Source organism: Silene latifolia, chromosome 6, assembly GCF_048544455.1.
Source record: "Silene latifolia isolate original U9 population chromosome 6, ASM4854445v1, whole genome shotgun sequence".
Taxonomy (NCBI): Eukaryota; Viridiplantae; Streptophyta; class Magnoliopsida; order Caryophyllales; family Caryophyllaceae; genus Silene; species Silene latifolia.
In genome coordinates this window covers 11,055,383-11,127,471 of record NC_133531.1, presented here as the reverse complement: position 1 = coordinate 11,127,471, position 72,089 = coordinate 11,055,383, and the positions used below count along the sequence as shown (strand labels likewise).

The 72,089-nt window shown below is 37.9% G+C and overlaps 4 protein-coding genes and 1 pseudogene across 11 annotated transcripts; 4 read left to right on the top strand and 1 right to left on the bottom strand.

Moving 5' to 3' along the window:
- Positions 1-13,598: 13,598 nt before the first annotated feature.
- LOC141658576 (uncharacterized) lies at positions 13,599-15,255 on the bottom strand. The gene is made up of 2 exons (XM_074465502.1): positions 15,195-15,255; positions 13,599-14,888 (listed from the first exon to the last, which is right to left on the bottom strand). The coding sequence occupies exons 1-2, from the start codon at positions 15,201-15,203 to the stop codon at positions 13,647-13,649; spliced, it is 1,251 nt and encodes a 416-aa protein (XP_074321603.1). The 5' UTR covers positions 15,204-15,255; the 3' UTR covers positions 13,599-13,646.
- A 6,415-nt stretch (positions 15,256-21,670) lies between these two features.
- Positions 21,671-22,920, top strand: LOC141587511 (uncharacterized). The gene is made up of 4 exons (XM_074408992.1): positions 21,671-21,698; positions 22,000-22,451; positions 22,536-22,561; positions 22,644-22,920. Exons 1-4 carry the CDS (start codon positions 21,671-21,673, stop codon positions 22,918-22,920), a joined length of 783 nt encoding a protein of 260 aa, XP_074265093.1.
- A 22,380-nt stretch (positions 22,921-45,300) lies between these two features.
- LOC141586318 (putative serine/threonine protein kinase IRE) lies at positions 45,301-51,623 on the top strand. 8 transcript variants are annotated; one of them, XM_074407506.1, is made up of 13 exons: positions 45,301-45,471; positions 45,672-45,756; positions 45,858-45,906; positions 46,029-46,142; positions 47,818-47,872; positions 48,030-48,161; positions 48,436-48,872; positions 49,235-49,307; positions 50,000-50,196; positions 50,417-50,529; positions 50,614-50,821; positions 50,920-51,012; positions 51,289-51,623. In XM_074407506.1, exons 10-13 carry the CDS (start codon positions 50,491-50,493, stop codon positions 51,300-51,302), a joined length of 354 nt encoding a protein of 117 aa, XP_074263607.1. In that variant the 5' UTR covers positions 45,301-45,471; positions 45,672-45,756; positions 45,858-45,906; positions 46,029-46,142; positions 47,818-47,872; positions 48,030-48,161; positions 48,436-48,872; positions 49,235-49,307; positions 50,000-50,196; positions 50,417-50,490; the 3' UTR covers positions 51,303-51,623. The 8 variants fall into 8 exon arrangements, 6 of the variants coding, with proteins under 6 accessions (XP_074263607.1, XP_074263606.1, XP_074263605.1 ...); XM_074407504.1 differs by having other exon boundaries at positions 45,302-45,471; positions 48,063-48,161; positions 50,347-50,529; XM_074407508.1 differs by having other exon boundaries at positions 45,302-45,471; positions 50,347-50,496.
- A 3,217-nt stretch (positions 51,624-54,840) lies between these two features.
- On the top strand, positions 54,841-56,823 carry LOC141658575 (peroxidase 9-like). The gene is made up of 4 exons (XM_074465501.1): positions 54,841-55,157; positions 55,311-55,502; positions 55,599-55,764; positions 56,247-56,823. Exons 1-4 carry the CDS (start codon positions 54,903-54,905, stop codon positions 56,663-56,665), a joined length of 1,032 nt encoding a protein of 343 aa, XP_074321602.1. The 5' UTR covers positions 54,841-54,902; the 3' UTR covers positions 56,666-56,823.
- A 1,310-nt stretch (positions 56,824-58,133) lies between these two features.
- LOC141587510 (putative pectinesterase 11) lies at positions 58,134-66,130 on the top strand (annotated as a pseudogene).
- Positions 66,131-72,089: the final 5,959 nt, after the last annotated feature.

The following is a 72,089-nucleotide window of genomic DNA, read 5'->3' as shown; positions in this document are numbered from 1 at the left end:
TGATTGTGTTTAAGTGTTTAATTTGTGAATAACTTATATGGAGTAGTCCCTCTCTCTCAATCATTTGTTTAATCTCTAAAATATAATTAAAAGGATACCCTAAAATGACAAATAAACGCCACCTAGACAAAGTCACGTAGGATCCAAAAAGCCACCTAGATTAAAATTTAATGTGACGTGGCATATTTAAATGTGATGTTGCATATTTTTAATATGACATGGCGAATTCATTTGACATGAATTATAATCAAAACAATATTATTATACTTCATACGAAATATTAGCCTTTCCTAGTTCATGAGAAAATAAAATATAAACAAATCATTCAAAAAAAATATTTATCCAAAAAATATTGTGAGTTACAGAATAATATATTTGATGGAAAACAAAAAAAAAATGATTTAAAGGCCTGGAAGCATTGGAATTGAAACAATGAATTGGAGAATAAGAATCGGTTTCTAACTAATTACTAATTATGCATAGCATTTATTATGCATATTATAACACTATGATAAGATCAAATTGACATATGTGCATACTTTAACAGTTTGGCTAGCAGTTTGATTTGTAACCTGTTTGACAAAATAAAAATAGAACATAAGTGTTAGAAAGGAGACTCAAGTGTAGGAAAGAGTGAAGGACAATAATGTAACAACATGTCAACAACTTATTAAAGATTTTTGTTACCATTCGATATTTCAAATACACCATTATAGAAAAAAAGAAAAACCGACAAAAGTGAAAGTCATTGAAACAAAGTAAAAATCTATAAAGAAGATCCATAGCCATTATTTCCAATCTCGTGCATTGTTATTGATACGTGAGTATGTCATCCTCCTATAATATTAATACAAACACAAAAAAAAACTAATAAAATTCTAATTAATTCAAAATATAACCAAAATATAAAGTGAAACAATTAATTTAGTTCTCTATGTATACTTTGCCTACCAATTTTTTGAATAAAGTTGAAAATTCATTCTCTTGCAATATTAATATAAACACAAAAAAATAACTAATAATATTCTTATTAATTCAAAATATAATAAAAACAAAAAGGAAAATAATTAATTTAGTTCTTTAGCTATACCTTACCTACCAATTTTTTAAATAAAGTTGAAAATTCATTCTCCTGCAATATTAATACAAACACAAAAAATAATAACAAATTAATACAAAACATAAGAATAATAAAAATGAAACAATTAATTTACTTTTATATGTATATTTTAGGTGCTATTTTTTTGAATAAAATTGAAAATTAGGGTGAATATAATAGTTATATATATGGAAAATTCTATTACTAATTCTCTCAAAATTTATGAATGAAAGGAAAATAAAAAATATGGTACATAACTACTGAGTATATATAGTAATGATGAAAGGAAAGCTAAAAGGTTATTTTATTAAATAAAGGAAATAATGGTTAAATAAATAAGGTAAATAAATAACAAAATTTATGAGAGGAGATCAATAGTTTACAATATTTTTTTCTTTCTTTTTTGTGTTTAGTTTATACCTTAATTTCGAATAAGTTGGAAATTCATTCCCATGCAATATTAATACAAACACAAAAAATAATAACAAATTAATACAAAACATAAGAACAATAAAAAACGAAATAATTAATTTATTTTTCTATGTTTACTTTAGGTGCTATTTTTTGAATAAAATTGAAAATTAGGGTGAATATAATAGTTATATATATATGAAAAATTCTATTACTAATTCTCTCAAATTTTCTGAATGAAAGGAAAATAAAAAAATATGGTACATAACTATTGAGTATATATAGTAATGATGAAAGGAAAGTTAAAAGGTCATTTCATTAAATAAAGGAAATAATGGTTAAATAAATAAGGTAAATAAATAACAAAAATTATGAGAGGAGATCAATAGTTTACCATATTTTTTTTCTTATTTTTGTGTTTATACCTTAATTTTTTTAACTTACATTTTTTAATTTTCTTAAATTGGTAATTGATGTCACGTTTTTTTTGTCATGTCACATTAAAAGTTGCCACATCACAATTAAACTTGCCATGTCACATTTTTTAGATTAGTCTTTTAATAAGATTTTATAAATTTTTTTGAATAAAATTGAAAATTAGGGTGAATATAATAGTTATATATATGAAAAATTATATTACTAATTCTCTCAATTTTATGAATGAAAGGAAAATAAAAAATATGGTACATAACTATTGAGTATATATATAGTAATGATGAAAGGAAAGTTAAAAGGTCATTTCATTAAATAAAGGAAAAAATGGTTAAATAAATTGATATGCGTGGCAATAGGGAATGTGTGCGTGGCAATTGGAAGAGTGTGCGTGGCTTTTTTCTAAGCCAATGTGGCATTCGTAATGCACGCATGGTTTTTTCTTCGCCTACGTGGCCTTTTAAGGTTACCCTTTTAATATAGTTTTATAGATTATTATCAATTGTTGTGTTGTGTGATGATAATTAATTAAATTTTTTTTTTTATAAATTGTAGATCGCTGATCTGCTTTGTCTATGACGTACTAAACTTGGGGTATTGCTTGGAGAAAAAGACAATTCGCTCGAGTAATTTGGTGTTGTGTTATGGTGATATCAAATTAAGGAAGGTTGAAGTAACCGTGTTTGATCGAGTTAAAGGAAACGAGAACTTAGCCGACTTAAGCAGATGGATAACAAAGACCTTTTTCAAGGGGAAAGACATTCCGCCTGATATGCAGACGCTACTTGGGTTACTCATCAGATTACCTACGTAAGTGATCGTAACCTGGGACTCTTATAACCTGTAATTGATTAATAATGAATTTCTGCTTAACAAGTTTTTATCCTGTCCTATCCAAATGAAATTATGAATACTACTGTGGATGTCTTTTGTTGGAAACATACTATAAATCGAGTATATTCTGTGTAAGTGTGAAGTCAGGTTATTACTGTTCTCACCGTGAATGCCTTTTGTATGGTTCTGGGTCTGTTACGGTACTGCGGGTAGTATGGCTCTGGGTCTGTTACGGGTACGATTTTCATGCCAATAGTAGCATCATCATTATAACTATATGGGGGTGTTGTATAGAACTATTTGTCTGTCATTGTTTTAAAGGGTTTCTTTCTCTGGTAATTCTTCTTGTTGTTGCTCCATAGTGTCATAAGAATTTACCTGAAAAAACATAAAATACAGATCTAATCTAAGGAGAATTTAGCCGTGTGTTTCTAATTGGGAAATGGACCTGGATCACTTGAAGTAGGTGGGGTTGGATGGCTTTGGTTTGATGACAAGAGGGTGCAGGTTAGTGTTGAGCAAAAAAAAAACGATCATTCGAACCGACCCGATATTCGATCCGTATCCAAATCTCAACTTGTTATTTTTTTCCTATAAAAGTTAAAGCTTACCCGTTTTTTTTGGGCCATAAAACTACAAAACCTATAGCTTGCGTGCATTGGACTCTTAAAATACATGGTCCATCTTATAAATATGAGTAGTTCTACTCTTCCTAGTTTACTCATTTAACCCGTTACTTCCAACCATCCAATCTTAATTTCCAGTTAGAATGTTTTATGAAGGTTATGGTATAAATCGAGGTGTGGTTGTCGATTGTGTTGCATGTGTTTTGACGGTGCTTGCGGTCGCCTAGGCGTGGTGTTGGGTCTGTGGTTCATGCCCATATTTTAGAATATTTTTTTTGGGTATGAACTAGTTTTGTCCATAGTTGAATGATTTGATATCAAGTTATGTTGAAGGGTTATTTATATTTCAGTTCATAGTCTTTTTTTGTTTAAGTTTATGGAGTATATTGTATTGTAGAATTTTTTGGTTAGATTCGGACATATAAAGTGTTAGAAAAACTGAAAAAATACAAAATTTATTTGATTTTTGAGATCTTATGTTGTCAATTGCCAATATTAATTGCTGTTTATGAATATTAATTGCTGTTGCAGTGCGGAACTGCTCATCACGAACCATTTTGCTCTCATGAATGATGCGGGAAGAAGAGGCTTCATCTGCAAATGGCATGATATTCTTGATCAGTATAGCCCCGCTGATCGGAACAAGCATTACAAAGCATGTAATTTGCTCCCTTATCGAATGAATTGGATGTCCCTCGTCGAGCCAAATGGCCCATTGTATCGTCTTATTGAGAGTAGACGTGGAACGGATGCGGAATACAAGAAACAATCCAACGAACAACCTAGGTGTTTTAGAAATTCTCTAAACCACTTCCTCAAATACTGTCGCAAGGTGAGTTTATTATTAGCTCGACTTAAATTTTCAGTTAATCAGTATAAGGGTATCAGTAGATTGGTTGTATATGACTGCATTTTTTTCCTAATTTGTGACAGAATAAGAATGATCCGCCACAGTTCAAGTACGAAGATTGCGTAAATTTGTTATTTGGGACGTTTCCTGGGGCAATAAGTATATTTCCCAGTCTGTTACACGGACAAACATTGCTCACACAGATGAGGTAAAACGTACTAATATTTATATTAACGGACCTTATATTAACGAACCTCCTTATATTAATTGGAGTAACAAATTGCTATAACTGTGTAACATATCAGCCTCAGTGGAGGAGGCGAGATGACATTTCCAGGGCACTTCCTCTTATCTGATTGAGCAGGTACTACTCGTTCTCTCCATCAGTTCTCTCTCTTGTTCATTCATTGTCATTGTGACTCTTTGTGCCTCAGATCAGACTAATTCTGACACTTTCTTTTTTTTTTGAAAATTTCTAAATTACGACTCTAAAATGCGATGTTAGATTACAAATCACTTAGACCTTGTTTGGATGGAGAGTTTTGGAGGGAAAGGAATAGTCACAATTTCCCTTAGTTGAATAACAATAGGGGTTGATGGGAGATGGAGGAGGTAAATGAAGGGATTAATTAAGATTTGGGAGGAAATTTTCTCCCTTACTTCCCCATTTCTCTACCACTTTTTCTCCTTCCTTGTTGGTAAGTATTAACCAAATCACCTCAAAATAATAAAGATATTATTCTCATATCAATTAGAATTATTTGATTGTGTGAATATTGTAAATTTAGGAAACTATATTTGTAATTACCTTACTTTCTCTACCTTGTATTCCTATATATATGTACTCCTTCTCATAATGCAATATACAACTAATTCTCACATAAAACCCTAGTCTCATATGGTATCAAAAGGCCTTCGATCTGCCAATACTCTTCGACCCCGACGCAACACATTCAAACGACAAACTACTTCTCTTCCAACCTTCACCATGTCGACTAACACCACCCATGACACCGTGGTTCCCAACCCCCACGACAACTCCAAACCACTAACATCCTTGAACCTTAACCATTGCGTCAAACTGAATGCGCTAAACTATACGGCTTGGCGTTTCCAACTGACGAACATACTATTTGGCTTTAGCCTTCTCGGTTTCAATGATGGAACCGAGACACCACCATCTCAAACCATCTCTGATGAGACTAAAACTGAAAAACCTAATCCGGCTTATTTGAGTTGGCTAAAACAAGACGGATTAATTCTTGGTGCTCTTATGGGCACTCTAAGCGCAGCCCTACAACCAATGATAGTACGGGCAAAATGTGCGCAAGAGGCATGGGATATCCTTGCCAACACTTACGCAAACCCATCACGAGCGCATATCATGAAACTCAAAGAACGATTCGATTCTATTGTGAAAACCACAGATCAAACCAATTCCGACTACATGAACTCAATCAAAGTTTGTGTTGATCAACTAGCCCTTATGGGCAAAATCCTTGATCCCGAGGATATCATAGCCCAAGTCCTGAAAGGTCTTGACTATGAGAACTACAAACCCGTCATCACCACTGTTAGGGCTCGGGATACACCGATAACTTTTGAGGCTCTTCATGAGAAGTTGCTTCAACATGACCTCCTCATGAAACATGACACCAACACAAACCACTTTGCTCCACCAGCCAATGCTTCCTACCGTCCCAACCACCACTACCGTGGCAACTATCGACCAAGTAACACCCCTGCCTACCCTCAAAATCCACCGCCAAACACCTACCACAATGCTGCTGCTCCTCGGCCTTTCAAAGGCCGATGCTAGTGGTGTAGGGAAATCGGGCATGTAATTGCCAATTGCCCACTGTTCAGGAAGCTTTACCCAACCATTGTCTTCCCTGCACCCACCTATCGTCAGCCTCAAGGCACACCGCAAGCCCATCTCGCCAATTATGGCAGTCCACAACCAAACACCAACTTCCTCCTTGACAGTGGTGCATCGCATCACCTCACACTCGATTTGGACACCCTGACATTTCACTCTCCTTATGACGGCCTAGATGATTTAATTATCGGTGACGGCTCCGCTCTCCTAATTGCTAATACAGGTTCCTTTACTAAGCATAATCTCAATTTTACAAATGTTCTACATGTTCCCAAAATTTTTCGTAATATTATCTCAATCTCGCAACTATGTCGTGATAATAATGTCTACGTAATTTTCTCACATGATTCGTTTTTTGTTAAGGATATACAAACGGGGAACAACCTCCTCCAGGGCCGAGCAACCCAGGGAATCTACGAATGGACGCCACCTAAACCAATTACACTCGCCGCCGTCAAAGAAAAAGGAACCACGCCGATCTCGTGGCACCACAAATTAGGACATCCGTCGTATGATGTACTAACAATTATCAATAAAACTTTATCTTATTCTATTAAGGACTATGAACATTGTCATGCATGATGTGTGTCTAAAAGCAAAAAACTCCCCTTCTCCGTTTCATCGTTCCAATCTCACGCACCACTCGACCTTTTATTTTCTGACCTATGACCCGTCCAGTTCTCTCTCGCGATCATTACAAGTATTATGTTATTTTTGTCGACCATTTTAGTAAATATATTTGGCTATATCCGCTAAAACGCAAGTCCGAAACCACACAAGTATTTACGCAATTTAAAGCATTAGTTGAAAAATATTTTAACAAACCGATTCGCCGCTTCTTCTCTGATAATGGTGGCGAATACATTAAATTAAATCAATCTCTTCTTACCGATGTAATATCTCACTAAACCACCCCACCACATACTCCAGAACAAAATGGATATGCCGAACGCAGACACCGTCACATTGTAGAAACTGGTCTCGCCTTACTTAACCACGTCGGCCTGCCAACCTCTTATTGGCCATTCGCATTTAGCACGGCAACCTATCTTATAAATCGACTCCCTACCAAAACCTTACACGGTGACTCGCCATTCTCTATGCTACATAAGACTCGACCCGACTATACTAAACTCCATAATTTCGGGTGCCTTTGTTATCCATGGCTTAGACCATATACGAAGCACAAATTAGAAGACCGCTCTATTGCCTGCGTCTTTGTTGGTTATTCAAATACGCAAAGTGCCTATCATTGTTTGGACCCCAAAACTCATAAAATATACAAATCTAGACATGTTAAATTTATCGAAGATGAATACCCATTTCGAAAAATTGCATCGACCCCTTCCTCTCAACCCAATCCTGATGAATGGGGCTCCCTGCACATTCCCCTTCTTCTTCATACGTCCTCTCCCACACCCGTCACTAACACTGCCCCTCCTCCTCGTCCTTCTAAACCCATCACCATTGTCTACTCCAGGCGTTGCCCTACCTCGACTCAACCAACCACCACGGCTGTCCCCACTCCCTCTGTCGACTCCACTACTTCTACTACTCCACCCCCTGCCTCGTCATCCTCACCAACACCTCCTGACCACACTCCTTCCGCTGCACCACCCACCTCTAACCATGGTCCGCGTCCAACTCGCACCAAGTCCACTATACCACCTTCGAATAAAACCGTCACTACTCGACTCGCTAATAATATTCGTAAACCCAACCCCCGATATGCCAACAATCTAGCTCAAGTCTCTCCAACCAACGATAACTTACCTAACACCGTCAAGCAAGCTCTTATTCTTCCTCAGTGGCGCCATGCTATGCAAGAAGAATTTCAAGCACTAGAACGGAACCAAACGTGGTCCCTTGTACCACGCTTGTCTTCTCAAAACATTATCGGCTGCAAGTGGGCTTTTCGAAACAAATATAATCCCGATGGTACGCTTAAGCAATATAAGGCACGCCTTGTTGCCAAAGGATTCCATCAACGACCTGGAATTGACTACACTAAAACATTTAGTCCCGTAGTCAAACCAACCACCGTTCGTCTTATCTTATCTCTGGCTGTCACGAAGTCATGGTCTCTACGACAATTACACGTCAACAATGCATTTCTTCAAGGAAACTTAACTGACAATGTTTTTATGATACAACCACCCGGCTTTGTTGATCAAACAAAATCTGATTATGTTTGTAAATTAAACAAAGCGATATATGGCTTAAAACAAGCTCCTCGAGCTTGGTACACCGAATTAACCTCCTATCTCGTTACATACGGTTTCAAACAGTTCGTTTCCGATTCATCCTTATTCATTTTACATACTCAAACCACTTGTATATATATGCTAATATATGTCGATGATATCATCGTCACTGGACCACACCCCTTGCACCTACAACGTTTTATTGACAAATTGTCCCAACGTTTTTCGCTAAAAGACCTTGAACCGTTATCGTATTTTCTAGGCAAAGAAGTCACTCCGAATACACTTGGTTTGCACCTCAACCAATCCAAATATATCCACGACCTTCTCACCAAATACAAAATGATTGATGCTAAACCCAACACTACTCCCATGGCTACATCTCCACCCCTCACATGCGAAGACCATCTACCTATTCATGATCATTCTGATTACCGTGCCATTGTTGGAAGCCTTCAATACCTCTCTCTGACTAGGCCTGACATTGCCTTTGCCATAAACCGTCTAGCCCAATTCCTACACCATCCTACCAATACTCATTGGACTGCCCTGAAACGTCTCCTTCGCTATTTACAAGGAACTCAAACCATTGGCTTACAATTATATCGTGATTCATCATCCTGTCTTCATGCTTTTTGTGATGCAGACCACGCAGGAGACGAAGACTCTTACGTATCCACCACAGGCTATATCATTTACCTCGGCCGCAATCCCATTTCATGGTCCTCTAAAAAGCAACGCGGACTCGCTCTCTCAACCACTGAAGCTGAATTTCGTGCTATCGCCTCCGTCACAACTGAAACTCTCTGGCTTCGCAACCTTCTCACCGAGCTTCACATTACGGTCATCAAACCTTCAGCTATTTTCTGTGACAACATCTCTGCAACTCTTTACGCCAAAAGCCCCGTCTTCCACTCCCGCATGAAGCACATGGCTCTCTCATTTCACTTCGTCAAACAACAGCTGCTACATGGTCAAGTAAGCATCCAACACGTCGCAAGCAAAGATCAACTCGCTGACATCCTAACTAAACCGCTGCACAAGACACAATATCTCGAGTTACGAAACAAGATTGGCCTTACTTATCGGACGTCCATCTTGCGGGGGCGTATTAACCAAATCACCTCAAAATAATAAAGATATTATTCTCATATCAATTAGAATTATTTGATTGAGTGAATATTGTAAATTTAGGAAACTATATTTGTAATTACCTTACTTTCTCTACCTTGTATTCCTATATATATGTACTCCTTCTCATAATGCAATATACAACTAATTCTCACATAAAACCCTAGTCTCATAGTAAGCACGTTACTAAGCTTGTAACCTGGCAGGTTGAATGTTTTTTTGTTATTGATCTTAGCCGTTCTGTTTCTAACACAAGAGCAAGACTGCGTACATCCGACCCCCCTACTCCACAATTTGCGGGAACCATTGAGGCCCTGGGGTAATGTTGTTGTTGTATTGATCTTATTCTTTGTAATGAGTATGGAGGACGATAAAGAAAATTCAAGCTAAACAATAAACATGTAAACAACGAATGGAGAGTTTAGGGAAAAAAACATTTTTGTATTCCAAGTATAGATCTATAAATCTATTCAAAATTGGCAATAATTCTTTGACCCTACATTTTTAAGTTGTTAAGAACGTAACTATCAGTCAATACACAATCCAATAATGTCATTAAGCCGTCCAGATCATACACAATCCAACTAGGCATGCTTAAATTAATTCCTGATGACTTACCGTTGTGAGTTGGGTCGCCGTTATTTTAGTTAATATTCGTCTATTGCATGCTAGAATACCACTTTGTGCTGTAATTTTGCGTCAGAGGTAGGGGTGGTCGATAGTTTATGGGTGCAGACGTGCAGTATCTACTTTTCATGTTCGTGTATGCATGTCTAAACTCATGGCAAAGATAGCTGGTGAATGACATGCATCTATTTTTTTAGACAACATGTAGCAGTACATGTCAATGCATACTATCAAAATGATGCTACTTGACAACAACTTAGGCCAAAGATCTAGACCTTTTGGACCGTTATGTTTTGCGTGCATCTGGAATTAATCGGGTGTTTAACGGGTTGTGTTTGCCCTGCAGACAATTCATTTTCAAATTATAGGGAACCTCAGAATAACGGCCCCTGAACAACTACCAACACCATCGCAAACTGTTCACCCTACAGACAATTCATTACGCCCTTGTGAAGATCAACCTGAAACAAGTGGTGTTAAACGAAAGCGTGTTTCGAAAAGACAAGCTCAGCTCTTGGAAAAAAGGTAAAGAAACAATAGCAATTTACTAATTGCTACTCTGTTGCACATGCCAATTAGTAATCGCTGGTAATCTAGCAGGGACTTAGGATCAACCAGCGTACCAACGACCAAGAAACTCCCAACCAAGCGTAAAAAGCGGCGCAAATCATCAAGTACTATATACTAATCCTTCTATATCTGACTTTAACTCTAGAGTTTTATACCTATGTTTAAGCTCTTTTCTAGCATACAGTGTACTGAAATTAAAAATGTCCTGTAATATTAGAACTGTTACAGGAAGAGTCAGGCCGTAAGTTTGTTGTTCCTCACGTCTTGTCTATTTTTCTTTCCCTCCATTTCCACGCTAAATGTAGGTAGTAAAGCCAACTTTCGCCTAAAGACACGTTCAAGCTGACCAGAAACATTAGATACTGTAGGGGGTGATAGTGTTACAGTTGCCAGTTTACATACATTTGACTTTAAAATTAGAGGGATCTATGAAGAAGGAAATATACAATCTTTAAATAAACTAAATTAAAATAGCCTGAAGGTAGCTGGTTTGCTTCTTACTTACCGATGTACTCAAACAAGTAAAATACAGACACTGCCGGTATAGTGTTCAAACTCCTGTACACTGCAGGTATCCCACGAGTCCGAGTGACAGGAGAACGCCATATTTCATGCAGGGAGTATTATTGCTACAGATTCCAGAATAGGGTAGGAAACATGCTTCTACGAGGTGGCCGCTGTCTCCAACAATACATAGTAGACATGTATATTAAACTTGAAAACACCCGACTTGACTTTTACCAGAACAACCAGGATACGATTAGGGCAGAACTATACCAAGGTTTGTTGGATACAGTTGAGGCCGGTGAAAGTTCAATTATATCGGAGGCCCTAGAGATATGAAGAGACGATACCTGAACTCTATGGCTCTTGTGCAACGATTTGGAAAACCTGACTTATTTGTGACAATGACTTGTAACACTAACTGGCCAGAGATAAAGAGAGAACTAGCCGCTGGGGAAGAGGCTCAAAATCGCCCAGATATAGTTGCTAGAGTCTTAAGAAAAAATCATGGAAGAGCAAATCTTTGGAGAAGTGGCCGCATTCATTTATGTTGTTGAATTCCAAAAGAAGGGCCTACCACATGCACATTTCCTCATTATTCTGAAAACTGCATATAAGATCAATAGTCCAGCAGACTTCGATAGATTTGTCTGTGCTGAAATTCCTTCTGTTCAAAACGGCCCTCTCCGGGCATCTGTTCTGAAACACATGATGCATGGGCCGTGTGGCAAAATGAACCCTGAATGGGGAGCTAGGGACGATCCAGTTTTCTCCGCTTATTTACTAGCTCTGGGAAATGGGGAGCTTCAAACAGACGAAAATGAATACCTTGAACTACCTGCTGGCATAGTTCAAAACAGTGATTATGATGACCCCAGCCCTATCACTACTATCACAGAGATGGCTTTCCCCAAAGATGATCTTGAAAGCTACAAACCAGAAATTATCACAACTCGAGCAATATTGACACCAATGAATGAAGATGTTGACGAAATCAATTCAATCTTAATTAACCATTTTCCAGGTGTTGCCACTTGCCACCACTTACAGAAGCTATGATACTGTATTGGATGACAAGTGCAACATATATCCAACCGAATTTATCAACAAGCTCTGCCCTGGTGGTATGAGTTCCCGCGAGCTAATCCTGAAACCTAATAGCCCAGTCATCTTATTGCGAAATTTTCTACCATTTTCCTGTGTTTCTCATTTTACATGGTTAGCTTCACAGAAGTCTCCTTTTCAATATTAACTGGTACACGGAATTTAAAAGAGCAGGTTGTCAGATATACAAACCTCCAAGAGATGGACTCTCCTTTTCAACATACTGACAGGTTATACGCTCTGAATCATACCGTCTAATTTTGAGCTCCTGTTGTTTGTTCTTTCTGCTTACTTTTGGACTATTATGCAGTGTCCAAACTGAGATTAGCACTTGCAATGGCGAATCAGGCAGAATTACAGGTAACATCTTCAGAAATTCTTGAATAATTTCCGTCTTCAGTTGAACAAAATTAGATTGTGTTATTTTTTTGTCTAAGAGAGATGCGGAAAATTTTACAGGTGAGAGTTAACGATCCAAAAGCAGACCCTCCAGTAATTTAGTACAGGGCTAATAGAGTAATAGGGCATGATAATGCAATTGCAAGACACGGTATTCATGGACTGTACAGGCTTTACACTGCAGACATAGAGGGCGTCAAGCTTGTAGGTCTAAAGGCGGCAGCCCTTTTGTGGGGATCATGTATGACAACATTCACCTTGAAGCGCCGCCTGACTCGGATTAAAATGCAAGTATTAAAGGACAACTTTTTACTTCTTTAGGTCTATGTTATGATACCACCTGCCAATGATGTAATGTTTCGAACAATATTATTCGGTAATACTATGATGCTTAGATAGTTAGATGTTAGATCAAATTGCTAATGAACAAACTACTTAAATTAAACTAGTTAATAAACTGGGATTCTTTTGAAACTATTTAGCGAGACTACATCAAGTTCGAATATATACTAACCAATTACAATGCAAACCGGGGGGAAAAAGAATCCCCTAAAGTAGTAGATAACCAACTAAGATAACTAATATTACAAACCCAATAAGAATACAAAGATCAAGCTTCTTAACCAGGGAATGGTAAAGGTTGCCGAATTGGATTGAACCTTTTAGAACTCGCAACCATCGAGAGTCTCTCTACAATTTATGAAATAGATGATAAGATCAACATAACCCAATTAGCTTAACAATACCAAAACAAAATAACTTTAAATAAGGCTTCAACTCTCCAGTCGTTCAGCTTCCCGCGACCAAGCTATCATCAACCACACCAAAACAGAAGAGGAGGAGCTTATATTCAACCCCCTCGTCATCAAAAAAAAAAAAGAAAACACGCATCATGTGCATTAAAGGAAATAAATGCAATAAACATATGATTAGAAAATTTATGCAAAACAAGGGAACTACATAAATAAAGTTTTGCTTACATAGCAAATGCATTGGTTACAAGACCTCCAAAAAAACAATTTCGCCATATCCTAGTCAATATAAGCTCCTCCTCTTCTTCTACATGTTCCATTTTCCTCTTCTTCTTACCTCTCTTCGACGATTTAGCTTTATTTAAGCCAACCTCAAGCTCGGTAGTCTCATTTTTTTTATCTTCCCTATGTGCAATGTGCTTCTTTGCCATACCACATCTTTTCAACGACTGTCCTTTGTTACTAAAGCCATGATTGACATTGGACAATTGGAGTGCACTAACTATCACATACCGGTTTTCTGAGGTGCAAGTCGATTCTTCATCATCAAAATCATCATCAAAACCAGTATTGACAAAATACACCAGACCATGGCCAGAAACAGTCATTGAGGGACCATTACATATATCGGGCAGCAATGGTGGGGAAAAACTGTTAGTATCATCAATCCGAATTTCTTCAACGTGAAACCCGCTATTACTCTCATCACCTCCACCATAACAAAAGCGAAAGGCGGAAAATCTTTGAGATTTCAAAGAAAATGCACAACACCATGAAGGATCATGTGGTAATGACATGACAGTCCCCTCAAAAGGTAATAGTTCATCAGTCACATAATTCCACACTTGTTTATCCACATCAAAAACATAAGTACCGGCATCACAAATACTCAAAACTATAATACCACCACCACCACAAAAAACTGCTGTGAGCGCATGAACACTAAACACATCACTAAACATAGTCCATTTTATAGTTGTTAAAGTATTAAGTTTTGGACTAGGCAAGGGAGACCAACCGCGTTTAAGATTCTTAGTGTCGAGCATCTCAAACCTAGGTTCACGGTCCAAGGATGAAGAATCATAGGCATGAATTGTGTCAGACAAAACAAATATCTTTGTGCCCAATGTAATCAACCGTGGGTTTAGTTTGGCAGAATTCAGTTTTGGTCCCGAGGACAAGGCAGAAGACTCAGTATCATAAATAAAAACTTTTTTAGAAACACGAGTTCTTTCCTTTCTTTTATCATATGTTAATCCACCTACCATATATATACGCGAATCTACTGCGGCAAAATCCATGAGTGTAGGAAACATGGATTCATCCATCTCCAACAAAGGCTTTCCTAAATCTTTAATAGTTGTTTCATCTTCACCAGGGGTAAATTGTGGTTCCTCAATCCGATATAGGCAATATGAGTGTTTTTTATCAGTCATTACCAAATAGAGTTGTCTTTTTCCTTGTCCCTGTACACAAATTTTAATTTTCACCATTATTAATCACATACTCCCTAAAATAAAATAGTTAAAACAATTGATTAACAAATACGGAGTAATTGGGATAAAGTGAGTATTTGTAGCAAATATGTACACAATAGGTAGCATTATCAACACCAATTAAGAATGAAAGATGGATAAGAGCTTTAAGTATTATAATTTTAAGCCCCGTAATTCGATATAATCTGAGCTCAAGCATATAAAACAAACATAATCAAACAAAATTAAAAGCAAAAGGCTTGTAAAAATATAAGACAGGATGAAATAAAAAATAACCTGATTCATGATTTTGAGCTTTGAATTTAGGTTCCTTCTGTAGAATCCTAGGGTTAGGGGGACTTCGGTTTTATATATGATTATGGTAAACGGGTAATTAATAAATTTAAGAGGAGGGGAATATGAAAAAAAAGATTACATCTGAGGTAGTACCTCATACCTTGTAGTTTTTTAGCATATACACATTTTTTTGAGCATATTACCATTTATAAATATAGTTTTTGAGTAATATTATATTTTTTTTAGTGTAATATTTTAGTAAATGTGTTCAAAAACTTTATACTAAAACAGAACTCAAAAACGTTAAAATAAAACTCAAAAAATGCAGGAGTTGAGAGATCCCGAGTTTGACTACCAGCTAGGGCGATGATCACTTGGCCACTGCAGCCCCCGAAGGGGGTGGCTTACATGGTCCATGTGGTGGTGCGGGAATGCATGGGCCCTGGGGGATTCAACCCCCTCGTCATCAAAAAAAAAAAAAACTCAAAAAATAAACAATAAGAGGTACTACCTCAAATGTATAGTCTATAAACTGGGGGAATAGATAGATTACTTACTTATATGGGAGCTAGTGAGCCAGACATGATCACATGGACAATGGTCCCATCACGCACAGCCCAGCCCGATCTTTGATGTGGGCTCAAGATATTCTTGCCCAACCTCCAAGTAGAGTATCCACATCAACAAATATTTTTGCATATTTAATTATGTGTTATGAATAAAGATTTGAATAAGAGTAATATGCATAGAGAGAACATAGAGGGAAAACATATTGTATTAATCTTGATGCTTTGTACATGCTATTTATAGTTACACTTTGTTGTAACGTAGGAGTATATAATAATAACGTATACAGTGTTAAATGCGTAACGGACATCCATAAATGATATATATGTTATAACACTCCCCCTTGGATGTTCGTCAATCAAAACTGTATAATGTCTCCTAATACGCATATGATGCTGCCTCATTAAAAACCTTACCAGGAAAACCAGTGGGATAAAACCATGGTTAAGGGAAAAAGAGTGCAGCGCGTATTTTACTCCCCCTCATGATTACATCCTTGAATTTTGCTGACTTGATCAATGCTGTGATAAAAAGATTGTCTTTGAAATCCATATTTGATAACTTGGTATCTTCAACCAATAGGAATCACTGATCATTTCAATCGTCACACTTCTTCAAAGCTCTAATGGTGATTTATATCGAGTCTTGAATCTGTACTTCAAATAATATGCTAACTCTTATAGTTAGATATAATTTCGACCATTCTCGTTAGTAAGCATACCTTTAATGGCGTACACTAAATATCATATCAACGACAATATAACCATGCATAAAGTGTATTCATGGACTTAATATGCTACCTCGTTAAAAACCTTGCTAGGAAAAACCCAATAGTACAAAAAAAACTTAGTCGAAGGGAAAAAGAGTGTAGCAGTCATCAATTAATTTGTTCTCTTCTTGAGAATCAACTTGATCATTGAATAAATCATCTGAAATCTTCAGTGATTTTCTTCGCTAAATCATCTGATCTTATAGATCGATATTCTGAATATAAATAATTCTTTCGATCATTATGGTACTTCTCGAGCATAGAATTATTTTACATACTTAGCAGAAAGTATATAATCGTGTAAATTCTCATAAATTCTCAAACTTCAGGTTGAGATGATATTTACTTAATTCACATAAACTCTTCAAGAGCATTGATGTTAAATATCCGCAATTACTGCATAGAGGTTCATATATTTAATCATAATTACTGCGGAAACTCAATTGATCAACCACACTATCAATTGATATAATTAGGAGAAAAGATATCAACCATGTAGGAGTTCTTAAATATGTGAGTATATATCTCCACTTATACATTCATCCTTGTAGGAGAAAAGATATCAACCATGTTCATGCATATGATGTCTACCTAGGTTCTAAATTACTCGATCTATGATAATGCAATAATGTAAAAATATGAAGATAATATGCAAATGATGAATTTACTTCCTATATGCACATGATGATGATGACGACTCAATAATGTAAACTGTACAGTATTCTTTTCAATATTCAAGATTATGAATGGACTGCAGGTCCAAGATAGACTTCGAGTCTGTGTTTATGTTCATGGATGGACTTCATGTCCAAGATAGACTTCAGGTCTATGAGCTCATTTCTTATCATCTATTGTGTCGACAATTGCAATGGACTTTCATTTTCAAATACAAGATCCTCACTATATGGTCCATTAAATTTCGCGCGGAAAATGTATCGGTTCATAAATGTATCAATATAATTTCTTTATTTCTCGATACTATCAATAATGTTCAATGATATCTGAATCTCAATATTTGTGGTACCATTACGTTTTATGTATAGGCCATCTATTATCATTCAGATATCTTTGTCACTTCAGGGACATTCAATTTTCGTTACTCTTCATGAGTACCAACTGTATATGCTTGCCATTTTTCTTTTGAAACTTTTAATATGTGAACCGAATATGACTGTCATTATACACTTCATGTGTGATTATGTACAATGTGGCAAGAATCTCAATGTTCATTACATATACTCTCAATGACCAATCTATAATTTGATATGCTTTAGATTGAGTCAAATCTGTTTATAGTCAAATCAAAGATTTCAATGTATAAAACGTATCACCATAAGATAAGGTAATCAAGCTGGTAAGTATGTATCAAAATACATCATCATAACCAAATGAATATAAATCATCATTCTTATTTTCTGAACCTCTAATTGATGTATTTCATTTTGAAAATGAATCATTGAACTTCAGGTTGAATTGGGGATCAACACTATATGTTTGTTTTTACCAGCTTTTCATATCAATCTCCCCCTAAGGTGGTAAAAACTATCCATTCTAGATAGATTTAAGGGGCAATAAACATTCATATCCACCTTAGAAAACATTTGATATCATCCTTTATATAGTTTAATGAGCTAGTTCTCTTTAGGAGAACAAAACATGCGGAATTCAATGTTACACAGTTGGTTTTTTTATGTGCTGAAATAAATATGCCCCAAAGAGATCGCTTCATCCACTTGAAAATCAAGTGTGCTTCATAAATAGCATATGTGGACTTCCGACCACTGAAATTTTATTTTCTTTTGTGGACTTCTGGCCACTTCTACAATATCAATAATAGATGATTTTATCAATAAGATCTCCAATATTAAATTCATACTCAATCTCATTTGTGCGTCTCGTTATTTACTTAATTTAAAAACAAAATGAGATAGTTTTCAGCACGTTATTATCCTTTTTTTCAAGATAAACTTCTGGTTTATCAAAACGGGTACAATGAGAACCCGGATGGCCTTAATTATCACATTTTTAAAAATAGTTTTTATCAACTTTCCATTTGCCCATAATTCATGGCGCTTTTTCATTTGGCTGTGTATCGATAAATTTGATTTTTATACGCCACATTGTTAGTTAACTATACTCATCATCCTAACCTTCTGGTTAGCTATATTTGTACCATATAAATTCAAATTAGTTTTATTTTCCATCTGGCCAGATAAATGATGTGACATAAGACACAAAATGATGTTTTATATATTTAAGCAAGACTTATCAATAATATTATTCCTTCAGGGAATTGAACTATATTATTACACTATGAGTAAGTATTTTATAGTTAATATCATATGACCAATAAGCATAATTGTCTGCATATACATTGTTGACTTCTAAAGTTCTTATCAAATCTTTTCAATGCACTTTATAGTATCATAATTTTATGCAAACGGATCATTTTATTCTTATATGCTTAAAATATATAGCATTTATTATTTCGATGATCATATCAATTTAGAAGTCAAATCTACCCTTCAGGGATGGTGGGTTATTCGGTAACTTCCGAATCGGTTGCGTTGTCAAACCATTTACTTTATTTACTCCATAATATGCATATGATAGTCACATTCTCGCTTCTATTTCAAGATTGTCAAAATCATTACCATCCTACTTCTTGTAGATAGGATGAATTTTATTTTAAAATACATGTATCAAACTCGATGATATCCATGTTCACATGCTTGACCACTATAGGCGACATCGCCATTATCCTTATACTCATTTTTATTATATAATACCATATTTGCTTCAGCAAAATGTTAAAACAATTAGATGAGACTTGTTATTTTTCTTTTATCTTTTTGTGATTTGAAAGAATTTAATCTTTCATTAACTTTTTTGGATTTCCATTATTTCAAAATGTGTTCCCATAGGTAACACTACATATGCTCTTCTGGAGACTTTCATAGTTTTTACCCACGATAATATATCAAATATGTCTTTACTCCATCATTGTATCATAATATCACCCCGAATAACATTTGGTAGAATACATTATCCCATTACTAATGATCAATAATTAATCACAGTCTCAAGTATATTGCAAATATAAGTATGTTAATCTCTCTGGTGTAATCAAAGAACATATCATAAATTTGGCCATAGATGTATGCTATCGGGATATTTATATCCTATACATGTTGATTCTATAATCAAACATATGAGAGAATCTTATAAAATCATGTACAAGGGAATAATTCACATATCAAATGTACACATTACTCACACAATAATCAAATCTTTAAATGTATATTAGATTCGTATATTTACTTATTGTGTGATTTCATAGAGTTACCACATTGTTACACATATTGTTTTAGCAGGATTTTCCTGGAAGGATCCGGCTTGATTATATAGTAATCAGGGTATCTAGTTCTATATGACTGGAATAATACGAGTAAATAACAAAGGAAGATTTAAGTATAAGGAATAACGTTTTTATTATCTTGATAAACCGAGTACAATATTGTATGTATATCTGAATATTCAAGAATAAAAAGAGATAAAGTGTAAATTAATTGACTAAGATTGAATGCCTTTACAATTGTTAGATTCTGCTATTTATAGTTCTACAAATGCTACCGTTGCCTTTTTCTTCAACGTCTTTCTCCATTATAGGAGCTGTTGCCGGATTAATAGGGCATGCTCCCTATTTACTCGCTTGACCCGTTCCAATCTCAACCAATTTATAGCCTTTCCTCTTCTTTCCGTTCACATTCATAGATTATATAGTTTTAAGTTTGGACTTGGTCTTCCTTGAGAATAGGGCACGGTTATTTGACTTATACAATTATATTTCTTGTTTTATCTTCTTAATCCAAATACTTCAATACTCGCCAAGCTATTCCATACCGACCATCGACTCTTCTTCCAGGATTTAGTGGCCCGCTTGTTATAATATTTCTCAACAAACTAGATAACATTAGATTTGTCCGGTCCTCGTCTTAATCAATCGGCCTTGTTAAGTCGGGCCGGTTATGGTCGACCAGGCTAAACTGGGCCTAACAATTGCCCCTTGACATTTTACCCGTCTTTGGATCCGGCCGGGGTGAGATGTCAACTTTACCGGGTTAAACAATAAGAAGAGTCATATTTATTCAGTGACTCTTAGACTCCTACTTACCGTTGAACACTGCAACGGCTAAGTGACATCATGCTGACAGTTTTGCAATTCCTAGGTTTTTCATGCCGTTATTCATCTCCTATAAATACGGTATTTAGGGCAAGGTTATTTTTCACCAAATTTCCTCCACTTTCTTTCTTTGAATATTCTTCCAAATTCTTCCAAATTCTTCCCTTCTTCTCGAAATCCTGTTACGCTATTTTGTATTTTCTCGACAATTTCAATCATAATAAATCAAACACTTAGAAATATGGGAGCCAAAAACGTCCCCGCATCCCGAGAGAGTTTGTCTTCTGTTGAGCACGAACCCACGTAGACATCCAAGAGGAGGAGGTAAGGGAAATTGACCCTCCCGCTCGTCTTTGTGGCTTTCAAGTATCGGATTATTCTGTTTTTACTGCTCTTCAATCTTTGGATCCTTACTTTCCTGAAGAGAACTTATTGAAAACAAATTATGACAAGATACTAAGGGAGAAGAAAATAATTCCTGAGTCGACTGAGGTATGGATTCCTGAGTCTTGTCCAGTCAGAGCTAACTGGGTGTCACCTGGTTGGTTCTGTATTTTCGAATGGGCATTCAAAGCAGGCTGTAAGTTACCTTTTACTCCCTTAATGATTGACACCATTCGTGCTATGGAGGTGTCACCTTTTCAGATTATGCCGATGGTTTGGAAACTTGTTCATTCCATAGAAAATTTATGTGCTAAACACAATCTTGTGATTACTCTTAATGATATCAAGGCAGTATATCATTTTAAAAATCCAGCGTTGTTGGTCGTTTTAATTTGAGAATTAAGTCAAAGATGTCTCCATTAATTACTAACCTGGACTCCGGAGATGACAAGAGTTGGGCAAAGACTTTCCTGTTTATCCTGGACCGAGACTGGGATCAGGCTTTGATTATCTGAGATATCCTCCTTTGGAGAGTGGTAGGTTTCCTGTACTCTTAATTTGTAGTTATATTGAATGAGAGTGAGGCATATAAGTCTTACCTGTATATTTTGTTCTTGTAATGTTTGTAGCTCCTGATTGGAATCATGATCCTCTTGACGAGGAGGCTATTGCAAGGATAGATGCTTTCCTCTCTATTCCTGAGGAAGAGAGGACTTGGCCAGCTTGTTTGGGCAGGGAATTGTTGCCCCGGTATATGAAGACCAAGCCGATCAGGTCGAGTACCCAAAGGCAAGCCTAGTTCTCTTTGCTCTTTCCTGTACGTCTTCTGTATGCTTTTATGTTGGCCGTTATCTTCCTGTCGTTCTTTGCTTGATATTCACGTATATTTTTTATATATTCAGTATTTAGGTCTTCTGCTAGGCTGGCCAGCTTTTCTGCAAAGGATTTGAAGGCTGGGGTTGCTAGGATTGCTGAACAGTCCAAGAGCCAGGAAGCTAGTGGGAGCGACAAAACGCTTGATATCCTGGTTTCTGAGATTCAGCCTCTTCAAGATCCTCCCAGGGTAATTTCACCGGAGATTGTCCAGGCTCAGAAAAGAAAGAGGGAAGCTGTTATCTTGGCAGAGGAGGAAGGAGAGAAACAGCCTATCCCGGCTCAGCCACTCAGGAGTATAAGGCAAGTGCCTACTAGGATTGATGACATGGATGATGCCCGGGCTCGGATAGATGAGTTTTCTGCAAAGATGAGCGACCAGCTATTGTCTGCTAGTACCCTTGAGTCGTCTACCAGGGTGGTTTCTATTTTGACTTCTCTTGTAACAAGGGCTGCTGAACTTGCTTCCCAGGCTAGGGAGGTTAGTTGTAAAGGGATATTTTTAATTGTTTATGTGCTTTTTGTTTTATCTTGTATTTGGCTAATTGATTTTGTATGTATGTAGGGGTTGGATGCCGGTCAAGCTCGCTTGTCGGCTTAGGGACGCCCATGCCAAGGTTACTAATTTGGAGGAAAAGCTGGATAGGCTAAACCGTGACCTGCACACATCCAGGGGTAATGAAGTGGTACTTCAATCTCAGTTGGGGACAGCTAAGGAGGCGGTCAGGGCTGCTGTAGTTTGTGAGGTAGCTGCAAAGAATGCTGAGAAGGCTGTCAGGCAAGAGTTGGAAGCTGAGAAGCAGGCAATGCAGGATCAATTAAGGAAAAACGAGGAGCTTGCTGCTGAAAAGGAGTTGGTGGAGGCGCGGTTGGGCGATCTTTGCTCAAGTTTCTTCGGGAAAGGCCGGGTTGATGCTATGAGAGATCCGAGAATCGACCGGGCTAACTGAATCCGGACCGGGATGAGATGGCTTTGGACGCTCGGTATCCGATTTGGCAAGATGGGTCAAGAAGAAGAAGTGGATTCTCCTCCTTCCAAGGCAAAGTCCGGTGATCGGAAATGGTGGATGGTTGTGAGTCGATTCTCGGCTCAAAAATAACTTAGTTTTTTCTTTTGGGTTTTGGTCTATCCAGGGGGAATGTCCCTGGAATGAATATTTAGAGTATATCAAAAAATTTTTGGCTCATCCAGGGGGGATGTCCCTGGAATGGATGGTTATTAGGTAGGACCAATTATTTTGGGTGAATAAATATTTGGTCTTTGTTTTGTTTCTTTTTGTGTTTTGACAAGGTACTTTTGTGATGTTGGACATGTCTTGGATCCGCCGCTTATTCGACCAATCGAGCCGCTTTTTCGATCGGATCGGGCCGTTTTGTCTTTGGATCTGCCGTTTAATGTGTTATGGGTGGGGTTGTTGCCTGTCTGGAGGGCTTATGTCCCTTGCCTGTCTGGAGGGCTTATGACCCATTTATGTCATACAGTCTAGGAATAGATTTTCCAGGTTTGTATGTTATGTTGAGCTCAATATTTAAAGGCTGTTTTTGCAACTCAATTTTGGATATCAGTTGAATATTTGGTGGGGGTGGCCCCCAATCTTTAAGATTTGTTTTAAATAAGATGCAATATGTAAAACAAGTGTTGAAGATTTCACTAAGTAAATATGAGAATATAGATAAGTACTTGGGCACATAATTTGAAGAAATCATATACGGCATTTATTCTTATAACTCGCAAGTATCATACATGTAGTTTTCATGCAAGAAGTGTTTAAAGTAAAAAGTTATACCTGGATTGTGCGATATATTCTATATGTGAAATAATTTTAAATGTGTAATATTCCAGGCTCTTGGGATCATTTCGCCGTCCGGGTCTCGTAATCTATAAGCTCCCCGGCCGACTATTGAATCAATCGATAGGGGCCTTCCCGTGTTGGGGCCAATTTGCCAAAGATTCTTTTCTTTTGTGTGTTGGAATACTTTCCCGAGAACAAGATCTCCTACCCTGAATACCCTGGCTTTGACAGTCTTGTTGTAGCTTCTCGCAACTCTTTGCTGGTATGCTGCTAATCTGATGCTCGCTGCATCTCTTAGCTCTTCTGTTAAGTCCAGGCTATATCTGGCTGATGGAATGTCCACTTCAGCTGGGATTACTGCTTCACATCCATAGACCAAGGAGTAGGGGGTTTGGCCTGTGGATGTTTTTGGCGTGGTTCTGTCAGCCCAAAGGACCAGGGGGAGTTCTTCAGCCCATCTGCCTTTCCTTTTTTCCAGCTTTTTCTTTATGCAGCTGATGTTCCATTGAGCACAGAAGGCTGCTGTTCTTTTTCCCACAAATTGCGTGCCATTATCACATACTATTTCAGAGGGGATGCCATATCTACATATGATGTTGTGTTTAATGAATGCTATGACGTCCTTCTCCTTAACTTGCCTGTATGATTCAGCTTCTATCCATTTGGAGAAGTAATCAGTCATTGCTAACATGAAAACCTTTTGTCCGGGCGCTTGAGGTAGTTTTCCTACTATATCCATGCCCCACTTCATAAATGGCCATGGTGCGGATATAGAATGTAGTTCCTCGGATGGTCATGGATATATGGTCCGTGAATCTGACAAGCTTTGCATTTAGAGCTAAAATCCAGGCAATCGGCTCTCAAGGTAGGCCAATAATAACCTGTTTTGAGTACTTTGCTTGCCAGGCTTCTTCCACCTTTGTGATTTCCACAAGATCCTTCATGGATTTACGATAATATCTGCTCGCTTCCTGTGGTTCCGGCATCCGAGGTAGGGCCCAGCCTGCGATTTCTTAAAAAGCACGTTGTCAATAATAGTATATGAAGCGGCTTTTATTTTTAGTGCTCTGGCATCTTGCTTATTTAAGGGAAGGATTCCCTGTTGTAGCCAGTCATAGTAGGGTTTTGTCCAAGAATTAGCAATGTAGATTGGGAAACTCTCATCTTGTTTATTTATTGCAGGTTCTAATAAATGCACGATGGGTATTTTGTCGAAATCAAGGGGACTAAAGTTGGATCCTAGGCCGGCTAAGGCATCGGCCTGGTATTTAAATCCCCTGAATTTGGTCAATATTAAAAATTTTAAATTTTGATTTTAGCATTTGAACAACATCTAGATAAAGCATCATTTTGGGGTCTTTTGCAAGATATATCCCATTTACTTGGTTGGAGATGAGGAGGGAATCGACGTACCTTTAAGTTTTGCACACCAAGGTCAACACATACCTTTAATCCGGCTATCGTGGCTTCGTATTCTGCCTCATTGTTGGTGGCCTCAAATGCACAGCTTATAGCCTGTACTATCTTATCCCCCTGTGGCGATTTTAGTACTACTCCTAGGCCTGTGCCCCTCGTGTTGGCTGCTCCATCGACAAATAGGGTCCATTCTAGGTCTGTTTGGTCGCTGGTCAGTTTATTCACTTCTTTTATTAGGTCAGGTTCTAGGGTCGGACTAAAATCAGCCACAAAGTCTGCTAGTGCTTGTGACTTAATTGCGTTTGTCCTTGGTTCGAATGTTATATTGTATGTGCTTAGTGGATGACCATTTGCACATTCGTCCGGACAATTACGGTTTCCTAAGTACAGATTTGATAGGAAGATTGGTTCTGACTATTATAGGGTGACTTTCAAAATATGGTCTTAATTTTGTGCAACTCATAATTAAAGCTAAAACATATTTTTCTAGTAGGCCATACCGATCTCTCGCATCCAGAGACTTTTACTTACATAATAGACAGTGGTGTCTTTGTTGTCCGTCTGCTTCTTTGACCAGGATCGCACTGACAATTTAGTGTGGATCGATTATACTTTATCGGGGTTCATCTTTGACTGGTTTTGCCAGCAAGGGGGAGAGGATAGATATATTTTCGTGTCTTCAAAGGCGGCTGATGATCGGGGTCCATTGAAAGTCCTTGTTCTTCCTTAGCAGGTTATAAAACGATTTGCATCTTTCTGATGATCTTGAAATGAATCTGTTCAGGGCCGCTATTCTTCCAGTCAGCTTTTGTATGTCTTTGACTGTTTTTGGTGGTTCTAGCTCCAGGATAGCTTTGATCTGTTCAGGGCTGGCTTCTATTCCTCTTTTTGTCACCATGTAGCCCAGAATTTGCCTCGCCGAGACTCAAGTGGCATTTTTGTGGGTTGAGCTTCATATTGAATTTTTCCAATATTTAAAAGGCTACTTCCGTGTCTTTAACGTGGTCTTCTGCCTTTTTTGATTTGACTACCATGTCATCTATGTAGACTTCCATGGTGTCTCCTATCAGATCTTTGAACATCATGTTGACTAGCCTTTGGTAGGTTGCACCGCATTTTTAATCCAAAGGGCATAGCAAGATAACAATATATACCTCTTTCAGTGATGAAAGTCATGTGCTTTCCTGGTCTCTGGTGCATTTTTATCTCGATTGAATCCGGGAGGCATCCATAAATGTTAACATTTCGTGGCTGCAGTGGCATCTACCATTGCGTCGATGTGTGGCGGGGAAATGGATCTTTGGGCGAGGCTTTATTCAAGTCGGTGTAGTCTACACAGACTCTCCATTTGCCATTTTTTTTTGGACGACTACTACGTTTGCAAGCCGATCGGGTACATTACTTCCCTGATCATTCCCATGTCTAGTAGCTTGTCAACTTCTTGGTTGATGATTTCATGCATCTCTGCAGCGAATTTTCTTCTCTTTTCTGTGCTTAAAGGATTTGTCAATATTTAACTTATGAGTAATAACATCGCATCTATACCAGTCATATCAAAATGTGACCAAGCAAAACAAGACATTTTAGTTTTGAGAAAGCTGACCAGGTTTGGTCTGATTGAGTCGGGTGCATCTGACCCTACAAGTACTTTCCTGTCAGGGAATTCTGGATCTAATATGACTTCTCCTGTTTCCATTTGTGATTGTGCTACATATTCTTCCCTGACAGGTGACTTTAATTGCTATGCAAGGGACTTACCTGACTTTGAGGGTTTCAAAGCCTGAGTGTAACATTCCTGAGCCGTCCTTTGTTCTCCTCTGATGGTGGTTATCCCCCATTCTGTTGGAATTTTCACGCATTGATGGTACGTTGATGGGATTGCTTTGACATTGTGGATCCATGGTCTGCCCAGGATTACATTATATGAGGATAGGCAATCCATTACTCCAAATCTCTCATATGAAGCCACGCCTTCCACATAGGTAGGCAGGCTGATTTCTCCCAAGGTGTTCTTTGTTTCTCCACTGAATCCAACCAGGACGCTGGATTTCTTGATGATCTTCCCTTCGTCTATCTTCATAGCTTTAAGGACGTCAAGCATCACCAGGTTGATTGAACTGCCTCCGTCTATCAGGATTCTTGATACCTTTGCTGTGCCGATTTGCATGGTGATTACCAGGCTGTCATGATGTAGATCTGATATTCCTTGCAGGTATGAGTCATCAAAGGTAATAGCGGGCAATGACTTGGACCTGGAAGGAGGTTGAAGTCTGGTTTCCCTGGATATTCTTTTGGCAGCTGAGCTGGTCAGACCACAGATTTCTGATCCTCCATTTATGAATTTGACTTCATAGATGGGGGGAGGAGGAGGAGGGTCTCTGCTATTTCCTGGATCTCTCTTGTTTTGTTCTTCATTTTTGTTCTTTGGCTGTTGGATTAAGTCTTTCAAGTAGCCTTTCTTTAGAAGATATGCCACCTGTTTCCCGAGCCGGATGCATTCTTCTCGTGTGTGTCCGATGTCCTGATGGAAGTCACACCATCTTGTTGGATCTTTCCTGGGGTTGTCGGATTTCTTTGGCCATCTAACTGTATCTCCCAGGTTTTCCAGGCGTTTGATTAATCCTGCAGTATTAATAGAGAAGTTATATTTAGGAATAGTTGGGAGGTTAGAAAGGTTACCTTTATGTTCTTGTGCCATATTGACTTCAGATCGTTCAGGCCTGGAATAGGGTGCTGATCTGGGATTGCTTCCTTTCTGGTAAGAACTTTTCCTGTTAGTGTGTCCATAGCCTTACTTTCCTCCGGATGAGTTCGTTCTGAAGTTGAGGTCTTCTTCCAATCTGACATGCTCTAAAGCGATGGATTGAACAGTGGCAAAGGTTGGACATGCTTTCTTGGTCGATCTGCATAGATGTCACATCACAGAGGACTCCTTGCTCAATGCTTCTACCGTTTCTTCATCGCATCCGGGAATGGCCACCTTTTCTTTGACAAATCGGCCAGAATTCTTTGAGAGATTCTTCAGGAAGTTGCTTTACCCTGAACAGGTTATTGGGTCTCTTGGCCATATCTCTGCTACTTGCGAATTGTTGATTGAAGGCATTGATCAATTCCGCAAAATTCTTGATACCTCCATTTGGGAGATTGATGAACCATTGTAATGTCAAGCTCCGGTCGGGTTGTACCAAAGCCTTTGCACATGCAGACTTGCCTGAGTTCACTGGGTATTGAGGCAGCCAACATTTTTTGTTTGAATATGGCAACATGATTTTGTGAATCAGAGGTTCCATCATAAGTTCTCATGGATGGAACAGTAAATTTCTTGGGAAGATCAATCTTTGCAATTTCATCTGCAAAGGGTGAATCTAAAAAGTCATCAACTTCTACTTCATCCACGTGGTCCGCACTCCGGTATATTTTCTATTTTGTTGTGGAGTTTTTGGATTTCCTGAAGCATAGCCATCATTATTGCTGCTTCAGTTTTGTTTGTCTCATCATTGGGAATGGTCGGAGTGCCGGATAATGTATCCTTCTCCGGGGTTCCAAAATTAGAGAAGTCTATATTTTTGATAATGGATGAGAATGGGGTTCCTGGTTCAAATCTGGTCCTGGAACCCGAAGCCTGATTTTCCAATTTCTTTTTCAAAGCTAGACTCGATTCCTTCACCTTTATTGATTTACTTGACTGAGCCGCCTTCTCTTGGATTGTTTCCAATTCTTTGATCTTGGCCAGGCGATCGCTAATTATTGTTCTCGCGGTGAGTTCTACCATTTTTGTGTGTGAATATTAAATGAAAGATGATAAGGAGAATTTTATTGGTTGAAGAACTAGATGCCCCACGGTGGGCGCCAATTGTTTTAGCAGGATTTTCCTGGAAAGATCCGGCTTGATTATATAGTAATCAGGGTATCTAGTTCTATATGACTGGAATAATACGAGTAAATAACAAAGGAAGATTTAAGTATAAGGAATAACGTTTTTATTATCTTGATAAACCGAGTACAATATTGTATGTATATCTGAATATTCAAGAATAAAAAGAGATAAAGTGTAAATTAATTGACTAAGATTGAATGCCTTTACAATTGTTAGATTCTGCTATTTATAGTTCTACAAATGCTACCGTTGCCTTTTTCTTCAACGTCTTTCTCCATTATAGGAGCTGTTGCCGGATTAATAGGGCATGCTCCCTATTTACTCGCTTGACCCGTTCCAATCTCAACCAATTTATAGCCTTTCCTCTTCTTTCCGTTCACATTCATAGATTATATAGTTTTAAGTTTGGACTTGGTCTTCCTTGAGAATAGGGCACGGTTATTTGACTTATACAGTTATATTTCTTGTTTTATCTTCTTAATCCAGCCTACTTCAATACTCTGCCAAGCTATTCCATACCGACCATCAGGCTCTTCTTCCAGGATTTAGTGGCCTGCTTGTTATAATATTTCTCAACAGCTAGATAACAGTTAGATTTGTCCGGTCCTCGTCTTAATCAATCAGCCTTGTTAAGTCAGGCCAGGTTATGGTCAGACCAGGCTAAACTGGGCCTAACACATATTTAGTTATGGCATTTACGTCGTAATAAATCAATGAATACCTTTAATTTAAATTCAAATATCTAAATCCAATACGCATAATTCGAATATGTATCTTTATACCATATCCAATATCATATGGCAAACAACAACATAGATATCTTTTTCAAGCCAGGGTATTATACTCAACATATCTGATTCATTATAATTTTTGTTCCGGGTGTGATTACGGAGCAGTGTTGTTACCACGTAAGCTTTGTAGAATGATGACTTTGCTTGACTCTTCCTTTCGGCCTCTCCTGAAACAATGAACAAACTGAGGGCTCGGCTTGGTACCGAGCGTACTCACTCCGACGCTCAAGTCAGTAAACTTAAAGAGATTAAGTTGTGTGATACTTGGCAAAGTATATTGTAGAGAGATAAGGGAGTTTATACCAGATTAATAGTGAGTTTAGGTTATATTTCGGATCCTTTCCTCAATGAGGGTTGAGGAGTATTTATAAACTTTCACCTTTTGTCACGTAGTGGTCAAGTGGCCAAGTGGCAAGCAGGTGGAAAGACCGTTCTACCCTCGGCCGAGGGACCCATGGTAGGCCGGCCGAGGGGTCTTGGATATGAGTACGCGGATATGTATCCCGGCTGGCCAGTTGTCCTAGCCGGGACCCAAGTGACAGGCCGACAGGCTGCATCGGCTAGTCTGTCTGATATGTCGAATTGCTGTGGATGTCTTTGACCTTGGTCAATATGTTGACTCGGTCAGCGGGTGCAGAATATGCCCCATCAATTTGCCCCAGCGTAGTCTATGCCGTGGTATGGGCTCCGATGTGTGTTGAGCGTATATTCTGCGCATGTTGAATTTCTCCATCGGCCTCTTCTTCCTCGGCTTGGTTCTGCTCAGGCCGTATCATACTATCCCCCCTCCACATGGATGTGTAATGGACATCAGATGTGGAAAAAAGAAAATGGTGCTGGTTGAGACCGAGGTTGAGAGTGCCGTGTGCTTTTGATTGCCCCCAGCCGGTGCTGCCAAGCTTGGTTGAACAGCGGGCCGTTTGGCAAGTAGATACCAAGGATCGTATTGAAGAAGATACGTCGATTGGCATTCTGTCAAGGAGCGTTTTGAAGAAGTTTTGTAACTGTTTGTCGATTGACATTCCATGGCAGCATGCTTGACACGTGGCTCGGCGTTGATTGGCTGACGCTTCATGGGCTTTGCCCTGATTGGTCCGTTTCATGGGCTTCGCTCTATAAATAGAGCAGTTAGCCGCTAATTTTGGCCACCAAAATTTCATTCTCTCAAAAAATTTTCTTCTCTCTAGCTTTCTTCGACGAAACCTCTCTCTAGTCTTTCAAAGCGTTACTCGGCGTAACACTTTTCCAAGCTAAACAACCAAATTCTTCAACCTTTTTCTTGTTAAATATTCGTTGTCATGTCTTCTGCTGATGCCGGACCTAGTAATCCTGCGCCGGGGGGTTCCCCGTTGCGTCCTGATGAAGAGGAGGCACTGGCCGCCATCCCGATAAGATCCGGGGGCCCTAGGTCTCCTTCTCCTGAGATTGATGATCAGTATTTGGAGAGTTTCGAGGAGGATGATGATGATGTTGATGATGACGGTGATGATGTTGAAAGGACTCATTCCAATGAGGAGAGGCCGCATCTCTTGGATCACGGCGACGCCTGTAAGATCAGTCCTGATCGTGCCTGGATGCATAAGTTCGCTAGCTGTTCCGGTTCTGATCTTTTTGAGCATCATTTCTCCTTTGGCAGGGAGTATAAGATTGTTATTCCTAAGGAGGGTCAGGCCGTCTGTTGTCCTCCCCCGGATTGTATCGGCGTATACATCAGACACCTGGAGTATGGGCTCCGGTTTCCTCTGAATGCATACGTTGCTGCCATAATTGAAGCAATGAACGTCGCTGTGGTACAGCTGCATCCGTTGGCCATTAGGACGATTGTTGGCTTTGTGTGGCTATGCCAGTTTAAGGGGGAGGCCCCAACGGTGAACCTCTTCCGCCGGCTTCATCACCTTCGACAGAACCCTCAAAGTGGCCTGGGGTGGTATAGTATACAGACTGAGCCGGGTTATATCACCGTCTCTAAGCTTACTTCCTGCAAGGACTGGAAGGCGCGGTGGGTATACGTTGAGGTTCCGAAGGATTATCCACTGCCCCGGTCCTTCCAGCACCGCGTCAATTTGCGGTGTGAGAGTCGGGGGGAGCGTGAGAAATATGTCTCCCGGAGTAAGCTCAAGATGGACGCCATTAGGGTCCATCTCAATGAGAACGAAAGGCGGGCAACGAAGCTGTTTGAGGCTGAGAAGGATGGGACGCCGAAGGGATGGATGCCCCCGACGCAGATCATTCTTCAGGATGAGCTGCTCTGCCACGTCGGCCTCATACCGGCCCTCGAACAGGGTGAGTGGGGTCGGTGTGAGGCCCATCTCTGCTTTTAATGTTTCTGTTCTTGAATTTTGATTTATTTCTTTTACTTAACTCTTGCTTCGTTTCCTTTGCAGACCGTTTTGGCCCGGATCTGTCTGAGGAAGTCCTCAAGAGGATGGGACTTGACAAGGACAAGAAAGTTGTTGATTTGCATCCTAAGGCTGAGGCACGTGATCGCAGAACGCCCCCAAACGACCTTATGGATCAGCAGTTGAAGGCCCTAGATGTGACGGGGGCCCAGGCGAAGGTTGCCAGTAAAGTGCCGCGCCGTATACGAAAGGCAATATCTATGGCGGCGACGGCGTCAACTTCAGTTCAACCTCCAATCCCTGCGGTCCAAAAGGAGAAGGTGGTGGTCGTCGACATTACCGATGAGGAGGTCACCGTTGCAGAGGAATCTCCTCTTTTATGCAAGAGAAAAGAGACAGCGTCTGCTGCTGCCGCTGCTACTGCTACCGAGGCCGTCAAAGAAAAGGGGCCAGCCGGCCCTCTGTCTAAGAAGCCCAGGACTGGTACGGATCTAACCTGTGGCTCAGATTTAGCTGGTTCATTAGGCGTTCCTGATGACAGGCTTTCCGGCATGTCAATGAATGTTGACATGGATGCTTTGTCCGCATTCTTTGTAGATCAACCGCCGCCGTCTACCGGTCCCTCTGAATGGCGATTAGAGATGCGGCCTATGCAGACTGATGATAAGAATGTCGCCGTCGTCTCCTCCTCCCCGAAGCCTTCCCCCGCCCAGATTAGGAAGATGCTGGCGAAGTGGGCTGACGTGGCCGGTGCTCACATTATGGAGCAAGAAAAGGTCATGGCCGAAGCTGCCCCACAGCTTGAGCGGCTCAGGCTTGAGCTCGCTGCTGCGAAGAAGGAAGCCGAGAGGGCCAAGGTCGACGCTGAAAAGGCGGTCCTTGCTGAGCGAAAACTTAGGGAGGACGCTGAAAAGGCGGTCCTTGCTGAGAGAGCGAAGGTTGAGGCTGCGGAGGCTGGTGCCGCTAAGCTGCTGGAGGAGCGTGACAACCTTCAGGCTGTCGTCGACTTCACTGCCAAGAAGAGGGAGGAATGGAAGTCCCTGTATACGGCCCAGGCGAAGTCATACAGGAACACAAAGGCAATCCTCACCCAGAGGGAGGAGGACATTGAGACGCTCCAAAGCGTCGTCCTCCCTAACATGTGCGCCCAATACCGGGACCTGGCCGAAGAAGCCGCCAGGGAGGTGATCGGAGAGCTCTTTCCTGAAGGCTCCTTCCCGTGGCAAAAATTTGACGAGCTTTTTGATGATAAGCTTGATGCTAAGGCGAAGGCCGCGGAGGCGAAGGCTGCGGAGGAGGCAGAGGTGAAGAAGGAGAAAGAGGAGGCTGCGGAGAAGGCGACCCATGCTGAAAAGGTGAAGGCGGCCAAGGAGGAAGCTGAGAGGGCAAAGGCAGCTGAAGCTGAAGCTGCCAAGTCGGCTTCTGGATCGCCTATCAAAGATGATATTGCTGATGTCGCCGGTGGCGAGCAGCAACAGGCATAGGGAGACGGGCGGTCGTCACCAGGTTCACCCGGCATCTCGGATAACTTTAGCTGTTCTGGGGCTAATTATTAAGCCTTTCCTCCCTGCCATCTTTTGGCACTTCACGTCTTATGTCTGTACCCTTTTGCTGTTCCTTCTTTTTTGTAAACTCTTGGTAGGTTGTGTTTAGGCTATCCCAATGGGGACGGCCGTCGACTTCTTTCTTGTATTACCTGTAAATAAGAGTTTGTTTATTTTGCCTCCGGCTTGGCCGAGGTCTTTATCTCATTTTTATCTGAGTTGTCTTCTTGCGTTATTAGTTGAGCGCTTTTTTCCTTGTTCGTTTTTACCTTCGGTTTGGCCGAGGCAGTTAGAACGCGTATCTCAACTGTACTTAACATCTTTAAACATGTTGGCATGTTGGTCGCTTCCTCCACCGCCCAAGGCGGTCAGATTTGCTATCCCAACCACCGTTGTGAACATGTTAGCGTATCGGTCGTTGTGTCCCCGTCACTCTCGGTGAGGCAATCGGGTTAACGGCTCGACAGCGTTCGTATCTGTAGACGTGTTGATCGCTTCCTCTGCCACCCCCGGATACACACCGTTGGAGTGACTAGAATTGCGTCTCAACAGTGCTTATACGTTTCTAAGCATGCTGGTCGTTGTGGCGAGTAACAACTGCTGTTGGCAGATCGGTCGTGTGTCCCCGTCACTCCCGGCTTTGGCCGAGGCGACCGAGTTTACGTTTCGACTGCTTTCCGTATATGTAGACATATTGATCGCTTCCTCTGCCACTCCCGGATTGGCCGGGGCAGTCAGATTTGCGTCTCAACAGTGCTTAATACGCTTTTGTTCTTCGGTAGTGACTGCCCGGGCTTGGCCGTGGCGTCCTCTTTGGCATGACTATGGAGGGGACAAGTATTTGATGGAAAACTTGGATCACTTTTTATAAGGTATAATCACACGTTGGGGTGCCCACAATGGTCTTGGACACCTCTGCCGCTATATGAAATATTTCTTTAAGTTGTCCGTCTTCCAGTGGCTCATTAAAGGAACACCCTCCATGTCTGTCAGCCGGTATGTCCCCGGCCTCATTTCTTCAACCACTTTGTAGGGTCCTTCCCAGTTGGCCGTCATTTTACCGTGGATGTTTCCCTTGTTTGTGGCGGCCGACTTTCTTAAGACTAGATCTCCTACTCTTAAATCCCTTTTGTGGACTCTGCGGTTGTACGCTCTTCTCATCCGGTTTTGATACACTGCCAAGTTGAGCCGTGCCGTGTCTCAGCTTTCTTCGACCAGGTCTAGGGAGGCTTTTAGGCCTTCCTCATTTTCGGCTAGGTCAAAAGTTTGCGTTTTGAATGTCGGCACCGTTGCTTCAATTGGCAGCACGGCCTCAGACCCATAGACTAAATGGAATGGACTGTACCCCGTTGCTTCTTTCTCCGTGGTTCGAAGTGACCACAGGACGTCGGGTAGTTCATCAACCCACCTTCCCTTTAGATCTTCAACCTTCTTTTTCAACCCGTTAAGTATCGTTTTATTAGCTGCTTCCGCCTGCCCGTTGCTCTGAGGGTGGCAGACGGCGGAGTATGCAAACTTGATATTGAGCTCTTCTAGCCAGTTCATCACCATGTCACTCCAAAATTCTCGGCCGTGGTCAAATACCATGACTTGGGGCAACCCAAATCGAGTTATAACGTTCTCCCAAATTACTTTTCTTACGGCCGCCGTAGTCTTGGCGGTCTGCGCGACGCTTCGACCCATTTGGTGAAGTAGTCAACGGCGACAATCAGGTACTTTCTTCCTCCGGAGGCCGTTGGAAATGGCCCTAATAAATCCATCCCCTACTGTGCAAAAGGAAGGGGACTAAGCACCGGTTGCAGGTCTCGGGAAGGAGCATGTATCACCGGAGCATGCATTTGACAATTCTTACACTTCTTGGTCTTAGCTCTGGAATCCTCAAGCATGGTAGGCCAGAAGTAGCCGGCTCGGAGAGCTTTGTGGGCTAACGTTCTTGCCCCCATGTGATGTCCACAGATGCCTTCGTGTATCTCTGTCAGTATTAGCTCCGCGTCGGCTGGGCCGACACATTTCCAGAGTGGCCTTATTACAGACCTCCTGTATAATTCTCCTTCGAACAGCAAGTACCTTGCGGCGATCCTTTTTATCTTCTGCGAGAGACTGCGGTTCTCCGGCAATTCATTTGTAAGTTTGAATTTCATTATCGGAGTCATCCACGTCGTCTCGGCTTCGATGTCGTCCACCATGCCGACGGTCTCTGTGATGCTTTTAGCATTCCTGATATCTACCAGCACGGTTCGACTGATATTCTTGATGCTTGAACTGGCAAGTTTTAAGAGAGCGTCGGCTCGGTTGTTCTCAGACCTGGGAATGCATTAGATTTGGAAAGATTTCAATTTTGCTGTATCAGCTTTTACCCTTTCCAGGTATCTTACCATCCCGTCGTCCCGAGCCTCAAACTCTCCTCTGACTTGGTTAGTAACCAATAGTGAGTCTGTCTTCAACACAATGTGTTCTGCTCCGGCAGCTCTAGCTAGCTCGACTCCAGTTATCATCGCCTCGTATTCGGATTCGTTGTTTGAGGCCGAGAAGGTAAATTTCAGGGCGTACTCAAACTCGTCCCCGTTTGGGCTGATGATAAGGATGCCGGCTCTTGAGCTGTTTGTCGTGGAGGATCCGTCGGTGTATACTTCCCATACTCCGGGATTTGGTTCTTCTTTATATGTGCACTCGGCCAGGAAGTCTGCAAGTGCCTGCCCTTTTATCGAGGGCCTCGGCTTGTATTGAATGCCGAGGCCGGATAGCTCTACTGCCCATTTGATGAGCCTGCCGGATTTTTCGAATTTTTCCAATGCTTTCTCCAATGGTTGGTCGGTTAGGACTGTCACGGGATGTGCGTCGAAGTAAGGTTTTAGTTTCCTTGCGGCAACGACGGCAAAAAAGGTCGCTTTTTCGATCGATGGGTAATTTCTTTCGGCGGCCAGCGCAGTGTATGGTGACAAAGTAGATTGGTCTTCTTTGCTTGTCTTCTTCTCTCGACGATTACGGACGACCGTGGCCGAGGTAATCTGCTATGTATAGAGATAGCGTCTCCCCCGAAGATCGGCCTGACGGGGGTCGGGAGAGTTTGAAGATGAGCTTTCGGTTGCACGAAAGTTGTGCTCTGTTCTCCCCCACCAAGTCTTTATTCCCCTTCAACACTTTGAAGAATGGGGTGCTCTTGTCGGCTGACCGGGAAATGAAACGGGCGAGAGCCGCCATCCTCCCGGTCAACATCATAACCTCTTTTCGATTCCTCGGCTCCGTGAGGTCCAGTGTTGCTTGGACTTTCTGCGGATTGGCATCAATTCCCCAGGCGCCGACAAGCACGCCGAGGAATTTACTGCCCGACACCGGTTGCATTTCGTTGGGTTAAGTTTCATCTTGTATTTCCTTAGTGAACAAAATGTTTCGCTCAAGTCGGCCAAGTGCTCGCTGTCAGACTTGCTTTTTACAATAGCATCGTCGACGTAAGCCTCGATGTTTCGCTCTTTTTGATCTTGAAACACTTTGTCCACCAGCCTAGTGTAAGTTGCGCCAGCGTTTTTCAAACCGAACGGCATCATTTTATACATGTATGTGCCGTGTATGGTGATGAATGCGCACTTAGGCATGTCTTCTTCGGCCATGAATACTTGATGGTACCCTGAGAAGGCGTCGAGCAGGCTCAGCATAGTGTAGCATGCCATTGCGTCTATTAAACTATCTATTCGAGGCAAGGGATAACAATCTTTAGGACATGCTTTATTAAGATTTGTAAAATCCACACACATCCTCCACCCCCCCGATGACTTCTTTACCATTACAACATTTGCTAGCCACTCGGGGTAAGTACAAGGCATGATAAAGCCTGCCTCTAATAGTTTGTCTACCTCGGCCTTGATGGCCTCATCTTTCTCGGCCGAGGAGTTCCTCATCTTCTCGCTTGACGGGCGGCGTTGGAGAGTACGTTCAGCTTGTGAACGATCACCTCTCGGCTCACGCCTGGCATCTCGGCGGCCGAGTACGCGAAGACGTCTTTGTTCTTTCTCGGCAGTCAAGGAGGTCGGCTCGAACTTTGGCTCCCGGACCGACACCGAAGCGATTCACGGTGCGTCCTGGGTCAATTTCCACTTGCTCGGTCTCGGCCCCCTCGACCATGCCGACGGTGTTGGTGCTCATCGGATCACCCTCCTGTTGTAAGGATGGGCTCTTCCCCTTCTCTGACTTTTTCGCCACTTTGAGGGATTGCATGTTGCACCCCCTGGCAGATACTTGGATATTGACCACTTCGTCTCTCTCGTCTTTTGAGACGAGCTTTTGTGCTTCCCCCCGGTCCAAGACATACATCAATGTCAGGGCCCGGATGGACATTACCGCATTGGCCTCACTCAAAGTGACTCGGCCGATGAGAACGTTGTAGGCAGACGAACCATCAATAACCACGAACTCCGACCAAACATTTTTGGCCGCATCTTCTTGGCCAAACATCACCGGCAACTTGATTGATCCCAGGGGCACCAGTCCGGCCCCGGAGAAGCTGTATAGTGGGTTGGTGCAGGGGCTCAGGTCTTCAATCTTCAGGCCGAGATTGAGGAAGCATTCCCTGAACATGATGTTTGTGTAGGCGCCTGTATCAATTAGGCACCTCTTAACCAAGTGGTTGGCTATGTCCAAGTGGACCACCAGCGGGTCGCTGTGTGGGGCTACGACTCCTTCGTAGTCTTTCCTTCCTATGGTTATATCGGGGATGGTGGAAGCGGGGATCGCTGTGGTGGGCACAAAGTTGATGGCTTGGTAAAGCTCATTTAAGTGCCGTTTGTGCCCATTAGCTGACCCTCCGTTCTCGTTTCCTCCGATAACCACCTGGATCACTCCCATTCTCTGGAATACTGATTTCTTCTTTGCCCCGTCGGAGCTCGTTTCCGGGGTCCCAGCTACGTACTTGCTGAGGGCCCCCTTTCGGATCAGTTCCTCGATGGCATTCTTCAGATGCCGACAGTCGTCGGTCTTATGGCCGGGCTGGCCGTGGTAATCGCAAAATTGGCTTGCGTCGCCTTCCGCCTTTGTCTTGGGGGGTCTTGCCCACATCTGCCCTTCATTCTTGCTCAGGGCGAAGACCTCGGCTGGTGATTTAACCAGGGGGGTGTGACTGCTGCACCACTTTGGGGTGTATGGTCCCGAACTCCCCCCGGCACCCGCCGAGTTCTGTCTTTTATTAAATTTCTCGGGCCGTGACTTATTATTGTCACGGCGTCCTTCATCTTTATCATCCCGGCGACTGCTCCTCTCTGGGTGCCCAGCCTCGTTGTGGCTTACCCGGGTCTTGTGATAGTCCTCCACCTTTATGGCTTGGTCGGCCATCTTTCTGGCGGAGTCCAGGTTGAGGTATTCACACTTGATGAGATCATTTTTGAAATCGCCTCTCGGTAGGCCTTTCATCAGTGCGAAGGCCGCCAGTTTAGTGTTCAGCTCTCGGATCTGCTGAACCTTGGCGTCGAATCTCTTGACGTAGCTCCGGAGGGACTCGTCATCCCTCTGTCGGATAGTCAGGAGATCGGAGGTCTCCACGGCCCTTCGCTTGTTGCAAGCGTACTGGGCTATGAAGTTGTCCCTTAAGTCGGCATAATAGTACACCGAGCCATTAGGTAGCCCCTTGTACCAACTCTGTGCCATGCCATGGAGGGTGGTTGGGAAGACTCGGCACCACACCTCATCGGGTTGCTCCCATACCGACATGTAAGACTCGAAAGCCTCAGCGTGGTCGGTTGGGTCGCTATCCCCTTTGTATGATATGGCCGGTAGCTTAAGTTTGGCCGGCACCGGGACTTCAAGGACATAGGCGTGGAGGGGCTGTCTGACCACGTGCCGCATGACACGCGGCGATCGGCTCCTCGTGATCCTACTCCGTCTTCCCTCCCCGTAGCGGGAAGGGCTTCTTGTTATCCGACTCTGGTGAGTCGGGCTCCTTTCTTCGTTTCTTCGGGGGTGACCTCGTTGGTGCCGCGGCGACGCTGTCGTCCCGCGAGGAGGGGAAGGACTTTGGTCCGCCACAGGCAACACGGGCACCCTTGGCGTTTTGGTACGCCCAACCACTTGCATTGCTCCGGTCAAGTTGTTCGGAGTCACTTGATGGGCTCTGGTCGCCTGCGGGTGTGCTGCCGTCACCGTCGTTGCGGCGGGGGTGATCGGCTTATTACCCATCAGGTCCAGGAGTAGCTTCAGTTTTGCTGCATCGACCGTATGTCCCATTATAGTGACCTGGCCGGCGGGCAGCGGTGTTTCTGGTATTATCGGCATCCCGTACGCCGGTTGAATTACTCGGCCGGTGGGGGACGGTGCGATCCCAGAGTTAGGAAACGTGTCATCTTGGTAGAATTCGGTTTCATCGCTCACAATTACTTCTGGCTGTTTTGACATCTTCTTAGCTTTTTGGGTGGGTTTTGGTTTTTGTGTTTTTTTTTTGTAAGGGATTTAACTAGCTTTTAGTATCTAGTTCCCACAGACGGCGCCAATTGTTCCGGGTGTGATTACGGAGCAGTGTTGTTACCACGTAAGCTTTGTCGAATGATGACTTTGCTTGACTCTTCTTTTCGGCCTCTCCTGAAACAATGAACAAACTGAGGGCTCGGCTTGGTACCGAGCGTACTCACTCCGACGCTCAAGTCAGTAAACTTAAAGAGATTAAGTTGTGTGATACTTGACAAAGTATATTGTAGAGAGATAAGGGAGTTTATACCAGATTAATAGTGAGTTTAGGTTATATTTCGGATCCTTTCCTCAATGAGGGTTGAGGAGTATTTATAGACTTTCACCTTTTGTCACGTAGTGGTCAAGTGGCCAAGTGGCTAGCAGGTGGAAAGACCGTTCTACCCTCGGCCGAGGGACCCATGGTAGGCCGGCCGAGGGGTCTTGGATATGAGTACGCGGATATGTATCCCGGCTGGCCAGTTGTCCTAGCCGGGACCCAAGTGACAGGCCGACAGGCTGCATCGGCTAGTCTGTCTGATATGTCGAATTGCTGTGGATGTCTTTGACCTTGGTCAATATGTTGACTCGGTCAGCGGGTGCAGAATATGCCCCATCAATTTTCAAAATTTTATTCAATATAATTAGATCACATTTCATTATTAAGATGGTCTTTGCATGTATACTTCAAGTATATATTTCATTGGAATAGTTATATAACATATTTCACATGATGCAAATAATCCAAGGCATATATTGAATATCATAGCTAAATCATGAAATAAAACTTCTCAAAATCATGTTATTAACATCAATGGAATAGTATTATTCTATAACTCTTAACAAACGTTCAATTGTTAATTCTATTCGTCGTAGCTAGTTTTCACTTTTTCATTAAAGAAAGGAAGCCTCAAATATTTAATTCTTTATTTAAGTTTTCTCAAAATCAAATATCAAGATGTACGTGTACATAACTTTTGAAAACCTGCCTTTAACATCATCATTTAAGCCTCACTTAAGTACTCAATGTTATAATATCTTGAGCATATGTTATAACTAAAACAATTGTTATATAAATACATGAACTTACACAACAAATTTAAGTTTCCTTTTATCACTAATTGTGATAACTCCCCATAAGACCATTAACTGAAGTTAGTAATTATATTCTATGTAAAAAATTTTGTGACTATCATTTTGTCGTATGCAACTCAATAATGTTTTAACACAAAAACTCCTGAGAGACGGTCTCTCAATAGCGTTATTGAGAGACCTCTCACAAGATGGGGGTAAGGGACCCACTAAATATTTTTTTCCCCTATTATATCTCCCACTAAATTAATGGGAGACGGTCTCTCATGAGACCTACTGATGTTTTAATTACATGTCAAATTTAAAGATTATACATGGAGACTTACATGTTGTAGTTGTAATTATTGTAAACTACAAACTCGAATAATTCTTTATACCACTATAATAATAATGTACATACAAATGACTTGAATTTCTCATAATAATCATAAATATTTCATGTTAACAATCAATAATGATATTTAATACTGCCTCCTATTCTAAATAACTCTCCCTATTTCCTTTTTCATCTATTCACAATACTCTCCCTATTTCCTTATTTGGCAAACTTTTATACTTATTTTAATCACCTCACCCCACAACAATACCCCACAATACTCATATTTTATCTTATTTTAATCACCTTACCCCATAACAATACTTATTTTAATCACCTTACCCACAACAATACTTATTTTAATCACACAATACTTTCCCTCTCTCCAATCTCATACCCCACTACAATACTTTACCATATAATACTTCCCTCCCTTAATTCCCGTGCCCTCCATGAATGAGGAGGGTTATTAAGAATAGGAGGGAGTATGACTTATGAACATCAAATCATAGATAATATAGTCGCATTATCTAAATAATTATAAAAGAGTATTGTTTTAATTACATAACTATCAACAAATAAATGTAATGTGTATGCACAACTTGACAATTAATTTTTTCATGACACCAAATAATTTCATTATCAAAATGGTTACCTAATTCGTCATAATAACATGTGAATGTATGAATCTTACAACATCAGGTTTCATTATTTACCAATACATATTAATTAAAATGATAAACATATTTTTCATGATGGATATGCTATTTTTTAATACAAGCTACTACACGAGAGTAACAACAATGATACTTTTAAATTAGTAACCTTGAAACATGTCATAATAGTCATGTATTTATCAAATTAGAACTAGTTAATATGTATTTATTCTATTCTATTGAAAGTTAACAGCGAATCATTATCATATAACTTTGTAAAATTATTGAAACGTGAAAAACAATGCGTACTAAAAAAGTACGTATGATCATAAACCTGAATATTAAAAATGGTTAGAGGAACTCGTGCTGATAACGTGTTATGAATAAAGATTTGAATAAGAGTAATATGCATAGAGAGAACATAGAGGGAAGACATATTGTATTAATCTTGATGCTTTGTACTATCTATTTATAGTTACACTTTGTTGTAACGTAGGAGTATATAATAATAACGTATACAATGTTAAATGCGTAACGGACATCCATAAATGATATACTCCGTATATGTTATAATATTATGGTATTTATCTTATTATTCTTACAACAACTCTTTTATAAGACCGTCCTATAGCATAGGATTGGCCCAAAAGGAGTATACCCCAAAATTAAAAAAGTTGTTTTATTTATATTTTAACTTTATTTTGATAACCCGACATCTTATGATGAATACCGACACATTTAAAAATGCAAGTTATCAATATAAAATATTAGGTTATCAAAATAAAATATTTTAATATATATTTATCAATTTTATTGGACTTTCTCTTATTGGGTTAGTCTTATATAAAAAATGGTCTCACACAACAATTTGTGTTATTCCTATATACTCTTTTTAGCAAATTTTTAGTTTTATTTCGAGGGGAACCTTCGTTATTTGTGGAGATGGAGGTTGGCATACGGGTTGTTGGTCCGGTATATCTAATGATCTATTTTAGCACGGCACGCTATTGACGGTCTCTGGGGTAAAGTTTGAGAAAAAAGACAGTGTCTAGTCCATGCAAAGCACAACCCACTTCCATCTCTAATTATTTGCAAACTCTAAGCAACATTACCGTGGAGGGAGAGGCATGCCTAACCTATGGTGCTCTTTATGCATTGGCAACAGGCCTCGAAATTTTGAGCCCCAAATTTTAACATTATCCATGTGATTAGAAAAGAAAATTGTGTAATGTTATACTTTGTCATGATTTAGTTTTTTTTTTGTCAAAAACTACCCAATATTTACCTCATTTTCATAAATACTACCTAAAGTTTTTAATTTTGCGATAAACTACCTAATATTTGTTTACTTCTTTCGAAAACTACCAAATTGAAATTAATGAGCAAATTCGACAATTTTTTCCCCAAATTAACTAAAATTCCGACAAATAAGTCAAAATGCCAATGGAATTAATCATAATTTTGTCCAAATTAGTCACAATCTCGGCCAAACTAGTAAAAATTGTAGTAAAAAAATTAAAATAAATGCGTTAGTAGCTAATCAAAACAGTTGGCGGTGGTTAAGTATAGTAAATAATGTATGTTCAATGCCAGAAATAATGTTTTCGAATTAGAATTTTGTCTAATTTGGTCGGATTTTTCAATTTGGTAGTGTCCGACAAAAGTCAAGAAAATTTAGGTAGTTTTTCGCAAAATTAAAAACTTTAGGTAGTATTTATGTAAATAAGGTAAATATTAGATATATATATATATAAATAGAGCTGGCAAGCATGATCCGACCCGCAAGACCCGACCCAACCTGTAACCTGCGCACGACCCGATTATCAGTGACCAAAACCCGACCCAAACCCGACCCGATACTGACCCCATTAAATTGATGACCTGATAATTATTAAGCTTAATTTTGATCAAAATGAAAGTGATTTCGTGTTTATGTTGATATATTTGACTTAATAATTAAGTAATTAAACTAAATAATAAGTTAAAAACTAAATTTAATGGTAAAAAATTGTAGTAATGCGATTAAGTAACCTAACCCGATAATGACCCGATCCAACCCGATACATCATTTGACCCGAAATTATCCGACCCGATAATGACCTGAAGCCGACCCGACTCAACCCGAAATGGTATGCTGACCCGATATGCCGATATGACCCGACCCAACTTGACGTGATCCGAGTGATCTGATTGCAACCTCTAGATATAAATATAGATGTAGATGGAGAATTTGTGGAGAATATTAACTCTTCATTGTGTTGGGTATATACGTTACAAGCTTGTGACAGATTAAGCATCGCCCATATAAGTAGATAAAACAAAATTAAGAGTGCCTAGAAAATCACAAATAGCTTGTCTTTATCTACCCGAGTGAATTCTATTTAACTCGTTATAAATCTATGACGGATATTGCCCGTCACGTGGCAGCAAGGGGGGGGGGGGTCCGCTACCCTAAACGTAAAAAAATCGGTTAAGCGAATTGATTTTTGCTACCCCAAATATTGTTGAATAGTGAATAAATACATATTCAAAGCGTCTTGCTTGTGACGGGCTCATCCCGTCACAAGCTGAAAACCTCTCACAAAAAGGGAGAGGGGACAAGGTGGGGCACCCCCCATGTGCTTCCCACTCACCTCTCAATGGGTATTTTGTGAGAGGAAACGGTATCCGTCACAAACTTGTGACGGATATCGCTCGTTTTCAATGAGATTTTGTGATACATATTAGCGCATCAAATATACAACAAATATCATCTCGTTCAATGGTAAATGCTTTATTTTTTCACCGATGGTTCTATGTTCAATTATCATGAAGTGCACATTCCCTCTCTTTTTTTCTCTCTCTCGTTAAATGCATTTAAGTAAATGTTTATGTGAAGTGTCAATGAGTAGAATATCCAAAGTTTATGCATTGATGATGCTTTGGTTACCACATTTTTATGTTCTCGAATCTTATTTTAGAGAGTTTATTTTTTGTGGTATTTTACAAAGCAAGTATACAAAATTCTACCTATCCTTACTCTTTAAAAAGAGGGGACTTCGTAGCACTGTAGCTATGAATAGTGCCTACCAAAGTCTCCCTCTGCCGTTGATTTATTTACACATTAAATCTCCACCATCCATCTCTGTTATACTCACAACCACAACTTTCGGTCCTTTCTCTGCTCATTTCTCATTTCATTCCTCACTTCTCACCTCACTCCTTCGATGCTCTCACAAAACCTAGAAACCTGATCGTGAATCTCCTCAAAGGTATTCACTCTTTCTTATAATTGATTCTGAATTAGTTTTTTATGTTTATTCTGTTTGATTTCCAAGGATAGCATCTCTGAATCTCTTATTTTCAAGTTATTTCCGTTTGCTTTCCTTTATGTCGGAGGGTTATAATGATTTTGGGGTCGGATAGCGGTTAGATTTGGTACTGCCTGAACTTTGTTTGCGTGGATTTGTAGGTTTCGTGAGCTGCTTTGGGATTTCCAGTTTGATTAAGATGTGGTTAAGCTCCTTTGAGTGTCAATCATGTTGCTTTCCTCAAAGGTATTTTACTCCTTAAGCGATTTGGCTTTCATTTTTTTGTAATCTCCTGGTATTTACTCCTTATTAGGGATTCTGCGTTCTTTTGTTTTTTGTCTGTTTAGGGTTGGTTCCATTTTTGGGGATTTCTCACAGTTTGAATCCGCTAATTAGGTTTGTTTTCAATTGTTATTTGTTATTATTGATTTATTACTACTACTGTTATTACTTTCATTATTATTATTATTCGAATTATTTCTGATCTCATTATTATCGCCACGATCCTGGACCTGAAGTTGTGGACACGCACTAGATCCTGGGGCTGGATTTGGCATGAGCTTGGAGTTGTTTGGAGCTTTGAGGAGATGCTTAGCTACTAGGGCCACTGTTTTGGATGGTGCGTTAACCAGGTATTATTAGTATTGTTACTGCTTCTTTGTTAGACCTGTATTCACTCTTCAATTGATGCGCGGTCAGTTTTGTACATTCATAAGATCAGCCTTATTGCTGTCTCTTTATCGATTGTATTGCGCTTTATCCTTGTTGTGATTGCAGTTTTCGTGCAATGCGGTGTTCCGGAGTATAAGGCGACAAATGGCTTTGTGTTGTCTTCTCTGCCCAATTCATGGTGTGTTTAGTGGCATGGGTATTGGCTTACCGTCTAAAGCCTGCCTGTTTACTTATCTCTGCAGTATTTTTTTATCTCTGCATCTAATTCATATGGTCGTGATAACCTTTGATTAAAATACCGGTCGGTCATAATGAATATAAAAGGTAAACAATATGTAATAACTGAAGTTTATACACCTTCAAGTTATATCTTTGTGCTAAACAATTCTTAATTGGGATGTTTATTGCTTGATTAAACTAAGATCTTTCTTTTCAGAGTAAATTTAACTTCTATATTTTGGGTTCTTACTAATTTTTTTTAGTATTTTGTATATATGAATTGCATTGTGTCTGTTTGGAATTGTGGCAGAATGATCTTGGAATTTAACACCTTAAAGTTATCATCTTTGTGTTAAACATTTCATAATTAGGATGCTTATTGCTTAATTAAAGTAATACTCTTTTCGCCCCATTCGTTTGTTTTAACTCTTTTATCTCTTGTGGGGATATTTTGATCAAAGGTAAACAAATGATTGAGACGGAGGGAGTATCTCTCTTTTTAGTGTAAATTTACCATTTGTATTTTCCTATTCTTTTTTAGTAATTATTTGTGAGACGGTCCTTTTATATATGAAAATGTTCATTTACTAATACTAATATATGAGATAACCAAAGTGTGAGACGGTTTTATGCTATAATATGATTTGCAGTTCTGAGTTGGGATAAAATGTTTTTGGAATTTTGCACCAATAGATAATGAAACATATGATCACATTTTACAAAATGTCCAAAAAATATCATAATCTTGACTATTAGATTTGGGGAACAGGCTAAAATGATATTAACTTTTTGTGCTTCCCCACGCAGAATGTCTATGAACTATTTTGTTCAATGTCATGATAGCTAAATTCGGTGAACCGCAGTTAACTTTATAATTTCTGTAGGACAATCTTGTTTTTACACCAGGAATATGTTGGTTTTACATAGCTTCTTCCTTTTTTGAGTTTGACGATTAAATTAGTTTAGCTGTTTCGAATTTGAATAAACTTTAAGAAAGACGGTAAGGATTCATCCTAAAACTTTACTACCTTAGGTGCTATGTCTGCTTTTTAGCAAATCGGTGGTAGTTAATATAGAGAGGCCCTTTAAAAATGTGAGGTTCATTTAAAAAATTGGCTTAATTTTTTTCATTGATCGTGTTGGGAAGGAGCTCCTACCATAGTGGATGCTCTTTTCAATGCACCATGTCATTCTGTAGGATGATCTTGCTTTAATTGTATTTTTGTTGGGAAGGAGCTCCTACCATAGTAGATGCTCTTTTAGATGCACCATGGCTGTAGGATAATCTTGCTTGAATCGTATTCTTCCAGTTTGTAATGCGCTATAGAGAGACTGTTCATATTTTTAAGGCCTTCAATGTCATTTAGGAGGGGAACATTTCTGATCTGTGTTAATTTGGGTTTCTCGCATTTCCAGGTACCCACTCTTTCCAATCTCCGGTGTTCTTTGTTTGCGCCTTGCGGTGGAGCCGGTATTATATTCGACTGCCTGTATACTGACTTTTTTTTTCCTTTTTCAAGCACTTTATAACCTCTGTTCTTTGGAGTTTCTTTCATTGCTACATTATAGCTAGGAATAATACCTCCTCACACCACTTTCTGCCGTTGATTTCTCCCTTGTGATCTCAGATTCTTGGTCCTTCATTTTACTTTCACCTGCAGCCACACTTTTTGCCATTCTTACTGCCACTCTACTTCACTCATTCTCGTCCATCATTTGTTTATCACTCCTCGATCAACACCCTCGTCAAAAACCTAAAGGTATTTTTACTCTTAAACCCATTTTTTGTTGTTTATTATTTCAATTTTATTTCGTTTATTATGATTATGGGGGTACGATGTTGTTAATGGTGCTCTGCTTGCTCCGTTTGCGTAGTTTGTTCAAATCCTTGTTTTGCCAGGTGAATCTTTTTAGTTTAGGGTTGAGGATATTGTAATCAGGCCTTGATTCGGGGTTCAGGTTTTGTAGTGTTGTTGTCGTTGATGGTTGTCCGGTATTATTATAATTATTATTATATTATTGCTCCTGTGCTAGATAGGATGGATTTCTTCGCAGCTGGGATGGGCTCTATCTGTGCTCAGCAGTTGAAGGAGGATGCCCGCTGGGCATCTCAAACCCATGGCAGTGGTTCCCGTAGATTTGAAGACACGAGCACAAGCATGGAAGTAGTTGAATTCGAACAAGTCGAGGAAGTTATGACACCCGAGAAAATGGCAGAGGTCGCAGTTAGGGTACTATGTGCAGGAATGTCAGTCGCAATGAGCTCACTGGCAGAGTTTGCCATTAGTTCAGCCGACTGTTATGCTGAACTTGTACATCATTGGGAAAACGTGAAGTGGCCCTCCAATTCCAGTTAAGATTTGACGACGAACTTGTACCCTTTCCGGTTTCGTTGGACCTGATATTGAAAGGTTGGATCTTGATCTTAAAATTTTGGACCCTTTGATCTGGATCCAACAAAATATCTTACGGTTAGTAATAATGTTATTATTAGATGGTTATTGTTTATCATTGTTTTATAAATGTGAATATGCGTCTCTGATAATTTATTATGGATTGGATGGTTTCATCATGTAACATTTATCATGTTAATGTGTGAAACTGTTCATTTTCGATTAGCGATTACTCGGAAAGTGAACTTCCCTTTTACCCCTTCTTAGTTTCGCCAGAGGCATAAATAATGTTGCACAATCAAGTTTTGATTTGACGCTTACCTGATTGGCGACCCGATATTTGTTAATTAACTCTGACATTTCCTCTTATATACTCCATTATTCCTTTGGTGGACTTTGTATTATAGATGGGTGCCTTGCTGATTCTTAACCATTCATAGGAACCTTCGTAAGATTGAGCTGACGCACAATGGGAAATGCACGATGACGGTGGTGAGGTGATGGCTGAAAGTGGTAAGCAACGACTGGTTTTTGTTTTTCTTTCTGGTTTTTAACAAAAAAACTTGAAAACTTTAACTTGGTGGGTTGTTTTTCTTGCTGTTTTTTTGTGTGCCTCAGATTCGTTATGTATATGAGATTATATTTTATTTTTTTGTTTCCATTTTGGAATTTCAGTTTATGGCTGTTTTTTTTTTTTGCTTTATGATGCGCTTTCTTTCGTTACTTTAACCAAATTCAAAGAAATTCATGTACATTACAATTGTCTAGGCTTTACGGATTCATTTTCGGGGTACTTGATTTGTTGAGTTTCTCGATCTATGGAATCTGTGATATGTACAAAAATGACCCATTTTTTGTTTATTGATGTGCAGAATAATGAATTTTTTTATGCTCTTTCCAATTAAGTTGGTGTTGCGGTGAGAAACACGGAATATGATTAGTTGAATAAGATCACCTTACCTTTGAAATAAGGAATTCCTTTATTGCTTTTATGTGTCTTCTATTTTAAAAGGCTACCACCGTGCTTATGCCAAGTATTTACTGAATGTCGCTAAGATATACGGCTTCTTAGTCTACTATTATAATTCAAAGATGAAAACGCCTACCAGTGATTTTTTGGTAATAATTCAAATGTGGTGTTGATGATTGCTATTCCTTGACATATTTCATACATGTTAACTTAGTTGATAATGCTTTGATGACAGCTTCAGATTTTAAGCTAGGAGATAGAACTACAAAAAGAGAAAGGAGTTTCAGTCGAACGTGAGATAAAAATGAACGGTGTCGATTGTGGTGCCTGTGGCGGATGTGAGACTGCCGGGGTCAGACCACCATCATTTTTGATCGAGTGGAAGCTTCTCAGGTTTTTTGGCTAACGCGCCTCCTCCTGAAGTTCAAGAAGGTATTTATGTTATTATTGTGCATCATTTTATGTATTGTTGACTTGTTGTACACATAGAAAACTTTGGATGCGATATAATTGTGTGAACCACTTGATTTCATCTATATTGGTTTAAATTTAGGTTTTTTTGTTGGAATTGTTATTTGGCAGGTTGCATATGGCTAAACCTCTTCACTCATACTCTATCTCTCTTAATCTCGGTATCTGCTCCTACCTTCAGATCGCGGCTGAATACTTGCCTATTCAACTTCACATCTCCTGGAGGTCCATTGTGTCCAACCGAAACTGTTCGCTATGAAGGTTGAGATGCTTGAGATGCACTTTTTTTTCCCTGTGAGTAGTTATGCTTATGCCTATTCGACTGTCTTTGTTTGGTAGAGTGATTGTCTCACAAAGCTCTAATGCTTGTAATTACAGTTGACCGATTTTGGGCTCTCAAAGGTTGGTCTCATTAACAGCACTAATGACTTATCTGGTCCGTCAGTTGGCAGCTCCTATTTTTTGGGTGACGAGAATCCTGATTCTATGCTGGATCATCCACCAACGCGAGAGCAACGCCAGAAACATGCTGTTGTAGGAACTCCTGATTATTTAGCTCCAGAGTTACTTCTTGAAATGGGACATGGTTTGATAAATGTTTTTGCATTTATTTTTATAAGTTTGTTAGTTTATCATATCCTCATTTAGTTATTGTTTTGTGGGCTGGTCTTTAATGTTATCCAGGTGCATCTGCTGATTGGTGGTCTGTACTCTGTAGGTGTTATTCTTTTTTAGCTTCTTGTAGGAATTCCACCATTCAATGCGGCGAATCCTCAGGTAAATCAAAATTTGCAGGACAAATTTAAATATCCTGGCATAGATTAATACTACTTCGTCCGTAATACATAGATTACACTAGCTGTTGTGGAATCATCCATTTCACATCAGAAACTCCTTGGAAATTAAAAGTCATGGTATACATGATACAAATAATCTTTTATGCATATCGCCTTTATTGTTGGATCTTTGATATTGGTCTTATCTCTTCAGGGAACACCATTGTTCATGAGTTTTTCCTCTGTTGCTATTCATCTTTCATTTTGTTTGTTGCAGCAAATTTTTGTTAACATTATGAATCACGATATCCCATGTCCTAAGTTCCCTGAGGAAATGAGTTATGAAGCTTATGACTTAATCAGGAAGTAAGTTGTCGGAAAGTCAGTGAGCTTGTTGATTTGTTCTTTCTCTGATTAGCTATTCTAGGCACTATGTTTGGTGCTCTTGCATGTATGGCTTATAAAGACCAGAGTAATTTCTAATGTTGACATTCTAAAACTGTATCTGCATTGTAACTTAGCTGTGTCATTTGTTCTGGAAGGCTAAAACAGTAGACAAAACTTAAGGTGGCTTCATACTGACCATTAAAGTTACTCACACCCTTTCCTTTCCTTTCGGACCATTCTTTTTCTTCTACTTTCTGAAAAATATGGTGTATTATACAAGTTCGACGATTTATTTCATACTTTGTTTACATGGTGTGTTCTACACAAAAGTACTATACACGATTGTTCAAATTGGGGCACCGCGCCTAGGAGGGCGCGGAGCAACAACTAGTATAAACAAAAAGTAATAAAAATTCGCTAAATTGCAAGATAAAAAATATAGTCGATGAATTAGAAAACAAAAATAAACTAATAAATCATAAATTAGTCATAAATATAACCTGAATTGATTATCTTAGTTGGGAATTAACAAAATTTTAAGTTATTATGTAAGCGGTCGTACTCGTTATACATATTGTGAATTAGATTAAATAGGTTATGTACTGTATATTTTTCTCGTTCCTAAAATTTATTGATATATATGAGTTAAATAGGCCAAAAAACTTTTACTACTCTAGACTTTAAATCTTGGGTCTCACATATGAGAATATGCGGAGAAAGAAAGGGAATTGATGATTAGAGATTTTGTTTGAGAGAGATTCCTGAATATTGATGCTCATGCTAATTTGACAGATACTTACCAACTCTATTCCTAAGTTTGACTTTGTTGTTATTACTCTCATATTTTATTGAGTCGATATCCGATGGTTAACAATTAGCTCTTGTACTTAGTGCATGAAATCTCTCATTAATAAACAAGTCAAGAAGGTGTCAACGTAACACTATAAGACGCCAAAATATAGTTGCAATCTTTATGTCTTTTGCGACCCAAAATTTCAACGTTTGTTAGAAGCATTGTGGGGTTTATTTGCTAAAATCCATGTGCCATTAATTGGTCACACCCTTAATTTACGTAATTAACATGGAGTAGCTTTAATTTTAGCTACTTAGCTACCCCGTATCAACTACTTATATCAAGTCTCATGGATGCTCGAGTGTTCCTTAGCCATTATTCCTTTCGTCTTAATTATTTGTTTACCTTTTTTATTTTTATTGAAAATTATATAACCACCAAAAATAAAAAAAATGACCGAGACAAAAAGGGTACATGTTAATTAATTGTTAGTTAGCAGAATTTTAAAAACTTTCATGTGTAGAATTCTTCTCTTTGTGACCATATATGTATTCATTTCAGAAAATTGAATTCTTTTCCTAATTTTAAGGAGTGTATTGCTGTATTAGGGTCGTAGGTAGATAGAGATATCACCTACATTTGGGTTCATTGTAGGCTTGTAGCCATTTGACCTTGGTGGTTACCGGTTAGTTAATATCATCGCGATAATTATCTTTTCTGAATATATGTAGTTAAATCATTAAATGGGTAGCTTGTCATATTTCATTGGGTTATTTCATAACAATAATTCATCATATTGGTAGTATGCAATAATCACTCCATCATATCAATAATCTCAATTAAATCCAACATAAACATCATACCTTCTAATAACGAACCAACTGATATTTTTTTATGTTTATGTGTATCAAATAAACCAAGTACTTGATTCATCATTTGAAAATATTACACATAAACATCACATATACCAGCAAGGTTGTCCAAAAACTATCAAATATTCCAACATAAACTTAAAAAAATATCAGTTGGTTCGTTATTAGAAGGTATGGTGCTTATGTTGGATTTAATTGGGATTATTGATAGGATGAAGTGATTATTGCAGACCACCAGTATGATGGATTATTATTATGAAATAACCCTATTTCATTAACATAAATCATTAAATGGGTAATTTGTTATATTTCATTACTAAGATCAAACTTTTGACACAAAATATTGAAATCAAGTAAACTAGATTTCTAAAGTAACCAAAAAGAAAAACTATTAATAGAATTAGTATTATAATGGTTTAAACTGCGAATTTTTACGTAAGATCGCTATAAAAAGGGTTAAATTGATGAATGCGCGTCCAAGAACACCTAGTATCACACAAACCCCAACAATATTGGTGTGAAGGTGATTAATAATCTTTTGAAAACAGTAAAGCCTTTTTTCCATGAAAAATAAGAAATAGTAAGCCTTATGTGTTGTTCTACGTTGCTTAGTTGCTATAAGAAAACATATGCCAAATTGACAATGACTATTATACGCAAATTATGCATTAAACTATCAGTGTTCTGACATTGTAGGTATATCTACAGCTGGTTAATTGGCTTTAGATTCCAAATTCTAATTAAAGTTTGAGATATTTACGAATTAGATTATAATTATCGATCTCCTTTAACACCAAAAATAAATTGATTCTTGAATAGCCTCGGGCATCAACTATACAATGTACCTTCATCTATCTAATCTTAGCACGAATGACGAAAATAAGGTCATTAACACCAAGCCACTAAATCTTTTATCGAAATGATTATATTTCATTCATCTAGTTTTTCCAAAATTTTCGTATATAAGTTAAAACGTTGTGAATACTGATTAGTAAAATAGATAAAATTACACAAACTTCAATAACATGCTCAGAGTTTCAAGAAACGATTATACTTCACCCATTAGTTTTTCCAAATTTTTCGTTTATAAGTTACTCGTATTTGTGAATATTGATTAGTAAAATACGGAGTAGATAAAATTACGCAGACGAGATAAAATTACGCAGACGTCAAAAGTGATCAAAGTTTCAAATCCGTACAAACTATAGCACAAAGTATGGTATAAACATGTAATGTAATACTCTTATTAGGCTAACAACATTGTTAACTGGGCCAATACATAATTACAAAATACATAAAACATGATTCCTAATCTTAGCCTAAATGTCTCAATAATTTAAGCTCGCTTTTAAGCAGGTAAATAGCACTACCAAATTATCCTATATGGGGCAGGGAATCCCATAAAAATGGACCTAACATTTCTATTAATAATAAATTAAAGAGTAGTTGATTTCACAATTAAATTAATTATCAGTCGATGTCAATTATCGCTGCTGGTTAAGTTATAAAGAGTGTTAGATTGTTAGTCATGTGAGTTTAAAATAATAAATTCGCTCTTGTGGCTTCACCTAGTCCATACAAATTAAAAAATTATATCGAAGATGTCTTAGTCTAATGGTTAGGACGGATGTATTGTAGATAATAGGTTCCAGGATCGAATCTCCCTCCTCTCTCTATTGTAATGCGACAAAGTGCACACTTCGTTGAACCAAAAAATTAAAAAATTATCAACCTTTTAAATTTCTATATATAATGCCATTTTATTGACACTTAAATCAACAACTCCACACTAAAAACCTCACTAAATAAGAAACTATAGAGAAGCTTGATTAAATCATAATGGCAGCTTTAAACAATCATCTTACCTTCATGGCTTCAATCACACTTGTCTCTACTCTCACCATGTCCTTAGCACAAGGTGGTCTCGGGTTTGGGTTCGGGTTTGGTTTCGGACTTCTCACGCCAAACTTCTATGATAGTTCATGCCCTGAAGTTAATGACGTTGTTATGTCAGTGCTTAATAATGCCATTGCACAAGATCCTCGTATGGCCGCCTCGTTGCTTAGGTTACATTTCCATGATTGTTTCGTCAAGGTTATTCCTCTTTTGCTTACTCTTTTAACGTTATTACAATGTGTCTCCCTTATTTACATGCAACAAAAATTCGTATAATGATTCATGTTAGCTGATACGGAGTACTATTGTACTAATCATTTTGGGACTAACCCTTGGCGTGTTATGTTGTAGGGGTGTGACGCATCAGTGTTACTAGACGATACTCCATCATTTCTTAGCGAAAAAAATGCCGTGCCAAATGCTAATTCCTTGAGAGGTTTTGAAGTAATAGACGAGATCAAAGCACGACTAGAACAATATTGCCCTGAAATCGTGTCTTGTGCTGACATTGTCGCCTTAGCTGCTCGCGATTCAGTTGTTCTGGTGAGTTCGCAAAAACAATGAAAATCGTATTTGTAAAATATGCAACTCACTGAACTTATGTTTTAATTCGACGTAATTGCATGACTTATGATACAGAGTGGAGGACCATCATGGGAACTACCATTAGGTAGAAGAGACTCTACTGCAGCATATTTCGACCTTGCTAACAATACCATCCCTGCCCCCGTTTTCAATGTCCAACAACTTCTCCAAAATTTTCAATCTCGCGGTCTTGATGCTGTCGATCTTGTCTCACTCTCAGGTAAATAAGGCTACATACATCTGACTCGCTTTATTCTCCTTAGACGAAACTTTCTTTGACGTGATTAATTTTTAAAATTATTTCATTGTTCATTTGATATTTTTCGAACATAAATTCTTGTATAAGGCCCCCGCCTTACACAAGAGTTTGTATAAAGCGGTTTCTTCACAACCGCTTCAATATGGTGATCCGTTTTACTCCCTCCATCCCATTATATTCTTCCTAGTTTGACTTTACAGTCTCCAAGACAACACTTTGACACAGTTTTTCTCAATTTATATTCATATTTTCATTCAAAAAAATATTTACAAGACTTTGTTACAAAGAATGTAAATATTTTTATCATCATGTTTTACTTTTTATGGTCAAAATTAAACTTAGACATCAAAAGTCAAACTAGAAATATAATAATGAAATAGAGAACTATAACGTATTATTGTAAAACCGTCTCACAAGAAACTAATTGTTTTTCAATTGTGTAGGAGGACACACAATAGGATTGGCAAGATGTACAAACTTTAGAAAGAGGTTATACAACCAATATGGAAACAATCAACCAGATTTAACCATAGAGATGACATTTTTGAATGAATTAAGGGGAGTGTGTCCCCCAAATGGAGGTAACAACAACTTATACCCATTGGATTATGCAACACCAAGATCATTTGACAACTCCTACTTCAAGCTTATCATAGGAGGCAGAGGAGTTCTATTCTCTGACCAACAACTTTATTCAGGGAACTTTCCAATTGTTTCTCAATTAGTCAATCTTTATGCTCAAGATGAGACACTTTTCTTTAATGATTTTGCAAGGTCAATGGTTAAGATGGGTAACTTAAGCCCACTCTTGGGGAATGATGGTGAAATTCGCAAGAATTGTCATCGCGTTAATTATTATTGAGTTACTGAACGGAAAATAAAAATAGGGTATGCCGGGTTATGATTTTATCGACTGAAGAATTGTCGTTGTGTTAGTTATTATTGAGTTGATTCTTAATTAGGGTATTCGGAATTATGATTTTATCAACGGATTATTGAGAACTGTGAATGTTTTACGATTCTACTTTGTTTGTCCCTAGTTATTCAATTATTGAGGTTGATGTACTTTCTTTGGCTTATACTCCGTATTTATTGGAATTTCTAGTATAATATAAAGCAACTGTTAGAGGGATGAGAATTTCTTACAAATCTTAACACATACTAGAAGAACATTAACATACTTTGACCTTCAGAAAATAAACTAGAGTTATCACAATTTTAGAGGTTCATGTACTTTCTTTTGCTTATATTTATTGGAATTTCTAGTATAATATAAAGCAACTGTTATTAGAGTTATATTTTATACAAATGTATTTAAGTTTTCTTACAAAATATGATAATGACAAGTGCGATCTTCATTCCTCTTCATTTCCTTAGATGACGTGATAAAATTTTACTTTTTTTTTTTACCGTTATGATCAAAGTTTTCATACTTTGACCTTCAGAAAATAAACTAGAAGAACATTAACATAGATGAGTTTCGAATTTTGATTAGGTTGACGACCCTAACGGGCACGAGTGCACGACGTTCATCCCCGTTCCTAAGTTAATTATGTTTATAGTGTTAGTTAACGGCGCATCCCGGCCACATAAGCACCCGTCAAACAAGAGACATGCATTGAATATTTGAATGTCTTAAAAGAAGGCGAATATAACATTTTGTCATTTTGACATGGTTTGCTACAAGTAAATTTGAAGCAACTTAACCATGTTGATTTCTTTGATCATATCCGTTAAATTATACTTCGAATCGGATTAGTTCTTCGATTAACCCACCATGACTACGATATCTGTTATTTATGGGTCTAATTCCGTTTCAGCACCTGATTAGGTTTCTCGGACTAATTAGAAAACTGTTATTATTAATATTAAGTGTGATGGATAAACAAATTCCTCTTTTTCCTTTGTCATAAGTAACACATTGTTAGTAAAACACATAAACCCGTGCTATTTATTTCTTTTCTTTAATTCTTTCTTTCTTGCATCCATCAAAACATTATCCTATCACAAAATTCACCCTTTTGCATATTTCTTTAATCTTGAATTAGAAAAAACAAAATTCCCCGCCGAAAACTTGAAGCAATCGATGCCCGTCCCGACTAAGGCTCTGTTTGGCAAAACTGACTGAAAAAGTACCTGAAACCTGATAATAAGGTACATGAAACCTGAAATGGTACCTGAAAGCTGAAAAATTAACTGAAAAGATAGCTGAAAATTAAGAACTGATAAGGTAGCTGATTTTTATCAAAACTGTTTGGCAAACTAACTGAAAAGGTAATTGATATGTGTCAAAAGACGTAACGGGGCATGGTTTAATATTATTATCATTTATGTTAAGGGGTAAAAATGGTATGTAAAATATAATCAGGTACCTGAAATGTCAAATGCTACATTAGGTAGCATTTCATTTCAGGCAGCTTATTTGCTAAAAAATGCTACTTGCCAAACGCTTACAAATAAATAAGCTACCTGAAACATTTTGCAAAAAAGCTACTTTGGTGAAAAAAGGTACCTAATTTGCGCTGCCAAACAGAGCCTGTAGACTCAATACTTAGGGGAAGAATTGCTGGAACTACTATAATCAGTTGGGCTGATAGTCGTAATATTTGGGCTTCTCCTACTCTTACTGTTCTTGCTTCTGATTTTGTGGGCCGTTATCTTACTATTCAGGTTCACTTCTTCCGTCCTTATCAATAGTTATCGTTATTTTTTCAGAGCGTCTAATCAGTCGTTATCATTTGTTTTAAATTAAATTCGCGTTGGACCAAATAAATTAACAAAAATATATTCGATTTTTTTATAATATTAAGGGTAATTTCTATGTGCATGGTTAATAATTTATTTTGTTCACAGTCCAAATCACTTGTTATCTCTTTTATGGATTTTATGTTGAATCCAAATGGTTGATATCGCGAAGGAAAGATTATAGTCTTTTGGTTTCTCCCTCCCCTCCCCCTTCAACTCACCCTCCGTCACTATTTAATTCATAGGTGCAATTTGCACATGATGCTTAAATTGGTCTTAAATCTTTTAATTATTTAATTTAACAAGTTATTGTATTAGACAGTCTCATAATAAGATTATTACTCTTGACAACTACACAAGTATTTAGATAGTCATTATTTCTCAATTTGTGCCCAATACTCTGATAGTGTATTTAATTAGTTACAATGTTTTGTCATTGGAATTTCAGAATACACATGGAGATGGAGCGAAAGCACTGGCATTGAGGGTGACAAGCGATAGGGCGGAGTTTACAGCATGTCGAATCACTTCATATAAAGACACACTTCTAGATGAGTGAGGCAGGCATTTTTACAACAATTGTTATATTGAAGGAGACACTGATTTCATTTTTGGCAATGTAGAGTCTCTCTTCCAAGTAAGTTGTTATTCTTTATCATTACTAGCTTTTGTTACTCTATAGTTTTCTTAACGATCACGCGTTATCTCACTAGACCTAGTAAAATTGACCTAACCAGAATGACCAGACACAACGACCTAAATTGATTCATTTGACATAAAAATCTAGTAATTATGGCTCGAAACATTACACCCGTCTAAAATACTTGATATCAACAACGACTCAAGCCACCTAACCCGTATAGCACATTTGCCAATTTTATCATGACTACACCGTGATAAAAACATTTTATTGTCACACACGCAAATTAATACGAAATCATTCTGAAAATCTTATAGAACCCTTTGTTAACACGTACTTACCTAATATTTTTCAATGCAGAATTGTCACATACATTCGATATCAAATCGAAACGGAGCAATGACAGCACAAAAAAGGGCAGCGGCAGAAAAAGAAACAAGATTTTATTTCATGGGTGGTCGGGTCACAGGGATCAAAAGTTGCACACTAGGAAGGCCATGGGGTCCTTACTCAAGAGTAGTGTTTATGAACACTTACATGGGTAATGAGGTAAATCCTAAAGGATGGGACGATTGGGGTAAACCCTATACACATGATTCGGTTTACTATGGTGAATATAAATGTTATGGTCCAGGGCAAATCGGTCAAATAGGGTTCAATGGTCTCTTAGTCTTACTGATCAACAAGTGTCTGAGTTTTATAAGTATCTTAAGAGCCCTACATCTTGACTCAAGCATTGATTCTATTGTCTTTAGGGAATCACAAAATCCCATTGAAGACGGGCGATATCCGTCACAAGTTTGTGACGGATACCGTTTCCTCTCACAAAATACCCATTGAGTGGCAATCCTTATACCATACACCCAGGTGTATGGTACTTTATACTCCAACTTTAATTTAGTTTTGTAAAACCGTTAAAACTTAGATTTCATAAATTAGAAAAATTTAAAAATTATACCATTATTCGTGATTTTGATTCCTCTATAATTTGAGATCACATTTGATATATTTTGGTGTTTATTTTAATTTTACTCGCATATTCACACCATATAATTGACATGTTCATCACAATAAAATATTCACATTACATAGTTGACATATTCATATAAATCAAACTTCTTATTCTAAAATTAAAACTCACATACTCACCCAATTAATTAACATATTCACAAATACATATGACAAATACATAGAGGTTATCATAAATATTAATCTAACATAACCTAACATATATTCACAAAGTATAACTACATATTCATCACATATAGATTACATATACGCAAAACATAAACCTCATATTCACAATATATAACATGTGAATATATCACTTATTTATATTTTGTGGATGTCGATATCTTCATTTGCGGACTCGTTCAAATAAACGGAATAATAATCATGAACGTTTTGCTCCATAGACAGTAGCAAAGCGAATAATGCAAAATAATTTGGCCAAAAAACATGAAATTTACGTAATTGAGTAGTAATAGATCCATGATAGAGTTTTTGTAGAATAACATAAGTATTAGAGCAGTGTAACTAATTGTAACATAGTGGATTAGTGGGTGGTTATTTTTATAATTTTTGTTTTTTATTTATTTTTCTTTAATAACTCCCTTGGGAGTATCATGCTCCCTACTCTTGGGAGCATGATATAATTTACCATTGAGTGGTGAGTGGGAAGCACATGAGGGTGCCCCACCTTGTCCCCTCTCCCTTTTTGCGAGAGGTCTTTAACTTGTGACGGGATTAATCCGTCACAAGCAAGACGCTTTGTTAGGGAATAGTATAAATATTTGGTAGAAATACTTGTGCGACTAACGATAACGATATTAGAGTCTTAGCCCCAAAATAGTCGGGTGAGGATTTGATGAATTTGTTCTTGTATGGATTCATTTTCACTACTTTGATTATAATTCCATTGATATTATTATTTCATTGTTTGATATTGTATCATCAATTGTGACCATAGCTTTCTTGGCCAATAATTACCCATAACCATCGACACCCATACTTGGTTAGACTTGTTTAGGGAACCCGACAACCCTAGTTTCTATCAATTGTTTACATCTTACCATTCTAATTACTTCCTCCTAGTCGCTCATTTCTTTCCCTTTCATTTTGGACAAGAATTAAAGAAATGATTTTGGACGACACAAAACATTCTACCCCACATGTAAATGAATTTGGACTACACAAAACCTTCCAGAAAAGAAAAGCAGGAAGAAATCTGACAATCATGAAAAAGGAAAGAGGGAAGAAATGAGCGACTAGGAGGGAGTGCTTGCTTTCAATTGCTTTAGTTCTAGTTTAATGAATTTTACTACCCTCCTTATTTTCGACTAGACTCAGCCTTAAACAAATTAAGTGCAACTCCACCCATCCTTGTGGTTTAACCCCGATTATTATATTACTATAATTGGGTTAATTTTTGGTGCGAGTATTGACGGTAAATACTCGATCATCATGAAGTACGTCTCACTAACCAAGAAGTTTTCTCCTTCATGAGTTTGAGCTCAGAGAATGAGAAGACTTGGATTGTCATAGCTTTAAACAACAGTACAATTGGAAAGTTATTCAGCTGTAATTCCTTAGTGATTACTGATTAGTACGTTAATTACGCTTTATACTTGTATGTATGTCGGTTGTATTAAGCAAGGGCGGATTTAGAGGGTCTGGGTGAACATGTACACATTGTTTTGGTAAAATTTTACCGACTATTGATTTAATTTAGTGAGTGATAATGATTATCTACGGCCAACGACGATATGAATAAAACGGATTTAGTGAACGTTTGAACGAGACGAAATAAAATATTGACACGCAAGGTTTTGGTGACGCGGAAAACCCGATGTGGGAACAACCGCGGGTGGAGTCGGAATACCACCAATTTAGCACACTATAATCGAGAGGATATTATGCAAGTAAGAAATACAATGATTAATTTGCTAGTGAAATATTGCAAAGTGGAGACGGGTTGTCGAGTGAGAGTGTGCTGGAGTATTGAATGATCCTTCTCAACATGACGTTTCCCTCTTTATATAGTTGTTGGTTCTAGGGTTGAATTCTATAACTCCTTCCTGCCTCTGGTGCTAGATTCCTGCGTCTGCTCCTGGAAAGTAGGAATTAGTTGCTTGTTATTAGGAGATGATTAGTTGACTTTTCCACCCTTTTGGTTCCTGATTTCTATCTTTTTTTCCAATTAATTTCGTAACAGCTTTGACTTTTTCCACTCTTAATTTTTGCCCATAACACACACCATAAATTTTTAGAGATAATTTTTTATAAGTATCCAAAATAAGTAATAGGTTTAGGTGGTTGAGTTGGTAAGCTCTCAAATTGTAGATTCTAAGGTACCAAGTTCGATTCTTGTACCCTTAATTTTGGTTAAATGTAAACAACAATTTTCATTATTTACCCTTATTTTTTGTTAAATAATTTTTTGGTTAAATACAAACAACAATTTTCATTATTTACTACAAATTACATTTATTATAAATTTAAATATTTCAGAAGAAAGTTCAAAATAAAATACTAATTTTTTTTAAATTACTTATTTTTCTATTTTTTGGGAGGGAAAAATCCAAAATTAAAAATGATGTTTATAACAAAAATAATGTATCAGAAAAATTTTGTGGCCTCTTTCGATAAATTTCTGCGTCCGCCCCTGCTATTAAATATTAACTATAGGTTGTAAAAAATTATTTTTTGTAGTTTTTCATAGAAGATAAATGTTAGACAACTAAACACTCCTCTATTCCGTTCAATTACAATACTTACCAAATTTTATTTTAGATTACGAGATATATTTAAGATCTAACCGATAAATATATCAGCAACAATTTCAATAATGAAAGATTTTCACATTCCGGGATTTAGTGACAGATGTTCTAAATTTCATTCAAAAAAATAAATAATGATGTTCTGAATGTAATTTTTAATAAACTCGTTGCAAAGAATAGTAGTTTCAACTATAAGCTGGGAATGGATTCGTAAGACAAAAGTCAGCCACAACTAATATGAATTTTCAAGTCTACAACGATGATTTAAACAGTACTGAATAGATGTAATAATTGTGTGAGAAATGTGAGATGGTGTCACATCTCAAAAGTCTCTCAACAATTTTTTTTTTCAAACAATGAAACTTTCATAAATAAAATGAGACCATATGAGGTTCGAAACAAGGTTATATATTAAGTCTTGGTCTACGATTTGATCTAGTAATCTATCATTTTTGTCTAATCAATGTTGTTGAGCTTTTAAAATTAAGGTCGTAAATACCTTACAAACAGTTTATTTGTAAAACACGATTTGGTAAATGTGTTTCATCTATGTACTTTTATCTTACGAGACCCTCACCCTTATCAAAGTCTTTCGCATTTGTTACACTGAACAATTTGATCATCTAATGACACTATTATTCATTTGTCATTCATTAACTAGATCCATAAATGATCCCCTTCTCTTTTCATGGCCTATATACAGGAATAAAAGGTAACAAATGACGGTGACCATAGAGCATAATAATGAAGGAAGAAAAAGAAAAATAATCGGCGACGACGACGACAACAACAACAACAACGATAATAACAATAATCGTGATAAAATACTAACAAACGTAACAATAGTCGTGGTAAAATACTAATAATCTGTGGTAATACGAATTGACTAATGAAAAGTTTTTTTTTCTTACGCGGTTTTTTTGTCTCCGGGGCCCAGTGCTCGCACTTGTCACATTATTATGTATTATCCTATTTCCTTATTCTTATTATCTTGTAATCTTATTGTAATCTTCTAGTTAGTTGTATCCTATATTTTAGGCTACTGTATAATCTTGTTACCTAGCTTGTGTTGACATTTTGTACTCCTAAAGTTGTATTATCCTATTTCCTTTTCTTATTCATTTTCTACAAGGTATGACTACCACATGAATGCACTTATTCATTAAAACAAAAATTTTGAACTCTAATTCATTCTTCATCGTTGTTACTCGACTCGGATATGGCCATACGGGTGTAAGACACTGAAAATAATAAGCGGTTTCTTGGGTGTTTTCAGGTTTTGCTTGGTGAAAAATTATATTTGCTCTAAGAATGTTATGTTTTTAATTAGTTTAGCCATTTTTGTTAATTAAAGTTTCAATCTTTATACTCTTGTCATGTTTTAATGTTATAATTAGACTATTGGATAGCATGTTTAGTCTTAATTTATTCTTGTTAAGTCATTAGATTAGTTTAAAGTTACAAACTTTATTATTAAATTATGCTCAATTTTATGTTTAGAGTAATTATAAATGTGTTTTGTGTTAGATTAGTAATGATTAGTGAGTAATTTTCTCGCTACGGTTCGATTTAGCCCCGACATGTGTAGGTTATTTGATTAGATCCCATTTTAATTAGTTGTTGGGTGTAGTAAAGGTTGATTAGGGGACTTGATTTGTCTTGGGCTTATTTGTGGTAAGTATTGACTCTTAACCCTTGTCCATTGGCGGGAGCCGATTAGGTTGTGAATCGGGTTACCATATTTAAGTTTAATTGCCGACCTAGGTTGAGATCGAAAGGGAGAACCAAGGGAGGGCACCCTTAATCTTGTGTTTGAAATCAACCTTCGAGAGAAGGGGAGGGATGACCCGGAAACCGACGTGGGCTTAATGACCTTAGTCAATACTAGGCTACCTTGAGAATTACATGTGTTTTCGGGTAGTTGGGTGTTAAACTTGGGATACCGACTTTCGAACCCGAGAGGGGGGTTAGTTGGGATAGCTAGTGTCCTATTATGAGCCCGAGAGGGAGTTAGTAGGCGAATTAGAGGCGTTTTCCACCTTACACATTACCTCAATAACTAAATAACGGGATTATGATAGTAAATGAACATGTCGGAGGTGAGATCGGACCCTAGGCTTTCCTATATTGTTTAATCACTTTCCATTACTTGTTTACTTAGTTGAGTAGTCTTAGTTAGTTAATTTAGTTTAGTCATTTAGCTTATTATCAATCTTACTCATGATTCGCGTAGCTAACTCATAATCTAAGACAAAACTAGTACTCAAACTTGATCTCCTTGTGGTTCGACCTCGACTACCCTACTACATTAGTTGAGTTATTTGTTTGATCGGGGGAGTGTGACAAACCCCGCTATCAAAGAATTTGAAAATCTATCACAGCCGACTTAAGATAAAAAGAGTCTATGTCACCCCCTTGACGAGGTTAGATGGCTGACACCTTGTTGTATCCCAGTGATTGGGTTTATAAGACTTTTTTTTTAAAAAATGGTGTTATTCCTGAAGACATGAAGAGGCTGCTTAACTTGCTCAAAACACAACTTGGGTAAGTTTACCTGTAAAATATTTAATTGCTTTTGTAGCCATAATTAATACATGCCTATATTCAATTGCTTGATTGATTATTTGTTTGTTTGTTTGTTTGTTGTTTTACAGTGAGGAATTGCTCCTTTGCTATCATTTTGCCCTAATGAGTGTAACCGGAAGAAGAGAATTTTTTTTTTGAGGTGAAAAAAAAAAAAAAAAAACTTCCGAACAGTCCAGAATGGAGGACTCTCGTCGAACCGACCGGACCTTGGTATCAAACACTTCAGAGAAAATATGCAAAATACACGTCTAGTAAAGAAGACCTGCCCTGATACTTCCGGAATTCTCTAGCGCACCTACTCAACCATTGTCGTATGGTATGTTTCCGACTCTCAGGATGTATTTGATTACTTTGTGTAGCTGCAATCAACCCTTCATCCATTGAGTAAGTAAGCTCTTACAGCAAACAATTGTGCACTCATCCCTTTACTGTCATGTTAATGTTAATTCTGTCATGCCAGGATACAACTCTCGACAAAACTGGCACTCATTTCTATAGCAATTGTTACACTGAAGGAGCTATTGATTTCCTTTGTGGTAATGCTAATTCTCTTTTGAACTTCGCATTTTTTTGGTGAAATGTAACTAGGTAGTTCGAGTTGTTTCAGGTCGAATCATTTGATTAATCATGAGATCATTAATTCATCATATGAGTACAAGTACATCCGGTGGCGGAGCCAGGATTTTTAGTCAGCAGGGATGGAAGGGTAATATTACAAGGGGACCTTGAAAAAATTTGAAAATTTTAACTCAAAAACTTCGAAATTTTCAAACGACAGCGGGGGCGACCCCCCACTGAGTACATCTCATAATAATTATCATGTCGTGAGAATGTGAGATCTCATATGAGTATATGTGCAGAACTGCGTTTTATGGAGAGTATATGAGCTTTGGTCCCCAAGCAAATAGAAAAGAGATGAGTTGAATGGTAGAGAAGTCTCACTAACCAAGAAGTTTTCTCCTTCTTGAGTTTGAGCTCAGAGGATGAGAAGACTTGGATTGTCTTAGCTTTAAACAACAGTACAATTAGAAAGTTATTCCGCTGCAATTCCTGAGTGATTAGTACGTTAATTACGCTTTACACTTGTATGTATGTCAGTTGTATTAAGCAAGGGCGGATTTAGGGGGTCCAGGTGGGCAGATGCACACCAGGAATTTTTAGAGATAAATTTTTAGAAGTATCAAAAATGGGCAACATGTTTAGATGGTTAAGTTGGTAAGCTCTCAAATTGTAGATTGTAAGGTACCAGGTTCACTTCCTGATACCCTTTTCATTATTTACTACTCCCACTCATCCACTCTAAAGATAACATTGACCTACTTTTCGGGATGAGAGGGAGTAAAATATGCTTCAATTACTTACTGTAGTTTTTCTTCTTACCAAATTTAATTTTAGATTACGGGATGTTCTGAATTTCATTTTTTATAAACTCATTGCAAAGAATAGTAGCTTCAACTATAAGCTGGGAATGGATTCGTAAGACAAAAACTCAGTCACAACTAATACGAATTTTCATGTCTACAACGATGATTCAAATAGTACCAAATAGATGCAATAGTTGTGTGAGAATGTGAGATGGTGTCACACTCTCATAGGTCCATTTTATATGTAGTTAAACTCCCTATTTTAGCTCGGTTTTATTTGATTATTTCCCTTCTATTAGTGTATTTGTGAGCAAATTTCGTGTTCTAGGTGTTTTTTGCTCGTATTCATTATAAGTGTTTGGTAGCTTTTACCCGTCAAAATAGCATTCACCCAAGTTCACGAAGCTAATGAGAGCAAGTATTGACCTTCTAAGGGCGTTCCGGGAAGTATAGGGGCATTTTGGGAAGAAATTGGAAATCCCGAGCATGAAAAAAAACCAACTTATGTTGGTGTGCAAAATGAAATGTAGTCCAAGTAGAGCCCATCATAAGAGCATGCATTAGATGCCATATGACCCCTAAGATGCCTTAGACGGACTCATGAATATGCAGGCATTGGATTCCGCATCATAATTAATCAAGAAGTTAAGACGGAATTAAGAGAAAAACTGAAATTCCCACGACCCCGATCGGGGTTGCCTCTCTTTATGTCATTTATGTTTCATCACCTTATTCATATATATATATATATATATATATATATATATATATATATATATATATATATATATATATATATATATATATATATAGAGGCAAGATCCGGTGAGTTTGCCACTTTTCGTGAGTTACCCCCGTATTTATATACCATTGGATCTAACAAGATCAAGGGCTGAGATTAGACCCAAAAAAATATACACACTCATTTTTTTCTCTCTCTTCTACATAATCTTACGTTTTCCCTTTTTTTCTACAGCTTTCTTCATTCTTCACCTCTTTATTCTTATTTTCTTCAAATTCAAGGCATAATTCAGTCAAATCTTTACGAAACCGGAGTAATTCAAGTCGAAAACACGAAATTAATTCATTATCTTCATTCAATTTGATTGATACACGCATCAATCGTCAGTTTTTGCCCAAAATTTGCAGAAACCCTAGCGCAAATCGACATAATAAAGGTAAGAGTAGATTATATAACTCAATATATGTTATTTTGCGAGTTATTTCAATTGCTACTCTGTTAGTATACTTGTTTATCATACCTTTGGCATTTGATTGATGATTTGTTATCATTATTATGAAAATTTGTTGGTAATCTAGAGTAGCACACCAAGTGCTTGTTAAAATGTCTAGTTGAATATAGAAACCCGGTTATTGTAATGAAGAAACGTGATTATTTAATAGTTATTCAAATGCATAAAATCAGTTATTGTATTGCAGAAACCCAATTATTGTAATGTAGAAGCTCTGGTATGTTTAATTATTGTAATGTAGAAACGCAGTTATTGTAATGAATAAATTGTGTTATTGCATTGAGATGAAACTCAAATATATTCAAATTTCTTGTTCACTAGTTACTTGTTGTAATATTACATCTCGATTATTGTATTACTTTAAGCCAGTTATTGTATTATTAAAACTCAGCTATTGTATCTTCTAGTTACTTCTTGAGTGTTTTGATAACTTATATTCTGCTTTTTGGTGATTTGCAGGTCAAGTCATGATAGACGCGGATAATTGACGTTCAATGGAAAAATTGATGTATATACTTGGTCATTTTAATGATGAAATGTAGTTATTTTATAGTTAACTCAGTTGTTTACTGAGAATAATATTTTCTAGTATTTATAGTTATTGTAATGTAGAAACTCGATTATTGTAATGTAGAAACTTCGATTATTGTAATGTATAAACTCTACTATTTGTAGTTATTGTAATGTAGAAACTCAGTTATTGTAATGTAGAAACTCGGTTATTGTAATGAACAAAACATGTTATTTTATTGAGATGAAACTCAAATATATTCATATCTTTTGTTTGTTTTCATCTTATTTGATTGAATAACTAGTCATTTCCATTCAATCAATCATTGAGATTGATTAATGCAATAGGAAGATCTGAAAAATGAAATTATCATATATAACAAGGTTAAAAAAAATCACTTACTCTCATTATATAACTATTTTGTTCCCAACACATTACACTTAAACATCTCCAACAAATTATATCTAAGCATCATCATCAACATTACAACTAAGCATTTCAAAATAATATATCTAACAATAGTAACATTACAAATACTACATATATTTATCTCCAATACTATGTCTAAAAGTAATTTTCCATCGAGAATTGTGTCTTGTCGTTGTTTTCACCCTTCTTCCACGAGTATTTCTTCCCGACGAGAAACATGTTTTGCCGTGAAGGAGAGGGTTGCACCAGTAGAAAACAAAAGCTCACTGAAAGAAATAAAGCAAGAAAGGGGGTAAGTTATAAATAACTATGCAACTATAAGCAATTATATAAACCACAACCATAACTCAGAATTGAAATAACTAAGTTAAGACAATACAATAATTGAGATATAATATTACTATAACTAACTGATTATATAAGAAGACGCCATCTTACAACAACTTTAATTTGAAATAACTAAGTTAAAACAATACAATAACTAAGTTTGAATAATACAATAACTCGATTAAAGCAATACAATAACTGTTGTTAACAGATTAACATAACAAATAAAAAGTAACTACAGCATACAATAATTGAGTTTGAATAATACAATAACTCGATAAAAGTAATACAATAACTGTTGTTAACAGATTAACACAACAAACAAAACGTAACAAATCAACAAAAATGAAACGGATATTAGATAAGAACGATTATGAAAACGCACAAATCGGATCTAGAAAAACAAAATTAGTACTTACATATATTGAAATTGAAGAGAAATACGAAGATGAAGCGAAATAGACAACGAAATCAAATGACGAAATCTCCTTAATTGATGACAAATTCGAACGAAGATGATGAAGATTGAGTATGAAGATTAAGTTTGTAGCCTGCAACTTGAACGAATTTGAATGAATTTGATGAAGACGAAATTTGATAATTGAACAAAATCAACGAAAAAAATAGTATAAAAGAAGAAATTTATTACCTAATTAGACGAAATTGAAAAGATGAAGTAGACACGAAAAACAAGAAAGGCGGATAAGATCGAAGAAACAAGCACGAAAATCTGGAATTGAAATCGCAGTAGACAAATTGATGAAGATTGATTTCATAATTTTTATCGATTCTTTTTTTTTTGTTACGGTTTGTTACTGAGGTGGAGGGAGGAGAGAGAGTGTCTTTTCTAATAATAGGGGAGATTGAGGGAAAAGGGGGTATTTATGGGTTAAGTAAGATCTAATCTCAGCCATCCATCTTAGATTAGATTAGTGGTTCAGATTCAGAGGGGTAACTCACCAAAAAAACCAAACTCATATGATCCTATTTCTATATATATATATATATATATATATATATATATATATATATATATATATATATATATATATATATATATATATATATATATATATATATATATATATATATTTGTATATGTTGAGTTTATGGATTCAAGTACCTAAGAGGAGGAGGGGGTGAATTAGGTACTATTTTAAAAATTTAACTTCAACTTTATTGAATTAAAGTGAGTTAAGAGAACAAAAGATATTAGAGGATACTTGAATAATATTGAAAGACTAAACAAGTATCGAGATGAATGTTTGCTTTGAAGTATGAAAGTAACAACTGTTTCGATTTAGCTATTTGTCTCGGTTTATGGAATACGTCTTTATCAGACCAAATGTGACAGATAATGAATATTACATCTAAGATTAAGCAAAGCAAAACAAACAAACAAAGTAAATTGCAGCGGAAATAAAGTAAGACAATGGAACACGAGATTTTTGAATTGGTTCGGCAAGAAACTCAAGTGCCTACGTCCAATCTACCTTTTTATTGCTTTCTTTTAGTGATCTACTCCGACAACTAAAAGACCCTTGTAATAAAAGACACCAACCTACTCCGGTTGTAAAGCTAGTACAAGAACTACTCCGTTCTTATGACAAGCTAACTCGCAACCTACTCCGGTTGCCAAGAGTTAAAAGACTACTCCGTCCTAAACTCTACTAACACACTTAGAATGTTATAGGATCAAGTTTCCACTAACATATTCTTAGCAAAGAATAGAGATGGACAACTTTTACAAGATCAACAATTCATAAGCAAGAGAGTTTACTATATTAAAGTAACAGTAGCCACGACTGTAACAACTTGAAGACTTTTAAAGGTTTTTGCAAAGACAACGATTTTTAAGCTTTAAAAACAATTTGCAAAGTTGGAAAATTATTTCAGAAAAGTCTTGGGATTTTATGAGGGAGATGGCTCGCCTTTTATAGAGGAAATGGGTGAGGAGGTTGCTAGGGTTTTGAAGGGTCAAAGACCACACATGTGAAGGGCATTAGCAACCACCCAAAACTTGCACCAAAGAGGGCTCTTTTGCAAAGGCAAGAATAGAGAAAGAGTGTTTGAAAGATATCCTTAAAAGCTCATACAATTTCAGAAAACAAAGGATGTGAGACAAGTCACATGATGACAAGTTAACACAAATATGGCAAAAAACATTTCTTGTTTTCTAAAAGACCAAAGGGTTGAATTTGCATAAAGAGGAAACATTTTGAAATTAATAAATATTCAAACCACTCTTTGTTGAAGACCAACTCCTAATAAAATCTGAAGTTTTATCTTTGAAAAATAAGAGTCACGTGAAAGGTTTTTGAAAGATAAAAAGGGCTTCAAGTTTTACGAATTGTGGCAACAAACCAAGCAGCTGTTTACTAATGAAAGCGATGGTCGTCTTGACTGTTTCTATTACTCTAAGATACTCTACTTTCTCACTTGTACATTAGATGACACTAAGACTCAATACAATGGGATGATTAACAACTTCAACACTTCTTAATCCATGCTTGATTTAATCATTAATCCTGAAAAGGTAAACTAAGATAACACAAATCAAATGGGCATGTTATCATCAACGTAAGGAACCCAACAAATTCCCCCTTTGATGATGACAAGCCCTAAACGAATGTATAAGCAATGTAAACACCT

Bases quoted from the DNA above. Each gene is read 5' to 3' on its own strand.
- LOC141587511 (XM_074408992.1), top strand. From the start codon at position 21,671: ATGAGAGTGAGGCATATAAGTCTTACCT. The intron at 21,699-21,999 runs GTATATTTTGTT...TTATATATTCAG, and splicing joins GAGGCATATAAGTCTTACCT to TATTTAGGTCTTCTGCTAGG. The intron at 22,452-22,535 runs GTTAGTTGTAAA...GTATGTATGTAG, and splicing joins TTGCTTCCCAGGCTAGGGAG to GGGTTGGATGCCGGTCAAGC.
- LOC141586318 (XM_074407505.1), top strand. From the start codon at position 50,491: ATGAAGGTTGAGATGCTTGAGATGCACTTTTTTTTCCCT. The intron at 50,530-50,613 runs GTGAGTAGTTAT...TTGTAATTACAG, and splicing joins AGATGCACTTTTTTTTCCCT to TTGACCGATTTTGGGCTCTC. The intron at 50,822-50,919 runs GTTTGATAAATG...AATGTTATCCAG, and splicing joins ACTTCTTGAAATGGGACATG to GTGCATCTGCTGATTGGTGG.
- LOC141658575 (XM_074465501.1), top strand. From the start codon at position 54,903: ATGGCAGCTTTAAACAATCATCTTACCTTCATGGCTTCAATCACACTT. The intron at 55,158-55,310 runs GTTATTCCTCTT...GTTATGTTGTAG, and splicing joins TCCATGATTGTTTCGTCAAG to GGGTGTGACGCATCAGTGTT. The intron at 55,765-56,246 runs GTAAATAAGGCT...TCAATTGTGTAG, and splicing joins CGATCTTGTCTCACTCTCAG to GAGGACACACAATAGGATTG.